Source organism: Zeugodacus cucurbitae, chromosome 4 (assembly GCF_028554725.1).
Source record: "Zeugodacus cucurbitae isolate PBARC_wt_2022May chromosome 4, idZeuCucr1.2, whole genome shotgun sequence".
Taxonomy (NCBI): domain Eukaryota; kingdom Metazoa; phylum Arthropoda; class Insecta; order Diptera; family Tephritidae; genus Zeugodacus; species Zeugodacus cucurbitae.
This window is the reverse complement of record NC_071669.1, coordinates 29,862,149-29,934,237: the sequence shown is the minus strand read 5'-3', so window position 1 is coordinate 29,934,237 and position 72,089 is coordinate 29,862,149. Positions and strand designations below refer to the sequence as shown.

Genomic DNA, 72,089 nt, shown 5'->3' with positions numbered 1-72,089 from the left:
GACCATTACTTCTAAAATCTTCTAGAACAAATTTTGAGTTAAACAAACCATTCCGCCGTATATGTCAGGATTTTAATTCTCATTCCAGCGCATTTGATCCATCTGACTCAATATTTAGCATCAAAAAAACTATTTTGTCTTCTCTTAATAAGTAATATTCAGAAATTTTTAACTTTTTGTTTTTATAAATTTTTAAATCTCAGTTGTTGAAATGTTTCTTTCTGTAGTTGAGCAGTTTGAGAACTGGACGCTTAAAAATCTCTTGCCTTTCTAGACTCGGCAAATTCCGCTCGTATGCGGACTGCGCCCCACGCGTCGGTTGGGCGGGAAGAGGGTAATCGTTTGGGTTTATTATTAGTTGCAATCATATGAAATGTAAACTATAACTAATTACGTTTCAATAAAAAAAGTCTTAACTTGTAATTTCATACAACTGCTATTCAGTGACTGCAGTTTTGCGATATAATTTTAATATTCTGTAAATAAGAATTAATTTGCATTCTCACTAGTCCGGTCGAACATTTAATAGAAGCAAAAATTTCAAATGACAAACCCAGTGCAACTAAAATAAAAACAACATAAATAATCAACTATTCATCATCGTCATGAACTGCAGCTATAGACCAATGGGAAATGATCAAATTTATCATACTTCAACTCAGGATCGAAAACTAACAGTCCTATTCTGAAAAAACCTCATAACTAAGGTGAGAGGAAAATTTTGAAAGATTTCTTGTGAAGCATATTTTAAGAAGCTATTCTGGCTCAAACTCATAAGAAAAAAGCTTAAAAAGTCAACATATGAGATGAAAAGCATTTTGTTGTCAAACAGCTGTTTTTATAAAAATAAATAAAGCAAAATAAGAATGGAAATGCAAGAAATGTAAGTAATTTTGCAAATTTAATCATTTTAATGTAAATGTAATAATTTCGTTTACTTTTAGGCGTACAAAAATTAAAAGAACAACTCAGGAGCAGCTGTTATATTATGTTTTGCGAACAGCATCCTGAGTTGCAACGGGGGAAGCTAACTCCGACCAACCCTCAAGGGCTTCAAATGCTTTGGTCGGAGTTAGCAGATACTCTAAATGCTTTAAGGGTCCGACGCGTATTGCAGCCAAGTGGAGGGAGCTAAGTTTGTTTGTGTCTTTACCTTGTAAAAATATGTTTTTCGTATACAGTCTTTAATGCATTGAAAGCATCAATTGCGTTCGCGTGCGCGGAAAATTAAGTCGCATGCGCAAGCAACTAGTGGAGGCCCTCCGGCGCAAAGTATAATGGAGTTCGAGGAGCAGGCCATCGCAACCTTTGGGGCAGCAGCGATGGATGGATTACCGGGTGTTGGAGCTTTGAGTCACCAAGTAATATTTTAATTTAATTTTTGTCGAGGTAAGTCGACGAATGGGCGTGAGTGAATTTGTGTTGGGTTGGGTTTTGTGATTTGTTTTCCTTAATTTTCACTTGTTTTAAATTTTACGTGAATTTGAGTTAGTATTATTCGTGTTTTTTCTTCACTTTTATTTTGGGTCGATTTGGGTATTCGTGTTGTTCACCTTCTTTGTTTATCTCTATGTAGTTGTTGTAAGAGTAATGGAAGTTGGGGCTGTTGTTTTCCTCTGCATTACTTTCCTATTACTTTTTTGGAGAGTAATGGAGTATTTGTTAGATGTAAACAATATTCATAATGTAATTTATTATTATATGAGCTAATAATTGGTCCATTTTATACTTACAGGTTTTGCCGTCGGTGTATATAAATACGGATACTAAAAGTATATAAATATCTACTACTAGCAGACCCGGTCACACGTTTTTGTGGCTAAGGTATACATTAAATTAAGTTGGTACAATCTTGGCTTCGGCGACGATATTGATTACTCGAGGTTGATTTATGTTACGCAGCATGATTACAACTCACACTACTTTTAATTGCAAAGTACAGGCAATTTTAAATAGTTTGGGATAATTCACTACGTCATCCTGGTTATTAGCTGTGTCAACTCTCTTGGACCGAAATTCTAAATTGTCGCATTAAGATCATCCATATTTTTTTTTACCACCAATATAGGTCATTCAATCAGTCATTTATGGTTATCATATCAGGAAAACTTCTCTTTCGAGTCAATGAAGTGACAGAAATCTGTTGGAAATGTTATTAATCCATCGAGGTGTCAACTGCCAACTATTCTACAATCGCAATTTGGTATTGTTGCAAAAACACTCATATGTTAGTTGTTAATTGGCGATTCTTTATGTGTCGCCACAAATTATATGATTTTAGGCATGCGATTAGCCCGTCAGTAACAGTTGATCCAGGAATAATTGGAAGAGTCTGGCGTAAATCACATACTAACAGAATCCTGGCTCCACCAAAAACGTTCATCGACAAGCAAGATCTTTTAAAGTCCTGTGCAGTACCTCCAGCGACTTCTTGAATATTTGGAAAATTTTCGTTAAAGCGCTATTTTTGACGATTTTGCTAACTGGTGTTTCGTTCATTTGCAATTTAGGAGTAATTTCAAGGCCTACTAACAGGTGCCAAGTCGCCCCTATTCCCGTTAACCTTGGTGGTGAAAATGAGTGAAATTGGTTCTGGAATTACATCAGCCCTCATATACTATATATGATGATTATCTATTGGACTTTATGTCGAATATATAGGTAAAATTGTGTGTTATCTTAATAAAATTACATCAAAAAATTGTGAGAGTATAAAATGTTCGGTTGGACCCGAACTTAGCCTTTCCTTATTTGTTACAAGTTGTTTTGGGCTATCGACACAACCTTATACAATTGAACAATAACAAAAATATTTTAACAAAGCAACAATGACAACCTTCAAATTATAATTTTTTGTTTTCTCTTTTATATTTTTCTTGTCAACTCGAATAAAATTCTCTTATTATTATCTTCCTCGAAATTTTTTCATATTTACTCACTTTCTAATCTTTTTCTGGCCTTCCACGAATATTTCAAGACTAAAATTAGCCAGATCGGTTTTTTTGCGGCACAAACGAACAGCAATTCATTTTTATATCATATTATTATCAAGCGACAATTATTTTTAATTCCGCACAGGACCATTCAAAAATTTCAAAATTTTTAACTCGTGATATCTTTTGAATGGTATGTCAGAATCTAATAATTCAAAAAGTTATATAAAGGTTTGGAAGCGATCTTAAATAATAAATCATTTATTTCGATAAGGATTAATACTAAGGTATAAATAAAGAGCCTTTTCAAGTAGTGGTATTTTAATTAATTTTTTATATAAAATCGCTTATTGTGACAAAACTATAATAGTTAGAGATATGATGTCGCGACATTTTCTGTAGATAATGATAAGTTCTACAAAATTGCAGTACATCACTTTGTTATATCTTCAATCGTTTTCGCAGCATTCGCGATTAAAGGAAGTTTTTTGGTATTTTTTTTACATTATCGGAGTTTTGGTAAGGAACCCTATTTTTTTTTAAACTAAATATAGCCTATGTCACTCAGGGATAGTATAGCTTTCCAACGGTGAAAGAATTTTTCAAATCGGTTCAGTAGTTTCGGAGCCTATTCGACACAAACAAACAAAAAAACAAACATTTCCTTTTTATAATATTAGTATAGATTATCAAGCGACAATTATTTTTAATTCCGCACAGGACCATTCAAAAATTTCAAAATTTTTAACTCGTGATATCTTTTGAATGGTATGTCAGAATCTAATAATTCAAAAAGTTATATAAAGGTTTTGAAGCGATCTTAAATAATAAATCATTTATTTTGATAAGGATTAATACTAAGGTATAAATAAAGAGCCTTTTCAAGTAGTGGTATTTTAATTAATTTTTTATATAAAATCGCTTATTGTGACAAAACTATAATAGTTAGAGATATGATGTCGCGACACTTTTGGTAGATAATGATAAGTTCTACAAAATTGTAGTACATCACTTTGTTATATCTTCAATCGTTTTCGCAGCATTCGCGATTAAAGAAAGTTTTTTGGTATTTTTTTACATTATCAGAGTTTTGGTAAGGAACGGTGAAAGAATTTTTCAAATCGGTTCAGTAGTTTCGGAGCCTATTCGACACAAACAAACAAAAAAACAAACATTTCCTCTTTATAATATTAGTATAGATAAAATCCATTGAAAGTTGGAAACCATAATATTAGACTAGAAGCACCGAGGTCCTCGTGTTCAATATATGGGGCCTTAAAAACCTATGGTCCGATTTCGGCGATTTTTAGAATGGGGCTGCCACACTATAAACATAGTATTTGTGCAAAGTTCTGCATCGATATCTTCACTAGTGCTAACTTTATATATTGTAATGTAAACGATTCAGATCCACTTCAAAGTTCTGTTATATATAGGAAGTAGGCGTGGTTGTGAACCGATTTGGCCTATTTTCACAACATATCATTGAGATGAAAGGAAACTATTACAAACCAAGTTTCATTGAAATCGGTCAAGTAGTTCCTGAGATATGGAACAAAACGACTGCAGAAAGTTTGGTTTATATAGCTCTATTGATATGTACAAAAAACCAATTTGAGGGCGGGACCACGCCCACCTCCCCAAAAAAATTACATCCAAATGTGCTCCTCCCTAATGGGATCCTATGTTCCAAATTTCATTTTCATAACTTTATTTATGGCTTAGTTATGACACTGTATAGGTTTTCGGTTTCCGCCATTTTGTGGGCGTGGCAGTGGACCGATTTTGCCCATTTTCGAAAGCAACCTCCTCAGGCTGCCAAGGAAAATGTGTTCCAAGTTTCATTAAGACATCTTAATTTTTACTCAAGTTATCGCTTGCACGGACAGACGGACGGACGGACAGACATCCGGATTTCAAATCCACTCGTCATCCTGATCATTTATGTATATATAACCCCATATCTAACTCTTATATTTCTTGGTGACACAAATAACCGTTATGTGAACAAAACTATTATACTCTGTGCAACAGGTTGCGAGAGTATAAAAATAAATGAATAATAATAAATAATAAAACGAATAATAATAAATAAATAGTATAAGTTAGTAATAATAAATAAATAATGAATACTGAATTATTTAAACATATGTAGAAGTAAAACTTACAAAGGCCTTAAGTATCATGTTAAGTGTAATAACAAAATATATACTTATATTTATAGTACGTATGCCTCTGGAAATAGGTGTATTATAAAGAAAAGCGTTCTCTAACTTTAGCTTCTTCTTCTTCTTGACTTGCGTAGACACCGCTTACGCGGTTATAGCCGAGTCCAAAACAGCGCGCCACGCATCTCTCCTTCTGGCAGTTTGGCGCCAATTGGTTATTCCAAGCGAAGCCAGGTCCCTCTCCACCTGGTCCTTCCATCGGAGTGGAGGTCTCCCTCTTCCTCTGCTTCCACCAGCGGGTACTGCATCGAATACTTTCAGAGCTGGAGCACCTTCAACCATTCGAACAACATGTCCTAGCCAGCGTAGCCGCTGTTTTTTTATTCGCTGGACTATGTCTATGTCGTCGAATAACACATACAGCTCATCGTTCCATCGTCTGCGGTATTCGCCGTTGCCAATTCTTAAGGGACCATAAATCTTCCGCAAAACCTTTCTCTCGAAAACTCCTAGTGCCGTCTCATCGGATGTTGACATCGTCCACGCTTCTGCACCGTAAAGTAGGTCGGGAATGATGAGAGACTTGTAGAGTTTGGTTTTTGTTCGTCGAGAGAGGACTTTACTTTTCAATTGCCTACTTAGTCCATAGTAGCACCTGTTGGCAAGAGTGATTCTGCGTTGGATTTCCAGGCTGACATTGTTATTGCTGTTAATGCTGGTTCCCAGGTAGACGAAATTATCTACAACTTCAAAGTTATGACTGTCAACAGTGACGTGGGAGCCAAGACGCGAATGCACTGACTGTTTGTTTGACGACAGGAGATATTTCGCCTTGTCCTCGTTCACCACCAGACCCATACGTTTCGCTTCCTTATCCAGTCTGGAGAAAGCAGAACTAACGGCGCGGGTGTTGTTTCCAATGATATCGATATCATCGGCGTACGCCAGTAGCTGTGCACTCTTATAGAAGATTGTACCTTCTCTGTTTAGCTCTGCAGCTCGTATTATTTTCTCCAGCATCAGGTTAAAGAAATCACACGAGAGTGAGTCACCTTGTCTGAAACCTCGTCTGGTATCGAACGGCTCGGAGAGGTCATTCCCGATCCTGACGGAGCTTTTGGTGTTGCTCAACGTCAGCTTACACAGCCGTATTAGTTTTGCGGGGATACCAAATTCAGACATCGCGGCATAAAGGCAGCTCCTTTTCGTGCTGTCGAAAGCAGCTTTAAAGTCGACAAAGAGATGGTGTGTGTCGATCCTATTTTCACGGGTCTTCTCCAAAATTTGGCGCATGGTAAATATCTGGTCCGTTGTTTATTTTCCAGGTCTAAAGCCACACTGATAAGGTCCAATCAGTTTGTTGACGGTGGGCTTTAGTCTTTCACACAATACGCTCGACAGAACCTTATACGCGATGTTGAGGAGGCTTATCCCACGGTAATTGGCGCAAATTGTGGGGTCTCCCTTTTTGTGTATTGGGCAGAGTACACTGAGATTCCAATCGTCAGGCATGCTTTCTTCCGACCATATTCTGCAAAGAAGCTGATGCAAGCACCTTATCAGCTCTTCGCCGTCGTATTTGAATAGCTCGGCCGGTAATCCATCGGCACCCGCCGCCTTATTGTTCTTCAAGCGGGTAATTGCTATTCGAATTTCTTCACGGTCGGGCAATGGAACATCTGCTCCATCGTCGTCGATTGGGGAATCGGGTTCGCCATCTCCTGGTGTTGTACTTTCACTGCCATTCAGCAGGCTGGAGAAGTGTTCCCTCCACAAACTCAGTATACTCTGGTCATCAATAACTAGATCACCTCTGGGGGTCCTACAGGAGTGCGCTCCGGTCTTGAAACCTTCAGTTAGTCGCCGGATCTTTTCGTAAAATTTTCGAGCATTACCCCTGTCGGCCAGCTTGTCAAGCTCTTCATACTCACGCATTTCGGCCTCTTTCTTTTTTTGTCTGCAAATGCGTCTCGCTTCCCTCTTCAGCTCTCGGTATCTTTCCCATCCCGCTCGTGTTGCGGTCGATCGCAACATTGCGAAGTAGGCAGTCTGTTTTCTCTCCACTGCGAGATGACAATCCTCATCATACCAGCTGTTTTTTTGACTTTTCCGAAAACCAATGGTTTCGGTTGCAGCTGTACGTAAGGAGTTTGATATGCCGTCCCACAGCTCCCTTATACCGAGATGCTGATGAGTGCTCTCAGAGAGCAGGAGTGCAAGTCGAGTAGAAAATCGTTCGACTGTCGTGATTGCAGCTTCTCGATGTCGAACCTTCCTTGTGTTTGTTGACGTGTGCGCTTTTCTACACAGAGGCGGGTGCGTATCCTAGGACTCGACGACGGAGTCTCTCTCCCACCACGAATCCCACACCGAATTTGCGCTCCTTTATATGGCCGCTGTAGTAGATGTCACAAGGACCCACCTTCTTCCGTCCTTGTCCCGTCCATCGCATTTCTTGGATTGCGGTGATGTCAGCCTTTACTCTTACGAGGACATCAACCAGCTGGGCAGAGGCACCTTCCCAATTAAGGGTCCGGACATTCCAGGTGCATGCCCTTATTTCGTAGTCCTTTAAACGTTTGTAGTGGTCGTCATCAAAATTGGGGTCTCTCATCCGAGGCTGTTTTTTCTTTTTCATTGGGGGGTGTTTTTATGTGGTGGATCCCAAACCCTACGCACAACCGCATAGGCGGGTTTCGCCTTCTCACTTTAGCTCGCCTCCAAACGGATGTCTGTTGGCTACCCAGAGGATACTTGGTCTAAGACCGGAAGTCGTGAGCTGCTTGAGCCACATGTAAAAGAATCGTTCCTGGCCACTCCCAAGTGAATGACAGTCAGAAACTTTCCTCACTTACGTGAACTTCTACATATGACTCCATCCTCCTAACTAACTCTAGCACCCTTCATAAAATTGGGGTTTGCGATAACAATTTCGGTATCTTGTGATTCTTCTAAAATTTCTTCGAAACAAAGGTCTGCAAACACACCATGCTTCAGTAAAATGTTGTGAAGAATTGTACACGCGTAAATAATCATAGCCGCCTTTTCAGGGATGTAATGAGGGATGCGGTGTTTTAAGAGGCATCGGAATCGTGACTTCAAAACACCAAAGGCTCTTTCGATGGTATTGCGTGCTTTGGCGAGCATCTAATTGTAACGCACTCCCCTTGCATTTCAGCCATGTCTCCAATAGATATCCTTGGTCACCTAACAACCACGAATGACTTTGTATGTTATATGTACTTATAAGGTGCATACTTGTTGGGGATGTGGTCCAAATACCAGAATCGTGACAAGACCCGGGATATCTCGTGTTGACAGCGGTGCGCAGTAGTCGATGATCACAAACCTGTCAAAAATGCAAATACATATACATATATGCATAAACAGAAACATTAGGAAATATTTTGGATAACATAGAATATTACGTACCGCTTCTACATTAAGGCTGTATTTCCTTTCCGATTCATAAAAAATGAGAGTGGAGCGTGGCGTCTGTGCTCGGCGGTGAAAAAATCCCAACATGTGTACAATCGATTGCGCCGATTGGTATCAAGGATCCCAGATTTCGTATAAAATCTTCAAGAGAAACTTTATTTATATATTTATATTTATTATTATTTATTTATCTTACCCTCTCTTTGTATCCGAAACATCCTGCGCGCTTGAAGGGAAATAAATTTCACTACCCTTAGCAATCAAATCGCTCATTTGCTGCAACGTCGTCATAACTCAAAAATAGTGATATTACAGAAGACGCATTTTTAGTTTTTGAATTGATGTATATTTATTAAATTTGAAGATGAAAGTAAAATTAGGGTCCAATTTGGTCAAATAACATCTGGTTAAGACGTCCATGTAAACTAAAGCTTGAAATGTATAATGGACTGTTTTCTGTAGCTTCAAAAGTACTCCGAGTTTTTCTTATGACGTTATTGCTGCAAGAATAAGTTTTATGGTCTGACATAATTGAAATTGTGACGTTACTGCAAATAACAAAAAGATTTATTGCTCAAAACATTTGCAAATTCTGATTTATTACTGCATTATATATTCGCATCGCTAAACATTATAAGAGAAAAAAACATGGATATAAAATAAAATTTATTGCATTCATTGCATATTTTATTGTAACATAAAATATTACTTTAGGTACAAAAATGAAGGAACATAAATTAAAAAATAAATGCAAAAAAAAATAAATGAATAATGATTACAATTGCTCGTAAAAAGGTCTATAATACTTAGGAATGTGATTTTTCTGTAGTTTCTAGCAGATCTTTTTTTTTTGCAGTCCGCTATATGAGGTTTTGTATAAAATGCTCTTGTCAGTGTAATATCCTTCGTGTTTTTCTTTTTAATAATATTATTTGCCACCTTAAATTCGTCATCGTTATAAAATGTTTTAAAGAAAATGGTGTTTGGTGAATCGCGCCGAACTTACAGAACCACCACTGTGAAAATTTTTACCTGTGCCATATTTTGGAGTCCCATTTCAGTTGCTAAAGAAGTCTTCAAAGCACAGTTCCATAACGTTAAATGGCTTTCCAGTTTTTTTGGCTCGACGAATTGCAGGTATGAATGACTCAGGCGCGTCGTTTCACTTGACGTTCCATTAAAGAGTGGGCGGAATCTCCTTCGTTTTGTGTGTGGCTTATGAGTTATGCTTTTTACGTTGAGATGAGATATGGCGTAGAGATAAAGGGTCACCATGAACTTATTTTTTTGCTGGCCTACACAATTATCAGAATAAAAGATGAAATCTTGATCACCTGACAAAGCTCTTTTATTCAAAAACCGAAGAACGCACGAACCCAACTCGTTAATACCTCTATGCCCATTGGATTCATCCCAAACAAAACACTCACATTCGTTACTCTTTAGATCGTAGATTGTAAAATTAAATACATTTAATTTTGATTTATAATAAAAAACTGAGACATCGCTCCTACCACATTAGCATTCACTTCTTCCTTATCATACTTATTTTCCTCTCTGGATAATTCTTTCTCTACGATATACTGATTATAATATTCTTCTTGTTTATTTTTTTCATCACCCTCAGCGATATCGTAGGCACAACAAGTTTCACATAAGTCTTTTTTTGGCGTAAAGAACGAAATATTATAATCTTCTGTAAATATTCGATAAAACATTACATAGTTAACAAACGGAACGTTTTTATCTTTACACTGCGCGACGTAGTCTCGGTGAATGTCCGCAATAGATTTGCTACCATCAATAAAATGTTTACTGGTGTTTGCACGAGTATAATGACTCTCTATTTTAGGGATTTTATCGATAAAGTTTTTAACACCTTCCTTTAAAACTTCATGAACTTTCCTTTGTTTTCCATGTTTTCCTCGACAATCCTCCAGCAGTAAAACATTTGCCACCTTATTTCGTTTCTCTTGCACAGTTCTTATTGGGCGATCATTAATATTTAAAGTATTTTTAAAAAACAATTTGCATATTCGAACTTTCTGTAAATTGAGATGGAGATAGAAGGCATTATTATTGTCCCTTTTCTTTCTCGTACCACCTTCACGCACATGCCGATGTTTAGGCTGAATGACCATCATACTATTCTGAATAAATAGTCGCTGTTTTTCGTGCATCGCCAAATCCCAGTATGATCTAAAAATTACCATCCGTTCCTCTTCTATAAATTTTTCAAAACATTTCAGCTTACACTTCTCTATACATGGAGGTTCCATTTTTTCTCTCTTTTCGAACTTTTTGACACGTAGACCTCATTTTGTATTCTTTTCCACTATTTCTTAACTTTTTGTTTACATTCCTTACCCAGTTATTCTCATTTCGTTTACGCTTTACTCCTTTTTTAGTGGACTCGTTAAGATCATCGGAGTTTCGACACCGGTGATGTTAGCCTCAGAAGTGTCTGATGTCGAATTTGCTTCGCAGTGACTGTTACTCTTCCTGACAATATCGGGTGGAATGTATGTAGTATCACGTACAGAATCGTCATCATCTTCAGAAAATGAGCTCGAGCTTAATGAGTCTGATTTCATTTCAGCAGAAGACACTGTTGATGTACTTTTTATCTGTTTTTTATAAGACATTACCACCATTTTGGCGGATCGAGAATTAGATTCCATGATTTTTTGTTGTCATAATACTGACATAAATGGAAATGATTCATAGCAAATTATTTATATTAAAAAAATATTTAGGGCAAGAATGTCATAACAGCGAATAGTTCTTTAATGCACTATTGCTGCACTAATACATCTTATTTATAATAGTGTTTTAAAACAAAATATTACTGAAATAAAAATTATATTTTTCTACAAAAACGTCAGAACACTAAAAAACACTGCAAGAATTCACTCAAATTTTTACATACACAACGTCATATCTTAAAATAATGCAATATACACGATAACAAAAGAGATAGAAAAGTGATCTTACCTTTTATTAATATTGTCACAAAACGAAATATGGCACTTTTCTTGAGAACTTAACAATGTTCACCACACAAAAGCCGACGCACCACTGAGATAATACGTTATTACAAATAAGACACAATAGGATATGTAGTTAGAGCAAAAGGCTTCTATCGCGATGCTGCGTAAAATGTTAAGACCTCGGATATAACACTTTGTCAGTTGATCAAACATATTATTTCCGATATATTATATATATAATAATAACTCAAAATTTGGATTTTTTGAATTATGACGACGTTGCAGCAAATGAGCGAAATATTGATCTAAAACTAAATAAACACAGTTGTTTTTGTATTGTGATGGCTGCTTTCACACGTCACAGATGTTTGAGCAAATTGTGAGCATTTGAGCTTTTGAATTTCGCCAGCATAATAGCCTAGACAGACGCAGCGCTAATTTGCATTAGCGGCGTTGATTTCCTTTAACTCGCACATTTATCCATTTTAAAGCAAATTAGTAATGCACAAAAATTCCGCGCATTTAGCTAAATTTACCAAATTTGAGTTGGCAACGCTGCCCAAAATTGGACGATTTTTGTTATTGTGAATGCTAATTGATACAAAGAAGAAGAAAAACACGTAAACAAATGATTTATGTTTCTATTTTGCCAATTAAATTATTGGCAAATATTAACCATAACTAGTTTTAATTTTTTCAGATGGTAGAAAGCAAACATCGAGCAGTTTCAAAAAAAAAACAACGAAAACGAAAAAGCGACGAAAATGTGCTGATACATTTCTTTACTTTGTTGAATGAATAGGCAAATTTCTCAATCAGCTGTCTGAATGCACAAGATTTGTCATCTGTCACTGGTAAACACCACAAAATTCAAAAACTTCACAATAGTTTGTCTGTGGATTTTTGTGAGGGCATGAAAATGGGGCTGCAAAACTGTAAACTAGCTAAACCTGAAACCCAATGTAATAAAATAACAATTTATATTTAAATTCAGTTAAATAAAATCTTGGATAGGTACATATTTTATTTTTAAGTTACGAGCCCATATCTCTTCATTTAGACATCGCAGAAGCTTCATTTAAGCTTTGTTTTAAAGAGCGGTCTATATTGAACAAATGCTGTGAAAATGGAAAATATTTCCTTCCTTTTTGTTTATATGAGGTGTTTTAATGAAAAAGTCAAAAATGTGCTTATAAATTTGCGGTCTATATTGAACAAATGCTGTGAAAATGAAGGAAGGAATGAAGGAAGGATATACTTCCTTTTTGTTTATATGGGGTGTTTAAATGAAAAAGTCAAAACATGTGCTTAAAAATTCGAGTCACTTGCATAGGTAGCTATTGTATTGCATAGGTAGCTATTGTTTTAGCGAAATGAATAAAATTGTTATTTGTGGTACTTAAGAACATTTTGGAACGATATGAGGTATTTTTAATGAATATAAGACAAGCAGATGCCTCTTTTGAAGTCGAAAATAACAATTTGAACCACTAGCGGATTAAGGCCTTTATGCTTCCAAAATTAATAAAAGTGCAAATTTTCAATTTTTTACAACATTCAACGTCATATGTAAAAAAAATGAAAGGGAGACAAAAAAGGCGACCACGGAATACTGTATATTTTGAAAAAAACTTCCAAATCGAGTGACTCTGCAGTAAAAATATAGTCAAAAAGTGGGTCCAGTGCCCGTGTTTAAATTGTAAGAAGAGTAATACAGAATTGTGAGCATTTGGTGCCAAAAAAAAAACTTTAAGTGCTGAACGGAAGGACTCAACGCTACAATTTTGCTACAATCAAGGGCATTGGAAAAGTAAACGGCAATCGATCATGTTTTCAGCTGAAAATGTTGACGGTCGCGACGACAATAATTATTAATTCCATAACCTTAGGTCAGAGGAACGTTTTCTGATGATTTGGGCTACGGTTGATTGGTATGTCAATGTGGAACAATTAAGCAATTTCAAAACTTCAAAAATTATTGCTTTTTGACACAACCAAATGCTCGATTCTGTATTTCCGCAATTTTGTAAAATTTGTTAACCCTTTCCCTGGACGTATCAACAGGATGTTCCGATCCACAGCTCAAAATAAGAGTTTGTTGAAGTGGTCGACCCTATTCCCCGACCATAATATAATAGAAAACCTTTGGGGGTGAATGTCCCGCATGGTTTATGATTCAGGCAGTCCATTCGATGATGGGAGTCTTCGCAACCTGTATATTTTTTTCTCTTTTGTTCAAAAATCATGTCTTAAAAATTAAATCAAATTTGATGTGAAAGGAATGAAAATGGGAGAAATCGGTCAACACCCACCCACCTGGTACCTAACGGGGTGGTCCTAAAACTAAACGAGTTAGATATAGGGTTATATACTATACCAAAGTAAATAGGGTGACGAGTCTGTCTGTCCGTTTGATGAAACTTGGTACACGTATTCCTTGGCATCATAAAAAGGTTGGTATTGCAGATGGGCGGAATCGGACCCAAAAAATGGCTGCGATAACCAAAACATATAAAGAGCTACTTATAATTAAGCTATAAATAAAGTTATGAAAGTAAAATTTGATATTACTAGGGATTGGATGAAATTTTTTTGAGAAAGTGGGCGTAACCCGGTGTCTTATTAATTTTTTTGTGTATATCTCATAAACTAATAAGGCTATATTAGCTAAACTTTCTGGAGTCATTGTGTTACTTCGGAACACAAATCGGACCCAAAAAATGGCTGCGATAACCAAAACATATAAAGAGCTACTTATAATTAAGCTATAAATAAATATTACTAGGGATTGGATGACATTTTTTTAAGAAAGAGGGCGTAGCCCGGTGTCTTATTAATTTTTTTGTGTATATCTCATAAACTAATAAGGCTATATTAGCTAAACTTTCTAGAGTCATTGTGTTACTTCATTGTGCAGCATAAAGAGTAGAAGAAAAATGAGCGGAATCAGTACTCAATTACACCTACTTCCTACCATGAGGACCACAGTGCTCGTGTCTAATATTTTGTTGAAAATATAGCTATATCTCTCAGATATTTTAACGAAATTCAGACCATATGTTTCGCCTAATAGCGTTTCCCTTGGTTAATATGTGAGATATCAACAGTTTGGTTGCTGAAAACGGTCCAGGAATTACTCCAGTCCCCATATACTATATATAATAATTTACGTTATTCTAGTGTTATATAATGTTGGCGAATGTATGGGTCATATTGTTTATTATATATTCTTTATTTATATTATAAAAATATTTACATGAATAAATTGCGAGAGTATTAAATCTTCAGTTACACCCAAACTTAGCTCTTACTTACTTGTTTTTATACTCTCGCAACCTGTTGCACAGAGTATAATAGTTTTGTTCACATAACGGTTGTTTGTGTCACCAAGAAATATAAGAGTTAGATATGGGGTTATATATACATAAATGATCAGGATGACGAGTAGATTTGAAATTCGGATGTCTGTCCGTCCGTCTGTCCGTCCGTCCGTCTGTCCGTCTGTCCGTGCAAGCGATAACTTGAGTAAAAATTAAGATATCTTAATGAAACTTGGAACACATGTTCCTTGGCACCCTGAGGAGGTTGCTTTCGAAAATGGGCAAAATCGGTCCTCTGCCACGCCCACAAAATGGTGGAAACCGAAAACCTATACAGTGTCATAACTTAGCCATTAATAAAGTTAGGATAATGAAATTTGGAACATAGGATCCCATTAGGGAGGGGCATATTTTTATGTAATTTTTTTGGAAAAGTGGGCGTGACCCCGCCCCCAAATAGGTTTTTTGTATATAACTCGCAAACCAATAAAGCTATATAAGCCAAACTTTCTGCAGTCGTTTCTTTTAGTCATTTCCTTATACAGTCCAAAAATGAAAGAAATCGGATAATAACCACGCCCACCTCCCATACAAAGGTTAGGGTGAAAATTACTAAAAGTGGGTTAACTCCCTAACGAAAAACGTCAGAAACACCAAATTTTACATAAGAAATGACAGAAGGAAGCTGCACTGAGATTTTTTTACAAAATGGAAAATGGGCGTGGCGTCGCCCACTTATGGGTCAAAAACCATATCTCAGAAACTACTCGACCTATTTCAATGAAATTCGGTACATAACATTATTATTGACATCCTAATGACACAAATGAAAAATGGGCGAAATCGGTTCACAACTACGTCTACTTCCCATATAACTCAATTTTGAATTCCATCTGATTCGTTCACTTTACAATGTATTCATAAGGAACCAATGAAGATAACGGAATAAAACTTTACACAAATACTGTATTTGAGCTGTGACATCACTTGTGAAAAAATTGTCAAAATCGGACCATGACTTTTCTAGGCCCCTGATATCGAACATGAAGAACTCAGTGCCTAAGGGTAATTTTTCATCGAAAATCAAATATTTTAATGTAATTCATTCCCTCTGTACCTGAAATGGTAAAAATCGGGTCATAACTTCCCCCATATCCCATATACCTAAGTATAAGTAATAGTAAATTAAGTGAGCGTATAGCCTTCGATACATTGTATCTTGGTGGTGAAAACGAGTGAAATCGGTTTAGGAATTACCTCAGTCCCCATATACTATTTATGATGATTTTCGTTATTCTATTGAACTTTATACCCAATATATGGGTCGAATCTTTATAAAATTACATCAATAAATTGCGAGAGTATAAAATGTTCGGTTACACCCGAACTTAGCCCTTCTTTACTTGTTTTTTTTTTGTATTTGTTTGATGTTTAGATTGCAGTACATTCCACTTTAAATACGTTAAGTAGGCACTAATTGAATTAAACCACTGCTTTCTTTAAATCAAGTTTAAGTTTATACTCTCGCACAATGGAACAAAAAGAAGTATAGCTATACATGTCTAAAAGAATAAAATTATCTATTAGCCACATTTTGTGGTTATATACATATATTTTTTTATCGAAAAAAAAAACTCCGTACTTCCAGTTGAATAAGCACAATATGGTTAGGTGCCAAGTCACATCCGAATATATCTCCTCAAAAACTTAATTTCATCTATATTAATATAATTTATTCCTTTCATAGTATATGTATATATTCTAACGAAATATACCTCAATACAACATGGTTTGGTACTAGAATCGATCAATTACTTAAATAGTATATATTATATATTTACATATATTAGATATTATACTTTAAAAATGGGTTTCACAATATCTTATGCCTTACTGCATTCGGACCTAGCCCTTCCTTACATTATTCATTACATATAAATGGGTATGCATAATTATTTACTGGCAAACGATAATGAATATGGAGGTTAGGAGGTTATTAGAATTAAACATGTTACTGGTTCTAATTTTGATTTTAAATGAAGTTTTTACATTTCCACATGGTTTATCAGAGCGAAAAAGATCAAATTTTAGTGACAACAAGTTTTCAATGAATCAAAATAGTAACCCTTGCAAATTGAACGCGTGCGAGGTTATGAATTACCTTTCTAAACAATTTTTGGTGGCTGAAGCATTCATTGATAGTGATTTTGAAAAATTGTTAAAAGTTGCTTCAACGGATTCATTACCTGTAATTCTTGCAATGGTAAATCGAGTGCGCCAGATTGAAAATAGGTTAAGATCAATAGAGCAACCAGTCTGGCGTCTAGTTTCAGCAAGTCAAAAAGAGTGGAGCCGTTGCACTTCAGGAGTTTGTCGCTGTTCTCCCGAAACTAAAAGGTTTACATGCTGGAACACAAATTTTATATCATTACCTGTTTCACAAGTGATACCTATGAATATGGAATCAATGTAAGTATATTTATGATATACGATATATATATATAAGGCGAAATTCAATTAATGGAGTTACTTTGTCATTAAAGTGATAACTTATATTTTTTTGATTCTTATTTAATACAAATTGTTTTTTTTTTCGTAAAATTTTATCAAATACTCGATTTTTATTTTCACCCATCTTTAAGTTCATATGTAAATGAAATAATTTCGATGAGCAGTGTAATGCAACAGCATCAGCGGGCATAACATCAGCTGTGCAAACTGATCAAAGTTCCCAGAAATTTTTGCATGACCGAAAAAGCCCATATTATCAAAGTACATATTTGACCAGTACAGAAGTATAAATTCTCATATTTGAATTGAATTGAATTCGTTCGTTCTGAGTCAGTTTAAAGAGTAGTTTAGGATGTCGAATTATAAATCAAATCAGGAAATCTAACGGAACGTTTTTCACTCTAGCAATTTGTAAGATTCGAAAGCGGGAAAAAGTTCTTAAAGTTGGCCCTTGGACTTGGGTGAAACTTTATATTAAACTTACTTGTTTAGAGTCTAAGTTCGGGTATTTATACGTTTGATTTCTGACGCTAATTGGGCGCATTTGCCAGGACATGTTTCTCACGATGAACTCTAATTTTGACATCCTGGTCTGGGGAACTACAGATAGACATCCCCTTTTTTATTTCTTGTTTGTCAGATAACCAGACTTTGCGGTTATGTTCTGGGTAACCAATATGTTGATTTGCGACTTCACCGAAAATCATAGTTGTCCGACGTTAAAGTCTCCCAAAGCCAAAATAGTGTCACACTTATGAGTGCTTTTTGTGCTGAAGTTGTCTTTTTCGGGGAAAGAAGGTTTTTCTGTTGGTGCATATCATTGAATACATGTAATATTTCTGACTCGAGCGAGAAAACAGGCAACTATTATATTGCCTCTTCATAAGCGCCACACGTGCTTTCTTGGACAAAAGAAAACATAGGCTTGTCGGAATACAGAAATGTTAGATCACCTGATGCCGGAATTTCTCCGAAGTAATACCATATGGTTTCACTGAGGCCTAAAAACAACAAATTATAGTACTTGGACTAGTCATAATGTTACATTACATTACCGACAGAATTTTTTTTTAATTATAATTGTACCTAGTATACAATGATTAAATACTAACGACAATTCAATTCTAATAAGTTAAAAATAATAATTAAAAGCTAAATGTTAGAGAAATTCATTTGCTGCTACAGTTGCGTTGCTAAGTCTGAAGGCCTCTTACGTTTCAGTCGGTTTTCTCGTTCAGCAGTACCGATGAGTCTGGATGCCTCTTCATTTACATCCTGTATAAGCCTCATTTCGTTAGTCTTTGCAAGTTTGTTTATTTCGTTTACTACTGAATTCACACCAAGATCACGGTGAAGGATCTAACATATCAAGGAACATTAACTATGCTTCTTAGTACCTTATTTTGGAAGCGCTGAATGCAGGCAATTCAGTTTTGACTTGAGCAACCCCATAGTTGAGCTCCATGGGACAAAATTGGCTTTAGTACTTGATTATATATAAACAGATGGAAAAACTTAGCAAATTTTTAATCAAGCTCACACCTTTTTTTCTTGATCCTAGGGTGATTCCTAGGTACTTAGCATTATTGTGATGTGGTATAGGATTATATGGAGTACCGTTTATATAAATGGGATGGTATGATGACTTTTTTAAAGCAAAGTCTACGTGCATTGAATTGGAATCGTTTAATTTAATGCGCCACTTGGAAGCCTATTTAGTAATTTCATTGACTTTTAATAAAAATAAGACTTTTAATTTCTTTACTAGTAACTGGAGAAATTCTGACGAGTGGATCCAACCAACTATTTTCACAGTTTAGCTCATGTCCATCGTTAGGTGTAAATGAGTTTCTCAAATGATTTGCAAATACTGCAGCTTTTTGCGCATTCGTTTATATTCCTTGCAGTTTTCCAGAGCGAATAATCGGTAGTTTTATCAACCGTGAGTTTGGGCATATTCTTTTTGAAGGAATAGTTTTTAAACTCTCTAACTTTTGTTCTTAGCTCCGCTGAACATCTATTAAGTACAGTTTTGAGAGCAGCCGACCTAGTTTGCTGCCATCTTCGTCGAAGTTTTCGTTTTTTATGGATACCATTTAAGATGTATTTTTGGAATTTGTTTCCACTTAGATTCACGCGAATATTCGGTGTACTGCACGCTGCATTTTGAATTACTTTTGCGAAAGATTCAACTTCACAATTTTAGTCAACATCTGTCGATATGCGCTTTAGCTTAAAATCGACTTTATTCAGTATAGTCTTAAATTAATACCAATCAGTATGTTTATTAGATAACGAACATGTGCCAGACGAAATTACTGGTAAAGTTAGTAACAGTGGTGAATGATGATCAGAGCTTAAATCTGAGCTATCTTCAATACGTTAATTGATTTTCGATACTTTGTTGATGACAAAAAAGTCAACTGGTAATTTCCTACTATCTGCAGGCCAATAAGTGCGCCTTCCTGTCGAAATAACATTGCATCCAATAACTTGTATAGCTTTCAGAATTTCTCGACCTTTGGTTGTAGTTAAATGAGATCCCCAATGAGTATGTTTTGCATTAAAGTTACCACCCATGTGCATTTTTACAGAAATGACACAAAAATAATGAGAATGAAAACAAATTAACAGCCCTATTCTAATGCCCTCACAAAAATCTCCACACTCACTATTGTGAAGTTTTTCAAATGAGCGACGTTGCAGCAAATGAGCGAAATATTGATCTAAAACTAAATAAACACACTTGTTTATGTATTGTGATGGATGTTTGAGCAAATTGTGAGCATTTGAGCTTTTGAATTTCGCCAGCATAATAGCCTAGACAGACGGCAGCGCTAATTTGCATTAGGGGCGTTGATTTTCTTTAACTCGCACATTTATCCATTTTAAAGCAAATTAGTAATGCACAAACATTCCGTGCATTTAGCTAAATTTACCAAATTTGAGTTGGCAACGCTGCTCAAAATTGGACGATTTTTGTTATTGTGAATGCTAATTGATACAAAGAAGAAGAAAAACACGTAAACAAATGATTTATGTTTCTATTTTGCCAATTAAATTATTGGCAAATATTAACCATAACTAGTTTTAATTTTTTCAGATGGTAGAAAGCAAACAGCGAGCAGTTTCAAAAAAAAAACAACGAAAACGAAAAAGCGACGAAAATGTGCTGATACATTTCTTTACTTTGTTGAATGAATAGGCAAATTTCTCAATCAGCTGTCTGAATGCACAAGATTTGTCATCTGTCACCATAAAATTTCAATGCGCATTAGCAGGCGCATTAATTTTGCTCATCTGTCACTGGTATACATCACAAAATTCAAAAACTGCACAATAGTTTGTCTGTGGATTTTTGTGAGGGCATGAAAATGGGGCTGCAAAACTGTAAACTAGCTAAACCTGAAACCCAATGTAATAAAATAACAATTTATATTTAAATTCAATTAAATAAAATCTTGGATAGGTACATATTTTATTTTTAAGTTACGAGCCCATATCTCTTCATTTAGACATCGCAGAAGCTTCATTTAAGCTTTTTTTTAAAGAGCGGTGTATATTGAACAAATGCTGTGAAAATGGAAAATATTTCCTTCCTTTTTGTTTATATGAGGTGTTTCAATGAAAAAGTCAAAAATGTGCTTAAAAATTTGCGGTCTATATTGAACAAATGCTGTGAAAATGAAGGAAGGATATACTTCCTTTTTTTTAGATGGGGTGTTTAAATGAAAAAGTCAAAACATGTGCTTAAAAATTCGAGTCACTTGCATAGGTAGCTATTGTATTGCATAGGTAGCTATTATTTTAGCGAAATGAATAAAATTGTTATTTGTGGTACTTAAGAACATTTTGGAACGATATGAGGTATTTTTAATGAATATGAGACGAGCAGATGCCTCTTTTGAAGTCGAAAATAACAATTTGAACCACTAGGCCTTTATGCTTCCAAAATTAATAAAAGTGCAAATTTTCAATTTTTTACGGCATTCAAAGTCATATGTAAACAAGTAAGGAAGGGCTAAGTTCGGGTGTAACCGAACATTTTATACTCTCGCAATTTATTGATATAATTTTATAAAGATAACACAATTCGACCCATATATTGGGTATAAAGTTCAATAGAATAACGAAAATCATCATAAATAGTATATGGGGACTGAGGTAATTTCTAAACCGATTTCACTCGTTTTCACCACCAAGATACAATGTATCGAAGACTATACGCTCACTTAATTTAATATTACTTATAATTAGGTATATGGGATCTGAGGGAGTTATGACCCGATTTTTACCATTTCAGGTACAGAGAGAAACTGTTATGAGAAAAAAATTCAGAGGGAATGAATTACATTAAAATATCTGAGGGATTTACCTAAGTATATTTTCGGGGAAAAATTACCCTTAAGCACTGAGTTCTTCATGTTCGATATCAGGGGCCTTGAAAAGTCATGGTTCGATTTTGACACTTATTTCAAAAGTGATGCAACAGATCGTATACAGTGTTTGTGTAAAGTTTTATTTCCCTATCTTCATTGGTTCCTAATGTATATATTATAAAGTGAAAGAATAAGATGAAATTCAAAAATGAGTTATATGAGAAGTTGTCGCGGTTGTGAACCAATTTCGTCCATTTTTCACACGTGTCATCAGGGTGTCAAGAAAATATTATATACCGAATTTCATTGAAATCTGTCTAGTAGTTCCTGAGATATGGTTTTTGACCCATAAGTGGGCGACGCCACGCCCATTTTCCATTTTGTAAAAAAATTTCAGTGCAGCTTCCTTCTGCCATTTCTTATGTAAAATTTGGTGTTTCTGACGTTTTTCGTTAGTGAGTTAACGCACTTTTAGTAATTTTCAACCTAACCTTTGTATGGGAGGTGGGCGTGGTTATTATCCGATTTCTTTCATTTTTGGACTGTATAAGGAAATGGCTAAAAAAAACGACGAAAGTTTGGTTTATATAGCTTTATTGGTTTGCGAGTTATATATAAAAAATCTATTCTAATTACATCCAAATGTGTCCCTCCCTAATGGGATCCTATGTTCCAAATTTCATTTTCATAACTTCATTTATGGCTTAGTTATGACACTGTAAAGGTTTTCGGTTTCCGCCATTTTGTGGGCGTGGCAGTGGACCGATTTTGCCCATTTTCGAAAGCAACCTCCTCAGGGTGCTAAGGAATATATGTTCCAAGTTTCATTAAGATATCTTAATTTTTACTCAAGTTATCGCTTGCACGGACAGACGGACAGACGGACGGACAGACATCCGGATTTCAAATCCACTCGTCATCCTGATCATTTATGTATATATAACCCCATATCTAACTCTTATATTTCTTGGTGACACAAACAACCGTTAGGTGAACAAAACTATTACACTCTGTGCAACAGGTTGCGAGAGTATAAAAAAGATGAAAGGGAGACAAAAAAGGCGACCACGGAATACTGTATATTTTGAAAAAAAACTTCCAAATCGAGTGACTCTGCAGTAAAAATATAGTCAAAAAGTTGGTCCTGTGCCCGTGTTTAAATTGTAAGAAGAGTAATACAGAATTGTGAGCATTTGGTGCCAAAAAAAAACCTTTAAGTGCTGAACGGAAGGACTCAAGGCTACAATTTTGCTACAATCAAGGGCATTGGAAAAGTAAACGGCAATCGATCATGTTTTCAGCTGAAAATGTTGACGGTCCCGACGACAATAATTATTAATTTCATGACCTTAGGTCAGAGGAACGTTTTCTGATGGTTTGGGCTACGGTTGATTGGTATGTCATTATGGAACAATTAAGCAATTTCAAAACTTCAAGAATTATTGCTTTTTGACACAACCAAATGCTCGATTCTGTATTTCCGCAATTTTGTAAAATTTGTTAACCCTTTCCCTGGACGTATCAACAGGATGTTCCGATCCACAGCTCAAAATAAGAGTTTGTTGAAGTGGTCGACCCTATTCCCCGACCATAATATAATAGAAAACCTTTGGGGGTGAATGTCCCGCATGGTTTATGATTCAGGCAGTCCATTCGATGATGGGAGTCTTCGCAACCTGTATATTTTTTTCTCTTTTGTTCAAAAATCATGTCTTAAAAATTAAATCAAATTTGATGTGAAAGGAATGAAAATGGGAGAAATCGGTCAACACCCACCCACCTGGTACCTAACGGGGTGGTCCTAAAACTAAACGAGTTAGATATAGGGTTATATACTATACCAAAGTAAATAGGGTGACGAGTCTGTCTGTTCGTTTGATGAAACTTGGTACACGTGTTCCTTGGCATCATAAAAAGGTTGGTATTGCAGATGGGCGAAATCGGACCCAAAAAATGGCTTCGATAACCAAAACATAAGCACAAATGAAAAATGGGCGAAATCGGTTCACAACTACGTCTACTTCCCATATAACTCAATTTTGAATTCCATCTGATTCGTTCACTTTACAATGTATTCATAAGGAACCAATGAAGATAACGGAATAAAACTTTACACAAATACTGTATTTGAGCTGTGACATCACTTGTGAAAAAATTGTCAAAATCGGACCATGACTTTTCTAGGCCCCTGATATCGAACATGAAGAACTCAGTGCCTAAGGGTAATTTTTCATCGAAAATCAAATATTTTAATGTAATTCATTCCCTCTGTACCTGAAATGGTAAAAATCGGGTCATAACTTCCCCCATATCCCATATACCTAAGTATAAGTAATAGTAAATTAAGTGAGCGTATAGCCTTCGATACATTGTATCTTGGTGGTGAAAACGAGTGAAATCGGTTTAGGAATTACCTCAGTCCCCATATACTATTTATGATGATTTTCGTTATTCTATTGAACTTTATACCCAATATATGGGTCGAATCTTTATAAAATTACATCAATAAATTGCGAGAGTATAAAATGTTCGGTTACACCCGAACTTAGCCCTTCTTTACTTGTTTTTTTTTTTTTTGTATTTGTTTGATGTTTAGATTGCAGTACATTCCACTTTAAATACGTTAAGTAGGCACTAATTGAATTAAACCACTGCTTTCTTTAAATCAAGTTTAAGTTTATACTCTCGCACAATGGAACAAAAAGTAGTATAGCTATACATGTCTAAAAGAATAAAATTATCTATTAGCCACATTTCGTGGTTATATACATATATTTTTTTATCGAAAAAAAAACTCCGTACTTCCAGTTGAATAAGCACAATATGGCTAGGTGCCAAGTCACATCCGAATATATCTCCTCAAAAACTTAATTTCATCTATATTAATATAATTTATTCCTTTCATAGTATATGTATATATTCTAACGAAATATACCTTAATACAACATGGTTTGGTACTAGAATCGATCAATTACTTAAATAGTATATATTATATATTTACATATATTAGATATTATACTTTAAAAATGGGTTTCACAATATCTTATGCCTTACTGCATTCGGACCTAGCCCTTCCTTACATTATTCATTACATATAAATGGGTATGCATAATTATTTACTGGCAAACGATAATGAATATGGAGGTTAGGAGGTTATTAGAATTAAACATGTTACTGGTTCTAATTTTGATTTTAAATGAAGTTTTTACATTTCCACATGGTTTATCAGAGCGAAAAAGATCAAATTTTAGTGACAACAAGTTTTCAATGAATCAAAATAGTAACCCTTGCAAATTGAACGCGTGCGAGATTATGAATTACCTTTCTAAACAATTTTTGGTGGCTGAAGCATTCATTGATAGTGATTTTGAAAAATTGTTAAAAGTTGCTTCAACGGATTCATTACCTGTAATTCTTGCAATGGTAAATCGAGTGCGCCAGATTGAAAATAGGTTAAGATCAATAGAGCAACCAGTCTGGCGTCTAGTTTCAGCAAGTCAAAAAGAGTGGAGCCGTTGCACTTCAGGAGTTTGTCGCTGTTCTCCCGAAACTAAAAGGTTTACATGCTGGAACACAAATTTTATATCATTACCTGTTTCACAAGTGATACCTATGAATATGGAATCAATGTAAGTATATTTATGATATACGATATATATATATAAGGCGAAATTCAATTAATGGAGTTACTTTGTCATTAAAGTGATAACTTATATTTTTTTGATTCTTATTTAATACAAATTGTTTTTTTTTTCGTAAAATTTTATCAAATACTCGATTTTTATTTTCACCCATCTTTAAGTTCATATGTAAATGAAATAATTTCGATGAGCAGTGTAATGCAACAGCATCAGCGGGCATAACATCAGCTGTGCAAACTGAGCAAAGTTCCCAGAAATTTTTGCATGGCTGAAAAAGCCCATATTATGCAAAGTACATATTTGACCAGTACAGAAGTATAAATTCTCATATTTGAATTGAATTGAATTCGTTCGTTCTGAGTCAGTTTAAAGAGTAGTTTAAGATGTCGAATTATAAATCAAATCAGGAAATCTAACGGAACGTTTTTCACTCTAGCAATTTGTAAGATTCGAAAGCGGGAAAAAGTTCTTAAAGTTGGCCCTTGGATTTGGGTGAAACTTTTGCCAGGACATGTTTCTCACGATGAACTCTAATTTTGACATCCTGGTCTGGGGAACTACAGATAGACATCCCCTTTTTTATTTCTTGTTTGTCAGATAACCAGACTTTGCGGTTATGTTCTGGGTAACCAATATGTTGATTTGCGACTTCACCGAAAATCACAGTTGTCCGACGTTTAGAGCATTTTCGGCTGCATGTTTTGCATATCGACGGTCTTTGTAGCTTCCTGACGTTGAAGTTCTAATGGACTTGCACATGGTATGTTTTGTTTATTGCAGCTGCCTTTAGTCGTATTACAGCGATGAATAGATGGTTATCACTCGCACAGTCAGGTGCGACTAATTGCAATACTACATTGCTGATTTTTTTATATTCGGATATGGGACCTTGTGTGCAGGTTTGTGTGGGAATAATGTGCCATTGATAACTAGACCACTGCCGGCGCATAGCTCAAAGAAGGAGATCTTCGCTGTCCGTCATCTTATCTAAAGCGTGTTTTCCCGTCATTCATATTCTTATTATCTGAACCGACCTGTACATTAAAGTCTCCCAAAGCCAAAATAGTGTCACACTTATGAGTGCTTTTTGTGCTGAAGTTGTCTTTTTCGGGGAAAGAAGGTTTTTCTGTTGGTGCATATCATTGAATACATGTAATATTTCTGACTCGAGCGAGAAAACAGGCAACTATTATATTGCCTCTTCATAAGCGCCACACGTGCTTTCTTGGACAAAAGAAAACATAGGCTTGTCGGAATACAGAAATGTTAGATCACCTGATGCCGGAATTTCTCCGAAGTAATACCATATGGTTTCACTGAGGCCTAAAAACAGCAAATTATAGTACTTGGACTAGTCATAATGTTACATTACATTACCGACAGAATTTTTTTTTAATTATAATTGTACCTAGTATACAATGATTAAATACTAACGACAATTCAATTCTAATAAGTTAAAAATAATAATTAAAAGCTAAATGTTAGAGAAATTCATTTGCTGCTACAGTTGCGTTGCTAAGTCTGAAGGCCTCTTACGTTTCAGTCGGTTTTCTCGTTCAGCAGTACCGATGAGTCTGGATGCCTCTTCATTTACATCCTGTATAAGCCTCATTTCGTTAGTCTTTGCAAGTTTGTTTATTTCGTTTACTACTGAATTCACACCAAGATCACGGTGAAGGATCTAACATATCAAGGAACATTAACTATGCTTCTTAGTACCTTATTTTGGAAGCGCTGAATGCAGGCAATTCAGTTTTGACTTGAGCAACCCCATAGTTGAGCTTCATGGGACAAAATTGGCTTTAGTACTTGATTATATATAAACAGATGGAAAAACTTAGCAAATTTTTAATCAAGCTCACACCTTTTTTTCTTGATCCTAGGGTGATTCCTAGGTACTTAGCATTATTGTGATGTGGTATAGGATTATATGGAGTACCATTTATATAAATGGGATGGTATGATGACTTTTTTAAAGCAAAGTCTACGTGCATTGAATTGGAATCGTTTAATTTAATGCGCCACTTGGAAGCCCATTTAGTAATTTCATTGACTTTTAATAAAAATAAGACTTTTAATTTCTTTACTAGTAACTGGAGAAATTCTGACGAGTGGATCCAACCAACTATTTTCACAGTTTAGCTCATGTCCATTTGTATTTTTGGAATTTGTTTCCACTTAGATTCACGCGAATATTCGGTGTACTGCACGCTGCATTTTGAATAACTTTTGCGAAAGATTCAACTTCACAATTTTAGTCAACATCTGTCGATATGCGCTTTAGCTTAAAATCGACTTTATTCAGTATAGTCTTAAATTAATACCAATCAGTATGTTTATTAGATAAAGAACACGTGCCAGACGAAATTACTGGTAAAGTTAGTAACAGTGGTGAATGATGATCAGAGCTTAAATCTGAGCTATCTTCAATACGTTAATTGATTTTCGATACTTTGTTGATGACAAAAAAGTCAACTGGTAATTTCCTACTATCTGCAGGCCAATAAGTGCGCCTTCCTGTCGAAATAACATTGCATCCAATAACTTGTATAGCTTTCAGAATTTCTCGACCTTTGGTTGTAGTTAAACGAGATCCCCAATGAGTATGTTTTGCATTAAAGTCACCACCCATGTGCATTTTTACTGAAATGACACAAAAATAATGAGAATGAAAACAAATTAACAGCCCTATTCTAATGCCCTCACAAAAATCTCCACACTCACTATTGTGAAGTTTTTGAATTTTGTGATGATTACCTTATGCTGGCGAAAATGCTCACAATTTCTCAAACATATGTGACGTGTGAAAGCAACCATCACAATACAAAAACATCTGTGTTTGTTTTGTTGTACATCAATATTTGAAAACGAATATGTATGTAAATATTTTAGTGCTATAACTAGCATGGAGGAACTATTTTATTTTGTTTGTGTGGCTAATGCTGAAGAACAGGAGGAACCAGGGAGTAGAAGGGAATTTCTGAAGGGTCTACGACCAAGGTGACCAAGTATATCCATTGAAGGCATGACTGTTAACGCCAGTCGCATAACCCTCAAATGCAAGTGAAGTGCATTGCAATAACTTGCACGCCAAAGCACGCAATACCATCGAGGGAGTCTTTGGTGTTTTGAACCCAATTTAAGGGACGGTGCTACAGTTAGAAAACGTTAAATCATGTTTTTATAATATACAGATTTCCAAGGCGTTATGTATTACAAATACATATAAGCAGGGTTTTTATTACAATAAACATGCTACTTACGGTCTTTGTAGATTTTACTTCCTTTTAAATATGAATAAAAACATTTGTTTTTAAATAATTGAGTGTTTCATAATTAATGGATTTTACAACAATAACTTACAATGGCTGATGTACGTGTTGAGCTTCTTACGCCACGTCCAGCATAGACACGACAAATGCCTTGTAGAAGGTGCGATGCGTTAAATGCGAGCAGATCACAAATCCAAGCATGTGTTTTTAGTTTGCGATAATGCTGCTCAAAAGATAAATGTTTTGTAGAATAAAAGCCATTGACTTCTGTTTCCGAACAACAAAAAATTTTGTATTCTGAAGAAAACAGGACCATTTCCCACCGAAAAATCATTTATTGTAGTCTCCAGCATTAACGTATAATCGTGTTGTAATTGTACGCTTCTCATATTCCACGCACGATTTTGCGGGTCGCACACATCTCACCCGTGCCTACTCTGGACGTGACGTTAAGGCATTGAAAGTGTCTGCTAACTCCGACCATGGATGCTGCTTGCAAAACATTATATAATGTTGCAGCTGCTCCTGAGTTTTTCTTTCTATTCTGGTACGACTAGAAATAGATGAAATTATTATATTAATATCAAAATGATTAAATTTGCAAAATTACTTACATTTCTTGGTTATCCATTTCAAATTTGTACTTGTTTATTTTTTTAACAGTTGCTTTTTTTAGCACTTGCTTTTTTAAGCTTTTTATACTTTCGCAACAAAGTTGTATTATAGTTTTGTTCACATAACGGTTGGTTGTAAGTCCTAAAACTAAAAGAGTTAGATATAGGGTTATGTATATCAAAATGGTCAGGGTCCTCTGTCCGTCTATCCGTCTGTCCGTCCGCCTGTGCAAGCTGTAATTGAGTAAAAAAATAAGAAGGTTAAGTTCGAAGATGAACGTATTCGGACAACTGTCACGCCCACAAAATGGCAATAACCGAAAACATATAAAGAGCTATAACTAAGCCATAAATTAAGCTATTGAAGTAAACTTTGGTATGAAAATCCCACTATGAAGGGGCATATGTGGCCTTCTTCTAAGTTTTTTGTACATACCCCGTAAACTAATAAAACTATATCAAGGAAACATTCTAGATTCGTTTCTTTTAGGTACTACATTATACAGTACAAAAATGGATGAAATCGGATTATTACCACGCCCACCTCTTATACAAGAGTTATGTTGAAAACTACTAGAAATGCTTTAATTCAGTAAGAAAATCATCAGAAACCTTAAATTTCATTATAAAGATGGTACAGAAGAGCGGTATACAAAAATTTTAAATGGTTTCGCCCATTTATGGTTCAAAAATATATCTCCTAAACTGCTCCACCAATTTGAATGAACTTCGGTTCAAAATATCTTCCTAGCTTCCCAATGATATGATGTGAAAATATTCCAAATCGGTTCGCAACCACGCCTACTACCCATATACCAGAACTTTGAGATCGATCTGAATCGTTTACTTTACAATATATAAAGTAAGCACTAATGAACATATCGGAACATAACTTTGCAAAAATACTGCATTTAAAGAGTGGCATCGCCCTTCTAAAAATTGTCGAGATCGGTTCATAAGTTTTCAAGACCCTATGAATTGAATATGAGGACCTCAGTGCTTCTAACAAATTTTTTTACCGAAAATATAAGTAAATCTCTCAGGTATTTTGAAGAAATTCAGAGGAAATATTTTTCTTCTAATAATATGTCTCCGTGCCAAAAATGCGTGAATTCGGGTCATTACTTCCCATATCTCCCATATACTTCATATTATGGTTTTCATACTTTCAATGGGCCTTATACCATATATTATATATGCCGAACATGTGAGTCAAATTGTTTGTTATATTAATACAATTATATAAATAAATTGCGAGAGTATAAAATGTTCGGTGACACCCGAACAAAGCTCTTCCTTACTTGTGTCATATGAGGTTCGAGCCAGAATAGCTTCACAAAAATGCCTCACAAGAATTTTTTCAAAATTTTCCTCTTATCTCAGTTATGAGGTTTTTACATAATAGGGCTGTAAAAACCGAAAAGTCTAACACGTAAGGAAGGTCAAAGTTTGGGTGTAACCGAACATTTTATACTATCTTATTATTATATATTGTAGTAGCCTTTTTAGACAGGAGCTAAATGATCAATTTACCGGCCTCTACTCGATTTAAGCACATATTGAGATCGATTTACCATACAAAATAATATCTCCATTTATTTTAAATTTTAATTAAATCGACTTGAAAATCAAATGGAACTCTGCGTTTTTTTTTCGGAATATTGTTCTCCCTGTAAATTTGGCTGTGTTCATTGATAAAATAGCAATCAGCTGATTAATTTAATCATAACAAAAATAAAATTTGGAAAAAAGAGACGCCACCGGCAAAATGGAAAATGGTAAGTAAATAAAGAAATAGATAAAGGAAACTATTTATTAAATAATTTAATGTTTATTTTTTCTTATTTAGCAACTAAAATAATAAGAAAGCGAAAGTCGTGGGCAGATGATGGCGAAGTGGCGATCTTAGATGTATGGGCAGAGCGTGTATCGGACCTCCGCGGCGCAAGGAAAAATGGACACGTTTATAAGGAAATGTCTGCGGAACTCAATAAATTAGGGTACAATTATAATGCTAGAGATATTCAAGTGAAATTGGCCATCTTCACACAGCGGTATAGGTAAGGATAACATGAAATTAATATTAAAAAACAAATAAAGATTTATATTTTTACAGAAAGGAGAAAATGGCAATGGGGCCGCCAGGTGGGTCACCATCAACATGGCCGTTTTATGGAACAGTACACCAAATAATTGGTGGATTCAAAATAAATGTATTCAATCAACTGGCATTTGAAAGTATCGACGGTACGTATTATGTGTATATATAAAATAGACAATAGAGTTTTTTAATAAAAAATATTTTATTTTTCTAAACAGAAAGCGACAATATATCGGCGGTGGGTACGCCACTAGCCCCTATAGAACTGTCATCACCATCACCACTGCCAACACCATCACCACTACCATCGTCATCGCCATCGCCATCGCCAAATATCTCGGATCCTGCAAAAAAGGAAAATAGATCAGATAGCAATAAAAAAGTTATTGAAAAATTAGACCAATTATCCGAGGAGATAACCAAATATATGAAAAAAAGTGAAGAAAATGAACATGGCATTATCACATTCTCTGCTTTTAAGTGGCCAAAGGCATTCTCTACAACTCTGCGGCATTTTGATAGCTTGTAGTTAAATAGTTTTTGGGTTTCGGTTAAAGCCAATGAAAATGCGTATGGCTTCATTAGAGAGGTGGAAAATCGAAACGCAGAATCTCCTATTATACATATTGGCATTTGTATACCACCGATTTCCATTTTGTTGTTCGTCAGCAGTTCATTGTGGTCCATCATTTGCTTCAAAAGTGATGCGTTATATATCTGGGAATCATTGCATCGACCAGGGGCACCAATATTTACATATAGAAAACGATATCTGGATTTATAAATAAAAATATAAATGCACGTTAACAAAAACAAAATATTGTCATAAAAGTAACCTAACCTGTAATCCACGACAGCTAGTAGAACAATAGAATACCACCCTTTGTAATTATAGTAATCAGTTGCATCTGTTGGACTCGGCTTGACTTCATTGTGGCATTCATCTAAATATGTATGTGTATGTTAATGGATGGATGGGATCATGTGTAGAAGTTCACGCAAGTGAGGAAAGTTTTTGATTGTCACTCACTTGGGAGTGGCCAGAAACGATTCTTCTCCACATGGTTCAAGCAGCTCACGACTTCCGGTTTTAGACCAAGTATCCTCTGGGTAGCCAACAGACATCCGTTTGAAGGCGAGCTAAAGTGAGAAGGCGAAGCCCGCTTATGCGGTTGTGCGTAGGGCTTGGGACCCACCACATAAAAACACCCCCCAATGAAAAATCTACGAAAGCCTCGGATGAGACACCCCCCTTTTGATGACGACCCCTGCAAACGTTTTAAGGACAATGATATAAGGGCATGCACCTGGAATGTCCGGACCCTTAATTGGGAAGGTGCCTCTGCCCAGCTGGTTGATGTCCTCATACGACTCAAGGCTGACATCACCGCCATCCAAGAAGTGCGATGGACGGGACAAGGACGGAAGAAGGTGGGTCCTTGTGACATCTACTACAGCGGCCATATAAAGGAGCGCAAATTTGGTGTTGGATTTGTGGTGGGAGAGAGACTCCGTCGCAGAGTCCTGGCATTCACCCCGGTGGATGAACGTCTAGCCACAATCCGCATCAAAGCGAGGTTCTTCAACATATCGCTGATTTGCGCCCACGCCCCAACGGAAGAGAAGGACGATGTGACCAAAGATGCTTTCTATGAGCGCCTAGAACGCACCTATGAGCGCTGCCCCCGCCACGATGTAAAAGTCGTGCTTGGTGATTTTAACGCCAGGGTGGGTAAAGAAGGTGTCTTTGGCACAACAGTCGGAAAATTCAGCCTCCATGACGAAACATCGCCAAACGGCCTGAGGCTGATCGACTTCGCTGGGGCCCGAAATATGGTCGTCTGTAGTACCAGATTCCAGCATAAGAAAATACATCAAGCTACTTGGCTGTCTCCTGATCGAAACACGCGGAACCAAATCGATCACGTTGTGATAGACGGAAGACATGTCTCCTGTGTTTTAGACGTGCGTACGCTCCGAGGACCAAATATAGACTCGGACCATTATCTGGTCGCAGCGAAGATACGCACCCGCCTCTGTGCAGCAAAGAATGCCCGTCAACAAACACAAGGAAGGTTCGACGTCGAAAAGCTGCAATCGCAACAGACAGCCACGAAATACTCTACTCGACTTGCACTCCTGCTCTCTGAGAGCACTCATCAGCATCTCGGTATAAGGGAACTGTGGAACGGCATCTCAAACTCACTGCGTACCGCTGCAGCCGAAACAATTGGTTTTCGGCAACGACAAAAAACAAGCTGGTACGATGAGGAGTGCCGTCTCGCAGCGGAGAGAAAACAGACTGCCTACCTCGCAACATTGCAAACGACCACAACACGTGCGGGATGGGATAGATACCGAGAGCTGAAGAGGAAAGCGAGACGCATTTGTAGACAAAAAAAGAAAGAGGCCGAAATGCGTGAGTACGAAGAGCTTGAGAAGCTGGCAGACAGAGGGAATGCTCGAAAATTGTATGAAAAAATGAAGCGACTTAACGAAGGTTTCAAGACCGGAGCATCCTCATGTAGAGACCAAGGTGGTAATCTGGTAACCGATGTCCAGGGCATACTGGGATTATGGAGGGAACACTTCTCCGACCTGCTGAATGGCAGTGAGAGTACAACACCAGGAGATGGCGAACCCGATCCCCCAATCGATGACGATGGAACAGATGTTCCATTACCCGACCATGAAGAAATTCGAATAGCAATTACCCGCTTGAAGAACAACAAAGCAGCGGGGGCCGATAGATTACCGGCAGAACTATTCAAATACGGCGGCGAAGAACTGATAAGGTGCATGCATCAGCTTCTTTGCAGAATATGGTCGGAAGAAAGCATGCCTGACGATTGGAATCTCAGTGTGCTCTGCCCAATCCATAAAAAGGGAGATCCCACAATCTGCGCCAATTACCGTGGGATCAGCCTCCTAAATATCGCATACAAGGTTCTATCGAGCGTATTGTGTGAAAGACTAAAGCCCACCGTCAACAAACTGATTGGACCTTATCAGTGTGGCTTTAGACCTGGAAAATCGACAACTGACCAGATATTCACCATGCGCCAAATCTTGGAAAAGACCCGAGAAAAGAGGATCGACACACACCACCTTTTTGTCGATTTTAAAGCTGCTTTCGACAGCACGAAAAGGAGTTGCCTTTACGCCGCGATGTCTGAATTTGGTATCCCCGCAAAACTAATACGGCTGTGTAAATTGACGTTGAGCAACACCAAAAGCTCCGTCATGATTGGGAAGGACCTCTCCGAGCCGTTCGATACCAAACGAGGTTTCAGACAAGGTGACTCACTATCGTGCGACTTCTTTAACCTGATGCTGGAAAAAATTATAAGAGCTGCAGAGCTAAACCGAGAAGGTACAATCTTCTACAAGAGTGTACAGCTCCTGGCGTACGCCGATGATATTGATATCATCGGAAGCAACAACCGCGCCGTTTGTTCTGCTTTTTCCCGCATGGATAAGGAGGCGAAGCGAATGGGTCTGGAGGTGAATGAGGACAAGACGAAATATCTCCTGTCATCAAACAAACAGTCGGCGCATTCGCGTCTTGGCTCCCACGTCACTGTTGACAGTCATAACTTCGAGGTCGTAGATAATTTCGTATACCTGGGAACCAGCATCAACAACACGAACAATGTCAGCCTCGAAATCCAGCGCAGAATAACTCTTGCCAACAGGTGCTACTTTGGACTGAGTAGGCAATTGAACAGTAAAGTCCTCTCTCGACGAACCAAAATCAAGCTCTACAAGTCGCTTATCATTCCCGTCCTGCTTTACGGTGCAGAAGCTTGGACGATGTCAACATCAGATGAGACGACACTAGGAGTTTTCGAGAGGAAAATTTTGCGCAAGATTTATGGTCCTCAGAACATTGGCAACGGCGAATACCGCAGACGATGGAACGATGAGCTGTACGAGTTATACGACGACATTGACATAGTTCAGCGAATAAAAAGACAGCGGCTACGCTGGCTAGGTCATGTTGTCCGAATGGACGAAAACACTCCAGCCCTGAAAGTGTTCGATGCAGTACCCGCCGGAGGAAGCCGAGGAAGGGGAAGGCCTCCACTCCGTTGGAGGGACCAGGTGGAGAGCGACCTGGTTACACTTGGGATCTCCAACTGGCGCCGAACTGCAAAGGAGAGAGACAGGTGGCGCACTATCGTCGATTCGGCTATAACCGGCTAAACGGTTGCAACGCCAATCACATACATACATGTTAATATGAATATTATTTATTGAATTGTACATTGTCTTACCAATTTCTCCTAGACATTGTGGGAAGCCCAAACGGTGAAAACCATTAACACAGTCAGCTAAAAAATCTGGAGTTGGTGGTACTTCTTTGCAGAACTCGTATACATTTAAGCACACCGTCGCTATTCCTACTGCAAAAAGTTCAGACACTACCCTATATTCTGCAGACGACCCCAAAGTAAATAAAGCGTTAGCCACACGTTTTTGCAACGAAATAGCTTTGCGCCACTTTGTGTCAACTTTGTTTAAATTGAAAAGTGAGCTACAGAGCCGCTCAAAACTTGTGCGGCTTATGCGGAAGTGCGTATTAAATGAATTGTCATAGTTGCAATTGCAAGTGATCTCCCAGAAATATGATTGCTGATTCTATAATGAAAAATGTTTTATTAGTAGAATGAAAAAGCTGTTATGTCCCAATTAAACTTACCAACTTTTACCTTCGAGTAGCGTTTCCCTGCAATAAACCTAGTAGAAATAGCTGTTGTCTTCGCAAATGTTGCTACATTAAAAAGATTCGCCTTTTCTTTTTTTATATAAAGCCAGAGCACAATCGTAACTAGCTTGCACTGACTGCAACATTTGTATATTATTATTATATGCAAGAAAAAGCGAATTTAATTTCGAGCAAACAATGTATAACAGCTGATTGATTTACGTGACAATCGTAAATAGAGGTGCCGGCAGTATAAACGGCCGATTTAAATTTAAATTGATCAATTTATTTGGCTGTCTAAAAAGGCTATAAGACTCAGAGACTGGGAAGAATACGATAACATATTGTTGTAGATACGGAATTCAAAATTGTATATATTACATTTATATTTTTTATTATACTCTCGCAACAAAGTTGCTACGAGAGTATTATAGTTTTGTCCACATAATGGTTGGTTGTAAGTCCTAAAACTAAACGAGTTAGATATAGGGTTATATATATCAAAATGATCAGGGTGACGAGAAAAGTTCAAATCCGGATGTCTGTCTGTCCGTCCGTCTGTCCGTCCGTCCGTCCGTGCAAGCTGTAACTTGAGTAAAAATTGAGATATCTTAATGAAACTTGGAACACGTGTTCCTTGGCACCATAAGAAGGTTAAGTTCGAAAATGGGCGTAATCGGACTACTGCCACGCCCACAAAATGGCAAAAACCGAAAACACTTAAAGTGTCATAACTAAGCTATAAATAAAGCTATTGAAGTAAAATTTGGTATGAAGGATCGCACTACGAAGGGGCATATGTGGAAGTAATTTTTTTGTGGAAGTGGGCGTGGCCCCTCCCCATACTAAGTTTTTTGTACATATCTCGCAAACTACTAAAGGTATATCAAGGAAACTTTTTAGAGTCGTTTTTTCATCATTTGTCGTTTTCGTTTTTCAGAAACACTAAATTTCACATAAGAAATGGCAGATGGAAGCTGCACTCAGATTTTTTTTACAAAATGGAAAATGGGCGTGGCATCGCCCACTTATGGGTCAAAAACCATATCTCAGGAACTACTCGACCGATTTCAATGAAACTTGGTTTGTAATAGTTTCCCAATGATATGTTGTGAAAATAGGCCAAATCGCTTCACAACCACGCCTACTTCTTATATACCAGAATTTTAAGACGATCTGAATCGTTTACTTTACAATATATAAAGGAAGCACTAGTAAAGATATCAGAACTTTGCACAAATACTACGTTTATAGTGTGGCAGCCCCATTCTAAAAATCTCCGAAATCGGACCATAGGTTGTCAAGGCCCCATATATCGAACATGAGGACCTCGGTACTTCTAACCAAATATTAGGGTTTCCAACTTTCAATGGACCTTTTACAATATATATGACGAATATGTGGGTCAAATTGTGTATTAAATGATATAAATAAAGTTAAATAAATAAATTGCGAGAATATAAAATGTTCGGTTACACCCGAACTTAGCCCTTCCTTACTTGTTACTATAACAATACTTACGTTAATTGTTATATCCTGTTTTAAAGTCATAAAAAAGTGTTCTTGCAATGATTCTTAGATGTTTACATTTATCTATCGTACATTTGTCCTTAAATACTATTTCTTCGAGAGTATAGCTTATTGTAGTTCCTTTAGAATTGAAAAATGTAAAAATGCAATCAAATCTCTGACAGAAAAACTGAATTTCTATAAAGTACCAAAAGATTAATGTTCAACCATTAAAACAAACGTAGAGACGACAGACAGACATCCGGATTTAAACTATTATAGTCATTCTAATCATTTTGATATATACTATGTATTCGTACAACACTTTTAACTCGTTTAGTTTTAGGAGTTACAAACACCAAAGAAACAAATTTGAGAAATAGCCTTTGAGAAACGTTTGAGAAAATGTCTTTCATATTGCATAAATTTATTGTTGTTAGTATTTAATCATTGTATACTAGGCGCAATAGTAAAAAAATGCATAAATGTTGAACTTCACATTGAAAATTAATATTTTATCCAACGTTTGAGAATTTCAATTCCATTGTTTGTTGTGGTGTTTTAAAATAATTATTGGAATATGCGAATGAAGCCAAAATTGCTAAACGTTCAAGGGATCAAATACAAAAAGTATAATTAGATTATAGTTCATAAATGTAATATTCAATAGGATTATGATTTATTGAAATAAATTAAATTAATTACACAAAAGTTTAAGTTTAGTTTAAAAAAAAAGTTAAATACACCTTCTTCGCGTTCTGTGTCTTCACTTCTTTGTACAAGGCTCATGAAAGTAATATTCTCCATGTTCGACGTAACGCCACAGCTTCATATGATTTGCACTAATTGACGTTTGATGTGGCCCTCGAAAATCTGCAACTATTCTAACACAATATCTGCCATGCCCTTTGATCTTTACCACCTCGTATGGAACAATATATTTACTGGCCAAGTTTTTGCCTGTTATAACTGAGGGACCTTATTGGCTACTAAATCAGGTACCTGATACCCATGTTCACCTTATTAAATTATCATCATAATTTGATTTGTAGGCGTCGCCTCTTGCCGAATCGTGTTGCGTTTATCTTGAATACCTTCTAGTACCTCTACTTGCAGTACCTTTAACAACTCGCTATATGTTTCGTTGCGCATCTTCACACCGAAAACAAATTTTGTCGAGTCATGAAGGTGAGAATTACAGGCGCGCTATATTTGTAACGTATACTTATACCACTTGTCCGGTTCTGCTGCTGTCATATTCGCTAATACGAAGAGAATAACACGTTTTACCCTGCTAATCTGAACGTTACCCCTTGGTGCGTATATTTGGAAAAATCATTCACGACAGCAACAATATATTTGTAACTCTTTGATGTCCCATCCAATGTACCCAAATGGAAAATATGAAGCGTATATAGGGGACTATCGCTCAATGCAATGTAAGAAATTCTATTTTTACCCAGCTTCTGGTTATGTATAACGCATTCTATACGGTTTTTAATAGTCTGCTGAACTTTATTTTCGAGATGTGGAATATAAAAATTCTACCGTATAGCATGTATGGTTTTTTTACAACTCATATGCCCAAATCTGTGTGTTTCATTTGTTATTTCACCCTCCATCTTCTTCGGTACCGCCACTAAATCTTACCCGTCAACTTGCTCTTGAAAAGTCCTGTAGAAACATCAGCCATTCACGTGGCATATCTTTTAGTCTGCTTTAAAGCCGCACAATCTGTTACCAAGGTAAACTCTGTGCCCATTAGGTAGTGACGCAACTTCTTGGACGCTAGATATCTGCTTTAACTTCAAGGAAACAGCTGTGAAATTTTTCCTCTTGTGGGGAAGTATTTTTTATTCCAATAGAAAACAGGATGCCACATTCCGGCATCCAATAAGTCTTGCCCGTCAACTTGCTTGTAGATTAACTTGAGGGGAAGTATTTTTACTCCAATAGAAAACATGATGCCACTTTCCGGCATGCAGCTGCAAAAGTGTTGCGCCGAAGCCATGTTTCGAGGCATCGACATGTAACTGCGAATTAGCATTCTGCTTGTATATTTGTAAAACTGGTTTCGACGTGAATACCGACTTCAGGTAATTGATTGATCTAATTTCTGTCTCTGCAATCTGAAATATTGTATCCCTTTTAAGCAGTTCTGTTAATGGTCTGGCAAGTATAGCATAATCTCGGATACACTTTCGAAATCCGGTTAAACCCAGGAAAGCCTGTACGTTTCGTATGTTTTTTGGTATCGGAAAGTTTTTGACTGCTTTAACTTTACCTTGCCCAGGCCAGACGCACCCGTCTTCAACCTCGTGTCCAAGAAAAACAATCCGATTTTTTAGAAATTGGCACTTTGCCCACTTAATTTCTAGCACATACATCTGCGCTTGTTGTAAGATTCGTTGCATATTGCTTAAGCTTTCTTCTTCCGTACCCCAAAAAATTACGATATCATCTACATACATCTCCATTATATCTTCGTTTATTAGTTTTTGGAAAATATAATTAACGTAACGCACAAAAACGGCAAGAGTTGCAAAAACCAAATGGAGCTCTATTAAGTTCATAGAGTCTTTATTTTGTTACAATTGCTGTATATTTTCGACATCGTTCTTCTACTTCGACGTGGACTTCCTCAACAATTGGTACTGGAAACCTATCTTTTAATACCATTGTATTTAATTTACGAAAATCGCATAATCTGTAGCGACTATCTTTTTTCTTTACCAATACCACCTTGCTAGCGACCTCTGAGCACGACTCACGTATAATGCCTTTCAGTAACCATTCATCTACTTGTTCCTTTACAAATCGTATCCAACAATGCGTCTACATTGATTTTACTATCTGTGATTACTAAAAACGTGTGCTGCGTACATACCCTGTCGGCGATGACTTGAGCTACAAATTCACCCACCGCATCTGCGGCGACTTTGCCTAAACTATGCAGTGTAGCGAAACTTTTCTGCAACTTTCATTTGCTAAATATTTGCTCCTACACACCCAAACGTATTAACGACACGCCTGCTCCAGTGTCTACCAATCAGCACAAGATTTCGTTATTAATTGTCAGCTGCTTCATTCGCTCTTTGTTAAATACAATGTTGATATTACGCTTATACTCGGGACACTGTTAGCCATATGACCGTTGCCATTACATTTAAAACACTGTCTCACTGTGTCTTGTTTGCTATCGACCCTTTTTGTTGTGTTGAACCACGATTAAAACAATGCTGATTCTTACGATCTACGTTACTGCAACTCTTATCTGTTTGGAATAGATTCCCCATCAAAGCAAGGTATAATTTTCGCGAACGGTTCTTCTTTTTTTCTCTACTCTTTCGTTGAAATATACGTTGATCTGCTTTTGTTCGTATATATAAACTTCGTTGACTGCAGCTCCGTTCTCGCTGCTGCGTGCTCTGCTTTGTTTTCGCTGCTTTCTTCGACCGCAACTCCTTCGTTCTTCGAATTTTCTGCTTCTTTCATCTGTGTTTTTTTGGCTGCTGTGAACTTACATGCCCAAATGTTAATCTTTTTTTATACCTCTTCAAAATTTTAAATATCGCTAAGAAATATCGTTGAATTGAAAAATAGTATCGATGTATCGAAATTTTTTCAGCAAGCCTAGTTTAAGTTTAGTTTAAAAACATTCAATACACCCGAAGTTGCTGCTGACTCAACTCATCCTGTGTCTTCATTTCTTCAAACAGGTTCTTTTGCCTAGTGTTGCTACCGTACATAAATATTGAATTCCTATTAATGATATATGGCTTAATCTCTTCTTGCTTATATGTATGTCTTTATCTGTAAGTATGTGTAATTTTTTAAACACTAATATAATAAAAAAAAACATAAACATAAGAAGTAAGGAAGGGCTAAGTTCGGGTGTAACCGAACATTTTATACTCTCGCAATTTATTTATTTAACTTTATTTATATTAATAATACACAATTTGACCCACATATTCGTCAAATATAGTGCATAAAGTCCATTGAAAGTTGGAAACCATAATATTAGGTTAGCAGCACCGAAGCCCTCGTGTTCGATATATGGGGCCTTAAAAACCTATGGTTCGATTTCGGCGAATGGGCCAGCCACACTAAAAACACAGTATTTTTGCAAAGCTCTGCACCGATATCTTCACTAGTGCTTACTTTATATATTGTAAAGTAAACGATTCAGATAGTCTTCAAAGTTCTGGTATATAGGAAGTAGGCGCGGTTATGAAGCGATTTGGCCTATTTTCACAACATATCATTGGGATGTAAGGAAACTATTACAAACCAAGTTTCATTGAAATCGGTCGAGTATTTCCTGAGATATGGTTTTTGACACAAAAGTGGTGACGCCACGCCCATTTTCCATTTTCTAAAAAAAATCTGAGTGTAGCTTAGTGTTTCTGACGTTTTTGGTTAGTGAGTTAACCCACTTTTAGTAATTTTCAACCAAACCTTTGTATGGGAGGGGGCGTGGTTATTATCCGATTTCTGTCATTTTTGGACTGTATAAGGAAATGGCTTAAAAAACGACTGCAGAAAGTTTACGAGATATATACAAAAAACCGATTTGGGCGCGGGGCCACGCCCACTTCCCCAAAAAAATAGATGGACATCCAAATATGCCCCTTCATAGTGCGATCCTTCATACCAAATTTTATTTCCATAGCTTTATTTATGGCTTAGTTATGGCACTTTATGTGTTTTCGGTTTTCGCCATTTTATGGGCGTGGTAGTGGTCCGATTTTGCTAATTTTTACTCAAGTTACAGCTTGCACGGACGGACAGATAGACATCCGGATTTGAACTTTACTCGTCACCCTGATCACTTTGGTATATATAACCCTATATCTAACTCGTTTAGTTTTGGGTGTTACAAACAACCGTTATGTGAACAAAACTATAATACTCTCTTTAGCAACTTTTGTTGCGAGAGTATAAAAAGAACCATTCGACTTCAATGCCACTTCTATAAAATCGTTATTATTACACTATATAAAAGGATTTTAATTATGCAACACTTCTATATATAACTTCACAACATTTGCTTTTTAACTCCAATGGTCAATTTATATTTTCTGTTTTCCATCATATGTTTCTCATTATTTGAATGTTAACTTTAAAAAATATATGGTTTTAGTAAATAAAACTACAAATATACTTATTAACTTACATTTTGCCAGTTTGATATCGAATGAAAAATTCGTAAAACGCATGAGTTTGAAACTCGTAAAAACAATACAGAGTACTTTCATTGCGAAGGGGCAATGCGTTAAACGCAATTTTCGATCCGATTGATGCTTTACAAAGTATTTTGTTTTCGTTTGCGAGTACTTCCACTTGCGCAACGACTTAAAAAGTAAACCCCTGGTCTTAAAGATCGTTATCTTGATAGGTGTTTGTTTTGTTTTGACTTCTTTACGTGTGAAAGCAACAACAAAGTTATCTAGTTGAATTTGTGCAAGAGAGTATGTGGATACCTGATTAAAAATTCTATCGCCGCTTGCTGGGTGCTGCCAAATTTTCTTTTACTTATGTAGACTATTCACAATGATAAAAACAACTCAAAGGACAAACTTTTGACAAAAATCAAATATATATTTTTGTTGTTTTTACTTTGAAATACATTTCTTTTTCTTAACTAGCGTAGATACCGTTTACTTTACGCGGTTATAGCCGAATCCACAACAGCGCGGCACGCATCTCTCTTTTTGGCAGTTTGGCGCCAATTGGTAACACCAAGTGAAACCAGGTCCATTTCCATTTCCAGGCTGTCATTGTTGTTGCTGTTAATGCTGGTTGCCAGATAAACGAAATTATCTACAACTTCGAAGTTATGACTGTCAACAGTGACGTGGGAGCCAAGACGCGAATGCGCTGACTGTTTGTTTGATGACAGGAGATATTTCGTCTTGTCCCCATTCACCACTAGACGCATTCGCTTCGCTTCCTTATCCAGCCGGGAGAAAACAGAACTAACGGCGCGGGTGTTGTTTCCAATGATATCAATATCATCGGCGTACACCAGTGTACACTCTTAGAGAAGATTGTACCTTCTCTGTTTAGCTCTGCGGCTCGCACTATTTTTTCCAGCATCAGGTTAAAGATCTCACACGATAGCCAGTCACATTGTCTGAAACCCCGTTTGGTATCGAACGGCTCGAAGAGGTCCTTCCCGATCCTGACGGAGCTTTTGGTGTTGCTCAACGTCAGCTTACATAGCCGTATTAGTTTTGGGGGGATACCAAATTCAGACATCGCGGCTTAAAGGCTTCTTTTCGTGCTGTCGAAAGCAGCTTTAAAATCGTCAAAGAGATGGTGTGTGTCGATGCTCTTTTCACGGGTCTTCTCCAAGATTTGGCGCATGGTGAATATCTGGTCAGTTGATGATTTTCCAGGTCTAAAGCCATATGATGGAGTCATATGTAGAAGTTCACGTAAGTGAGGAAAGTTTCTGACTGCCGTTCACTTGGGAGTGGCCAGGAACGATTCTTTTACATGTGGCTCAAGCAGCTCACAACTTCCGGTCTTAGACCAAGTATCCTCTGGGTAGCCAACAGACATCCGTCTGGAAGCGAGCTAAAGTGAGAAGGCGAATCCCGCTTATGCGGTTGTGCGTAGGGCTTGGGACCCACCACATAAAAACGAATAACCAGTGAATAAGAAACACAGGCCTCGGATGAGAAACCCCCCTTTTGATGACGACCACGGCAAACGTATAAAGGACTATGATTTAAGGGCATGCACCTGGAATGTCCGGACCCTTAATTGGGAAGGTGCCTCTGCCCAGCTGGTTGATGTCCTCGTAAGAGTAAAGGCTGACATCACCGCAATCCAAGAAATGCGATGAACGGGACAAGGACGGAAGAAGGTGGGTCCTTGTGACATCTACTACAGTGGCCATATAAAGGAGCGCAAATTCGGTGTGGGATTCGTGGTGGGAGAGAGACTCCGTCGTCGAGTCCTGGCATTCACTCCGGTGGATGAACGTCTAGCCACAATCCGCATCAAAGCGAGGTTCTTCAACATATCGCTGATTTGCGCCCACGCCCCGACGGAAGAGAAGGACGAAGTGATCAAAGATACCTTCTATGAGCGCCTAGAACGTACCTATGAGCGCTGCCCAAGCCACGATGTCAAAATCGTGCTTGGCGATTTCAACGCTAGGGTGGGTAAAGAAGGTGTCTTTGGCACAACAGTCGGAAAATTCAGCCTCCATGACGAAACATCACCAAACGGTCTGAGGCTGATCGACTTCGCCGGGGCCCGAAATATGGTCATCTGTAGTACTAGATTCCAGCATAAGAAAATCCATCAAGCTACTTGGCTGTCCCCGGATCGAATCACTCGCAACCAGATCGATCATGTTGTGATAGATGGACGACATGTCTCCAGTGTTTTTGATGTGCGTACGCTTCGTGGTCCCAACATCGACTCGGACCACTATCTTGTAGCAGCTAAGATACGCACCCGCCTCTGTGTAGAAAAGCGCACACGTCAACAAACACAAGGAAGGTTCGACATCGAGAAGCTGCAATCACAACCGACAGCCGAACAATTTTCTACTCGACTTGCACTCCTGCTCTCTGAGAGCACTCATCAGCATCTCGGTATAAGGGAGCTGTGGGACGGCATATCAAACTCCTTACGTACAGCTGCAACCGAAACCATTGGCTTTCGGAAAAGCCAAAAAAACAGCTGGTATGATGAGGATTGTCGTCTCGCAGTGGAGAGAAAACAGACTGCCTACCTCGCAATGTTGCGATCGACCGCAACACGAGCGGGATGGGAAAGATACCGAAAGCTGAAGAGGGAAGCGAGACGCATTTGCAGAAAAAGAAAGAAAGAGGCAGAAATGCGTGAGTATGAAGAGCTTGACAAGCTGGCCGACAGGGGTAATGCTCGAAAATTTTACGAAAAGATGCGGCGACTAACTGAAGGTTTCAAGACCGGAGCACACTCCTGTAGGACCCCCAGCGGTGATCTAGTGGTTGATGACCAGAGTATACTGTGTTTGTGGAGGGAACACTTCTCCAGCCTGCTGAATGGCAGTGAAAGTACAACACCAGGAGATGGCGAACCCGATTCCCCAATCGACGACGATGGAACAGATGTTCCATTGCCCGACCGTGAAGAAATTAGAATAGCAATTACCCGCTTGAAGAACAACAAGGCGGCGGGGGCCGATGGATTGCCGGCCGAGCTATTCAAATACGGCGGCGAAGAGCTGATAAGGTGCATGCATCAGCTTCTTTGCGAAATATGGTCGGAAGAAAGCATGCCCGACGATTGGAATCTCAGTGTACTCTGCCCAATCCACAAAAAGGGAGACCCCACAATCTGCGCCAACTATCGTGGGATAAGCCTCGTTAACATCGCTTATAAGGTTCTATCGAGCGTACTGTGTGAAAGACTAAAGCCCACCGTCAACAAACTGATTGGACCTTATCAGTGTGGCTTTAAGAAGGTACAATCTTCTACAAGAGTGTACAGCTCCTGGCGTATGCCGATGATATTGATATCATCGGAAGCAACAACCGCGCCGTTTGTTCTGCTTTTTCCTGCCTGGATAAGGAAGCGAAGCGAATGGGTCTGGTGGTGAACGAGGACAAGACGAAATATCTCCTGTCATCAAACAAACAGTCAGCGCATTCGTGTCTTGGCTCCCACGTCACTGTTGACAGTCATAACTTTGAAGTTGTAGATAATTTCGTATACCTAGGAACCAACATTAACACCGATAATAATGTCAGCCTTGAAATCCAACGCAGAATCACTCTTGCCAACAGGTGCTACTATGGACTGAGTAGGCAATTGAAAAGTAAAGTCCTCTCTCGACGAACAAAAACTAAACTCTACAAGTCCCTCATCATTCCCGTCCCACTTTATGGTGCAGAAGCGTGGACGGTGTCAACATCCGATGAGACGGCACTAGGAGTTTTCGAGAGAAAGGTTTTGCGGAAGATTTACGGTCCCTTAAACATTGGCAACGGCGAATACCGCAGAAGATGGAATGATGAGCTGTATGTGTTGTTCGACGACATAGACATAGTCCAGCGAATAAAAAGACAGCGGCTACGCTGGCTGGGTCATGTTGTTCGAATGGATGAAAGTGCCCCAGCTCTGAAAGTTTTCGATGCAGTACCCGCTGGTGGAAGCCGAGGAAGAGGGAGACCTCCACTCCGGTGGAAGGACCAGGTGGAGAAGGACCTGTCTTCACTTGGTATTACCAATTGGCGCCAAACCGCCAAAAGGAGAGATGCGTGGCGCACTGTTGTGGACTCGGCTATAACCGCGTAAGCGGTTTCTACGCCAGTTAAGAAGAAGAAGAAAGCCACACCGGTAAGGTCCAATCAGTTTGTTGACGGTGGGCTTTACTCGATAGAACCTTATAAGAAATGTTAAGGAGGCTTATCCCACGGTAGTTGGCGCATATTGTGGGGTCTCCCTTTTGTGGTTTGGGCAGAGTACATTTAGATTCCAATCGTCGGGCATGCTTTCTTCGACCATATTTCGCAAAGAAGTTGATGCATGCACCTTATCAGTTCTTCGCCGCCGTATTTGAATAGCTCGGTCGGCAATCCATCGGCCCCGCCGCTTTGTTGTTCTTCAAGCGGGTAATTGCTACTCGAATTTTTTCAAGGTCAACCTCTAGATCACCTCTTGGGGCCCTACAGGAGTGTGCTCCGATCTTGAAACCTTCTGTTAGTTACCGGATCTTTTTCGAGCATTACCCCTGTCGGCCAGCTTGTCAAGCTCTTCATACTCACGCATTTCGGCCTCTTTCTTTTTTGTCAACAAATGCGTCTCGCTTCCCTCTTCAGCTGTCGGTATATTTCCCATCCCGCACGTGTTGCGGTCGATCGGAACATTGCGAGGTAGGCAGTCTGTTTTCTCTCCACTGCGAGACGACAATCCTCATCATACCAGCTGTTTTTTTGACTTTTCCGAAAACCAATGGTTTCGGTTGCAGCTGTACGTAAGTTGCTTGATATGCCGTCCCACAGTTCCCTTATACCGAGTTGCTGAAGTGTGCTCTCAGAGAAGTGCAAGTTGAGTAGAAAATCGTTCGGCTGTCGGTTGTGATTGCAGCTTCTCGATGTCGAACCTTCCTTGTGTTTGTTGATGTGCGCGCTTTGTTGCACAGAGGCGAGTGCGTATCTTAGCTGCTACAAGATAGTGGCCCGAGGCGATGTTGGGACCACGGTGCGTACGCAGATCAAAAAAACTGGAGCCATGTCATCCATCTATTACAACATTATCGAATCTTGATGCGTGTGATTCGATCGGGGGACAGCCAAGTAGCTTGATACATTTTCTTATGCTGGAATCTAGTAGTACAGACTACCAATGTTCGGGCCACTGCGAAGTCGATAGCCTCAAGCCGTTTGGCGATGTTTCGTCATGGAAGCTGAATTTTCCGACTGTTGTGCCAAACACACCTTTTTTACCCAACCTAGCGTTAAAATCGCCAAGTACGATTTCGACATCGTGGCGGGGGTGGCGCACAAAGATGCGTTCTTGGCGCTCATATGAAGCATAAGTGGGGTTCGTAAGGCATAGACGCTACTCTAAACAAAGGGATAAAAAAAATATATTTTGCTCAGATGTAAATATTTCTCCGCCTAAGAAAATGGTGCAACACTACTGCGCATGATTAAGAGGACATTTTAGCGCAGGCTTGCACCATAAGGCCTGCCTGTATGTTTGAATTACAGGATAGTGCGTTCTATTGGCCTCTCTATAACGCTTAGTCAATCGATGACAGCTAATATTGTAATGAAAATGGATACCAGAAGAAACCAGAAACGATAAGCGTTATACTTACTAGATTTACTTATGATTTTTATTTGACTATTCAGTGATCGAACTCAAAGTAGAGTTTCAGCGTAAACAACATATTTTGAAAATCCGTTACAATATGAACAAACCATAGAAATTTTTTCGTGCTGAACCTTAAGACCTCATTAACATTTATTTTTTAATTTTATGATCTTAATATATTTGTAGTGATCTTTCAAGGAACTATTTTTCAACTTTACATAAAGACACTTTTCGTGGTTTAACACTGTTGAAAGAACTGGACCTTTCGAATAACATTCTAAACTTTATTCCAGCGAATCTCTTTGAAGATTTAGATAGTCTATTACAACTGTAAGTTCATCGATATTTGCTACCTCGGTGCTTTTATTAATGTTTTGTATCATTTCCATGTGCACATAAAGGCGACTTCAAAACAACCACCTGGAGAACTTGGATGCAGTAATATTTTGGAAGCTTCGTAACTTAAATTTATTAGACATTAGCAAAAACCTGTTATCCGATTTGCCAACAAACTTATTCGGTCATACCCAACGTCTAATTGTCATTAATTTAAGTCAAAATAGAATACAACATTTTTCACCGGAATTACTTCAGGATCAAATTGTGTTAGAGGACTTAGATATGTCTCGGAATGAGATTACGAAATTACAAACTGGAAGTCTAAAACATTTAAAAACTCTTCAAATTGTCGACTTCTCCTTTAACTTTATTTGTAAGTAGATCAGTTTTTATATTTTTAAGTGAATTCATTCGAGACAAAGTTCATTGACTCGCGACCTTATCATGGTTGATTGCTACGTCAATAATTCCTTTGGAACATAAATATTTCTATGAAATTTTTTTCACACATAAGTATAGAATTTTAAAATTTTTCTGTTCGTGGTGTTGTTCGTTTAACAAAGCGGAATGCTTTAAATCCAAAAAACAACTAAATGGGCTTATTAAATACGTGGATACATTATTGTAAACATCTAAGTCTGCACTTAAATGCGCAATCCTACACCAGTAGTAGTTGAAGAAGAGAATTAGCAGCTAACATAAACGAAACCAATTTCCCAAGTTATATAATATATTAATTATATCAAGACTTTCTTTATCTAATAATGTCACGACTTGATGCTGTTAAATGCAAAAACAACAATTAAGGAAGGGCTAAGATCGGTTGTGACCGAACATTTTATACTCTTGCAATTCATTTATTTAATTAACGGGTGATTTTTTTGAGGTTAGGATTTTCATGCATTAGTATTTGACAGATCACGTGGGATTTCAGACATGGTGTCAAAGAGAAAGATGCTCAGTATGCTTTGACATTTCATCATGAATAGACTTACTAACGAGCAACGCTTGCAAATCATTGAATTTTATTACCAAAATCAGTGTTCGGTTCGAAATGTTTTTATCGACAAATTTTGTTCAGCGATGAGGCTCATTTCTGGTTGAATGGCTACGTAAATAAGCAAAATTGCCGCATTTGGGGTGAAGAGCAACCAGAAGCCGTTCAAGAACTGCCCATGCATCCCGAAAAATGCACTGTTTGGTGTGGTTTGTACGCTGGTGGAATCATTGGACCGTATTTTTTCAAAGATGCTGTTGGACGCAACGTTACGGTGAATGGCGATCGCTATCGTTCGATGCTAACAAACTTTTTGTTGCCAAAAATGGAAGAACTGAACTTGGTTGACATGTGGTTTCAACAAGATGGCGCTACATGCCACACAGCTCGCGATTCTATGGCCATTTTGAGGGAAAACTTCGGAGAACAATTCATCTCAAGAAATGGACCCGTAAGTTGGCCACCAAGATCATGCGATTTAACGCCTTTAGACTATTTTTTGTGGGGCTACGTCAAGTCTAAAGTCTACAGAAATAAGCCAGCAACTATTCCAGCTTTGGAAGACAACATTTCCGAAGAAATTCGGGCTATTCCGGCCGAAATGCTCGAAAAAGTTGCCCAAAATTGGACTTTCCGAATGGACCACCTAAGACGCAGCCGCGGTCAACATTTAAATGAAATTATCTTCAAAAAGTAAATGTCATGAACCAATCTAACGTTTCAAATAAAGAACCGATGAGATTTTGCAAATTTTATGCGTTTTTTTTTTTTAAAAAGTTATCAAGCTCTTAAAAAATCACCCTTTATATAATAGACAATTTGGCCCACATATTCGTCATATATATGGTATAAAGTCCATTGAAAGTTGGAAACCCTAACATTACTTAGATTAGAAGCACCGAGGTCCTCATGTTCGATATATGGGGACTTGAAAGCCTATGGTGCGATTTCGGCGAATTTTAGAAAAGTATTAATGCAAAGTTCTGTTCCGATATCTTACCTATTGTTAACTTTACATATTGTAAAGTAAACTATTCAGGTCGACTTCAGCACATACGAAGGAATAAACTAATTTCTGACAATCATATTACTTATACAATAAGCCAACACAAATTCATTACTTACAATTACTCCTATAAAAATGATCTATAGAATAGTAAAAACATCCCTACTAAATTGTGAAATCTGCAGAATAGTGCGGAACCTAGATATGCAGAAACTAGCAAACAACAAATACCATAGGTCTAACCATGGTATTGATTCCTTAACCAATATGATGGAGTTGCCAAAATAAATGACGAGATAGTGTGACACAATGGCCCTCATGCATAAAAACGAGTAAAAGCGCAGAGTTGAGGCAGGTGAGCAATTGCTCGTAAGTCGAGTTCGATCAAACAGCAACAGCTTTTGCTCAATTGCATAAAAATGAGTTCAAACCAATTACAATTACTTGAGCAAAAGGAGAACAAACATCTAATTGTTATTGAAGATGTTGCGTCAAGCGAAATATATGTATATTTTTAAACCTAATACTAAATAAATTATAAATAACAAAATGAAAATAATAAAATAATGTACAAAAGAAATTTAGATACATATGTTTATGTCTACATACATATGTATGTACATTCAAGTGGTAAAGTGATATGTACACTGGCAAATAAATAAATAAATAATAGAATCAAAAGAAGTAATAAAATATAAAGCAAATAAATAATAATAATTACATATAAATTATATATGTACATACACGTGTGCGCAAAAAAGTTGTGAAATATACGTACACACAAATGTACCTATAATCTACTTTCCTGTGCTTACCAAATTTCTAAAAGAATAAAAAGAAAAAGAAAAATAAAAATAAAGAAAGGGAAAGTGACGTACAGTGTGGTTGCTGAAACGAAAAATACAGTGGAACTTCTCTAACTCGAATCAACATAATACACAAAAAAACTTCCAGTTAGAGAGACTTCGAGTTATAGAATTTTAATTAAAACATATAAATTTTCAAAAAGCTGTCAAATATAGATTTATACCCAGTTTTATTTATTTTCTTCGCATAAAGCTTTATGTATGTATGTATGTGATTGGCGTTGCAACCGTTTAGCCGGTTATAGCCGAATCGACGATAGTGCGCCACCTGTCTCTCTCCTTCGCAGTTCGGCGCCAGTTGGAGATCCCAAGTGTAACCAGGTCGCTCTCCACCTGGTCCCTCCAACGGAGTGGAGGCCTTCCCCTTCCTCGGCTTCCTCCGGCGGGTACTGCATCGAACACTTTCAGGGCTGGAGTGTTTTCGTCCATTCGGACAACATGACCTAGCCAGCGTAGCCGCTGTCTTTTTATTCGCTGAACTATGTCAATGTCGTCGTATAACTCGTACAGCTCATCGTTCCATCGTCTGCGGTATTCGCCGTTGCCAATGTTCTGAGGACCATAAATCTTGCGCAAAATTTTCCTCTCGAAAACTCCTAGTGTCGTCTCATCTGATGTTGACATCGTCCAAGCTTCTGCACCGTAAAGCAGGACGGGAATGATAAGCGACTTGTAGAGCTTGATTTTGGTTCGTCGAGAGAGGACTTTACTGTTCAATTGCCTACTCAGTCCAAAGTAGCACCTGTTGGCAAGAGTTATTCTGCGCTGGATTCCGAGGATTTATGTACATGATAAATCATATATTCTGTAATTTGGTTTGTTGCAGTTTGGACTCTTTTAAAGTTCTGTCTCGATAGTAAAATTTAAAATTTTGTATTATGTCCTGACCAAAAAGTTCGATTTATGGAAGGAAATTTGTATGATAGTTGCACTCTATTGCCAATTCAAAAGTTCGAGTTATGGAGAACTTCGAGTTATAGAAATTCGAGTTATGGAAGTTCCACTGTATATACATGTATAATATATATAACCATGCTAAATATTACATGGAAATTCTTACCTTTACTTACCTAAACCTTAAACAAAAAGTGCAATTGCAAAAAGTGAACAAATAAGTGCAAAAAGAGAAACACAAAATATACATATGTACATGGAGTACATAAGAAAGGGGAGGCTGGCATATATGCATATACATATATATGTGTGTAAGGAAACTTGTTAACGGTAGGTACAGTCCGTTAAGAAAAAAATGTACCAAAGCGTTTGAAACAGTTTCGGCTAAAAGTACCGTGACAAAAAAAAATGATAAATCATCAAAATTATAAAGTGCCGTTTCAACGCTCTAGTGCGTAATTCATAGGACATCGCTTCTACATAGTTATCTCCGCTGCTGCCACATCTTCATCAACAACAGAAAAGAAAACATGTCGTCAGGTGAAAGTGAAGTGGAATCATATATTAATAATAAAATGGAAACTGACGATATTTCAAAATTTTTGATAGAAAAACTAAAAACAAAATAAATATTTGCTAGAGAAGTCAATTACCGAGTATTAAAAATAAAAAAAAAACAAACTATTGAAACATGTGTAACAGAAATTAAGCAGAGATTTGGCATAGAATTAACGGAGAAAAATATAATAAAACAAGTAAAGAAGGACTAAGTTCAGGTGTAACCGAACATTTTATACTCTCGCAATTTATTTATTTAATTATATAATACATAATTTGACCCATATTCGTCATATATATTGTAAAATGTCCATTGAAACTTTTTGAAAGTTGGAAACCATAATATAAAGTTAGAAGCACCGAGGTCCTTGTGTTCGATATATGGGGCCTTAAAAACCTATGGTCCGATTTCGGCGATTTTTAGAATGGGACTGACACACTATAAACATAGTATTTGTGCAAAGTTCTGCACCGATATCTTCACTAGTGTTTACTTTATATATGGTATATAGGAAGTAAGTGTGGTTGTGAAGCGATTTGACCTATTTTCACAACATATCATTGGGATGTAAGGAAACTATTACAAACCAAGTTTCATTGAAATCGGTCGAGTAGTTCCTGAGATATTGTTTTTGACCCATAAGTGGGCGACGCCATGCCCATTTTCCATTTTGTAAAAAAATCTGAGTGTAGCTTCCATCTGCCATTTCTTATGTGAAATTTAGACGTTTTGACGTTTTTCTTTAGTGAGTTAATCCACTTTTAGTAATTTTCAATCTGATTTCTTTCATTTTTGGACTGTAGTTATTAAGAAGTGGCTAAAAAAACGACTGCAGAAAGCTTGGTTTATATAGCTCTATTGGTTTGCGAGATATGTACAAAAAACCTATTTGGGGACGGAGCCACGCCCACTTCCCCAAAAAAATTACATCCAAATATCCTCCTTCATAGTACGATCCTTCATACCAAATTTTATTTCCATAGCTTTATTTATGGCTTAGTTATGGCACTTTATGTGTTTTCGGTTTTCGCCATTTTGTGTGCGTGGCAGTGGTCCGATTTTGCTCATTTGCGAAAGCAACCTTCCAATGGTGCCATGAAATAAGTGTACCAAGTTTCATGAAGATATCTTAATTTTTACTCAAGTTACAGTTGGATAGACGGACGGACGGACAGACGGACAGACAAACATTCGGATTTGAACTCCACTCTTCACCCTGATCACATTGGTATATATTACCCTATATCTAACTCGTTTAGTTTTGGGTGTTACAAACAACCGTTATGTGAACAAAACTATAATACTCTCTTTAGCAAGTTTGTTACGAGAGTATAAAAAATATCTAACATGAAATGTCGCATAAAAAATAGACATGAATAAAACAGGCAATAAAAAATAGTGCGTGGAGTCCCTACGCGCGGATGAAGTTATACTTCTTAGTGATATTCCAAGAAATGCATATCATTTTGTATGAAAGAAAACTAGCGAGAGACACTTTCTTAAATTCACATTTTATAAATTTATTATGCACATTTTATAAACCAAAGTCCAAATCAATTATCATTTCTGGGTTCTGACGGATTGATATCTATAATATTTACAATTGGATTATGATAACTAAAATACGATATGAAATTTCTTACATCTATTTTATCTATATTTCTCGCGAATACCGCATCAATAGTCGTACCTCCTTTTGTCGTAGGATCATTTCTTCCATTGATCATTTCTAATGAAAATTTCTCTCTGAGGAATGCCAGTAATAATTCAGCTTCTGGCAATGAGAAATTTACAATAAAATCTCCCGCAAGGAGTACCGGTTGTTCGCTATACTCTACTGGTTCTCCGATAATATCTGCAAAAGCTTGCGAACCTACAGTTGACAACGGTAATAAAGCTTTACCGATTAACAATTTTATATCTCTCATCGATGAATTTGGCCATATATAAATGGCAATTAAATTCAATTTTTTATTATTATGATTATCGCTAGGGTTCATTTTGCATTCTACCGTACACAAATCGCCAATTCTTGTTGATGTTGATATCGTCACATCAGCATCACTCGCGTACGGAGCCTTTATATCTAAATGAGGAGTGAGAATATGACATTTGTCTTGTTCATTGTGATAAATAGCAACGCCTGAATTTCTTGTTTCATTTCGTTGAAATCTTACAACGAAATCAAAATTTGGTACGGATACAGGAGGCTCGTTGTCGTTCATAAATGTTTTTTCTGTTTGTTCACTGGGATAATGTAAATTTGGTGGTTGACAAACTTACGTGCACGCATATACAAATGTAAGTTTGTGTGTTTGTTCAATGACATATAAACATGTACATATGTATGTTTTGTAGTACATTTCTTGTAAAATCTTCGTTGCCACGGGCAACAAATGACCGCAAATAGTAATTTTTTTGCCACAGGCTTGTAATCAGTGTCGCATTTTCGCAGGCAAAGAGGTCCATGTCCCCAACTCATATTATAATGGATTGTTTTATGTCTTGATTCTTACTACAATAAATTGTAGTACATTAATATTTGGCATCATATATTAGTAGAATATTTAAATACATTTAATTATTTATATTTGCTAATAATAAGTCAATACTATCCAAAACATATTTTGCGCATTTATAATTACGGAGGGATCACTTGAAACGACTCTGTAAAATTCGATGTGTCGAAAAAATGATGGTCGCCTGCGCGACGCTACATTGCGTTGTTGGTAGAAACTCGGCTTGTCGTAAATATGTATGAATATGTATGAGCATGTAAACATATCGACATAAATTTTTGGCGCTTGTTGTTTTTGTAGAACATTGCTTTTGATTTTTGGTGGTTGACAAACTTACGTGAACGCATATATATATATATAACCCAAACGATTACCCTCCTCCCGCCCAACCGACGCGTGGGGCGCAGTCCGCATACGAGCGGAATTTGCCGAGTCTAGAAAGGCAAGAGATTTTTAAGCGTCCGGTTCTCAAACTGCTCAGCTACAGAAAGAAACATTTCAACAGCTGAGATTTAAAAATTTATAAAAACAAAAAGTTAAAAATTTCTGAATATTATTTATTAAGAGAATACAAAATAGTTTTTTTGATGCTAAATATTGAGTCAGATGGATCAAATGTGCTGGAATGCGAATTAAAATCATGGCATATTCGGCAGAATGGTTCATTTCACTCAAAATTTGTTCTAGAAGATTTTAGAAATAATGGTCTAAACTGCCTGGATGAACGCAATGGGACATTAAACTTAATATCAGACAAAAGGAATGAACTACAAACTAAACCATTCAGAAGTTTTACTAGAAAAATTATACCTAGCATTTCTCTGCGACTAGTGAGTGTGGGAAGATTTATAAGTTTTAAACGACTAGTATACGGGGGAAGATTCAATCTTGAATCCCAATGTAAGTGGCCTAAAGCAAAAAGTAAAAATTGTTTTTGATCGGACTCAAGCTTATCAGAATGGGATTGATAGCTAGGATTCCATACCACAGAACCATACTCCAATATAGGCCTTACCAATGTTGTAAAAAGAATTTTAGTAATATACGGATACCTAAATTCTTTAGACCAACGATTAACAAAGCTAAGAGCACCTTTAGCTTTTAAGACAATTGAATTTACAGTAGAGATTGAATTTACATGAGAATTAGAGTAGGGTCCATAGTAACTCCTAAATCAACAAAGCTAAAAACTTGCTCTAAACTGAAGTTATTTATTACATAGGGAGAAAGATCAACAGTTCTACGGGAAAAGCACATCGTTTTACATTTTTTAAGATTCAGTGGCATATCATTTTTGTGACACCTTAAATTATTTAAATCCGATTGCAACTCAGTCCTTTCGTTTTGAGAAGTGTATGATTTAAAAAGTTTTACATCATCCGGATATAATAAAATTTCTGAAAACTTAATTACAGAAGGTATATCATTGATGAACAACAAGAACAGAATCGGGCCGAGATGACTACCCTGTGGAACCCCTGAAGTGACACTAATTGAATCGGATAATGTATTATTAAATAAAACTTGTTGTTTTCTGTTAGTAACATATAAGGATACCCATTCAAGAAGTCTTGGTTGAAAACCAAGAAGATCCAGTTTTTGCAAAAGAATTGAGTGGTTTACTCTATCGAATGCTTTACTAAAGTCTGTATATATAACATCAGTATTCTTATTATCCCTAAAACCCATTGACACATGGTTTACAAATTCAAGCAAGTTTGTTACTGTAGATTTCCCTTTACAAAATCCATGCTTAGAAAATGAAATTAAAGGAGAGATTAAGAAAGTTATTTGGTCAGTGACAATAGCTTCAAAAAGTTTGGGTATAGCTGACATTTTAGCTATCCCCCTATAGTTCTCAACAGATGATCTAACTCCACTTTTATGCAAAGGTATTATAAAAGAGTTTTTCCACATTGACGGAAAAATAACTTGTTTAAGAGATATGTTGAAAAGCTTAGTTAAGGGCAGATAGATATATTTTGCACAATTTTTAAGAAAGCTTGATGGAATCATATCAGGGCCATATTTAAACGAATTTTTTAACGTAACTAAATAATTTAAGACATCTGTTTCAGAAATAATTGGTGTATTAATTACAGTACTCGGACATAACACTTGATGATATGGCACATTCATAGGGTTGTTTGAACAATAATTGGATTTGAAGAATTCTGCAAACATATTAGAAATTATATAATTGTCACATGACATTGTTGATTTATATTTCATCGCGGACGGGAAATTGGAAATCCTGCGTTTGGAGTTAACGAAACTATAAAACAATTTCGGATTACGAATAATATTATTTTTTACTTTGATTATGTAGTTTTTATAACATTTTTTGTTAAGTTCCTCAAACTGACGACGCAATTTAGAATATTTTAAATAGTCAACAAGAGCTCCAGTTTTTTTATAAAGTTTAAAAGCACGAGCTTTTTTATTTTTTAATTTACATAGCTCATTCGAATAATAAAGCGCTGCATGAATACATTTAAACCGCCCAACAAGACAAAGTAGTGCTAAAGTAGTGAACTGTGCTTGGAGTATTTGCTGATATCTATGGAGCTGTTGATTATTGGTACACTCAATTTGCTTTGCTGCATTAAGATAATGAAAACTCGTTAATGAAACATAAATTTTTGTATGCAGTTTATTTGATAAACAAAGACGGATATAATCTTTCAGAAAAAACACGGAAGGAAAGAAAATACAAAATTAACAAAAGAACTTTTTTCAAAGACAGAGAAAATAATTATAATGCACATAAATTCTTATTTTTTTAAATACGTTTTTAGTCTATACTTGAATGCAGGAACATTATCTTATTTATTACGCTGTCATTACAACTAATGCTGCAGCGTTTCTCGGTTATAATATTCCGGACGACGGAAAACACTCTTTCAGAAGGAGCTGAGGATGCTGGAGTTGCTAAAATTCGACAGCTCAGTTTATATAAAATTGGAAAATCCTCTTTGTGACCGTCCCACCACTGAATAATCTCGAAATCATCATAAAAATCGACGTCAGTGTTTTCGTACTTATGCATTTCTATATCGATTTTATTTTCAACATTAAGCGTAAATATATATTTAATACTTACGCTATCATTACCCGACCATGAAGAAATTCGAATAGCAATTACCCGCTTGAAGAACAACAAAGCAGCGGGGGCCGATAGATTACCGGCAGAACTATTCAAATACGGCGGCGAAGAACTGATAAGGTGCATGCATCAGCTTCTTTGCAGAATATGGTCGGAAGAAAGCATGCCTGACGATTGGAATCTCAGTGTGCTCTGCCCAATCCATAAAAAGGGAGATCCCACAATCTGCGCCAATTATCCTCCCAAATATCGCCTACAAGGTTCTATCGAGCGTACTGTGTGAAAGACTAAAGCCCACCGTCAACAAACTGATTGGACCTTATCAGTGTGGCTTTAGACCTGGAAAATCGACAACTGACCAGATATTCACCATGCGCCAAATCTTGGAGAAGACCCGTGAAAAAAGGATCGACACACACCACCTTTTTGTCGATTTTAAAGCTGCTTTCGACAGCACGAAAAGGAGCTGCCTTTATGCCGCGATGTCTGAATTTGGTATCCCCGCAAAACTAATACGGCTGTGTAAGTTGACGTTGAGCAGCACCAAAAGCTCCGTCATGATTGGGAAGGACCTCTCCGAGCCGTTCGATACCAAACGAGGTTTCAGACAAGGTGACTCACTATCGTGCGACTTCTTTAACCTGATGTACCTGAGAAGGTACCTGAGAAGGTACAATCTTCTACAAGAGTGTACATCTCCTGGCGTACGCCGATGATATTGATATCATCGGAAGCAACAACCGCGCCGTTTGTTCTGCTTTTTCCCGCATGGATAAGGAGGCGAAGCGAATGGGTCTGGAGGTGAATGAGGACAAGACGAAATATCTCCTGTCATCAAGCAAACAGTCGGCGCATTCGCGTCTTGGCTCCCACGTCACTGTTGACAGTCATAACTTCGGGGTCGTAGATAATTTCGTACACCTGGGAACCAGCATCAACAACACGAACAATGTCAGCCTCGAAATCCAGCGCAGAATAACTCTTGCCAACAGGTGCTACTTTGGACTGAGTAGGCAATTGAACAGTAAATTCCTCTCTAGACGAACCAAAATCAAGCTCTACAAGTCGCTTATCATTCCCGTCCTGCTCTACGGTGCAGAAGCTTGGAGGATGTCAACATCAGATGAGACGACACTAGGAGTTTTCGAGAGGAAAATTATGCGCAAGATTTATGGTCCTCAGAACACTGGCAACGGCGAATACCGCAGATGATGGAACGATGAGCTGTACGAGTTATACGACGACATTGACATAGTTCAGCGAATAAAAAGACAGCGGCTACGCTGGCTAGGTCATGTTGTCCGAATGGACGAAAACACTCCAGCCCTGAAAGAGTTCGATGCAGTACCCGACGGAGGAAGCCGAGGAAGGGGAAGGCCTCCACTCCGTTGGAGGGACCAGGTTGAGAGCGACCTGGTTACACTTGGGATCTCCAACTGGCGCCGAACTGCGAAGGAGAGAGAGAGGTGATATCGTCGATTCGGCTGTAACCGGCTAAACGGTTGCAACGCCAATCACATACATACATACATACTTACGCTATCAAGTTCCATATCCGTAATTAAATAATGACAAAATTTCAGCGCAAGCAATACCAGCCAAGTTACAAACAAGCAAAAACTAATTTCGGATTTAAAAGTACTTGGGAGTAATACAAGCAGCACGAAATATTTTCTCTACTTGTTGCTGTAGCTTCGGTTAACTGTTGTTCACGATCGTGGCTAGTAGTTTACTTCGTTTGGTTCAACACAAAGAGTATAATTAGTAATTGCACTCTCAATGGAGAGTAGCGGCTTTGTGCTGTTAAAGGTTCGCATTCTCTTTTGAGTAGAGTACAATACTAGGAGTGCTTGCAAGCATGTTAGTGGCAAATGTATTTTTGCAGCTCTTTAGTACATATGAATGTTTATGCATAATCTTGCTGTTGCGCAACAATTATCGGAACTGTTCCGAACTCGTATAAGAAGTATAACTTCAAAAACATTCCAGGTTGGTCATCATTATTAGTGCAACGGCGCTTTTTTTGTTTTGCTACTGATGTCGCTGTTGCTTTTGTTTCTGATGTTGTTGTTGCTGATGTCTCTTCTAATGTATCAAACGTACAATTGTCATCATTGGTTCCAAGAGAGAGATGAACTGTAAAAATATAAGCAAAGAGCAAAATCAACAACAAAATTTGAATTCGATAACCTTACACTTACCTGGAAGTTTGTTTGTTGAAGGATTATAATTAGCACATAGCAATTGTGACAAATCAGTTTCCCATTCTATCTAACCCTAGCGATAATCATAATAATAAAAAATTGAATTTAATTGCCATTTATATATCACCAAATTCATCGATGAGAGATATGAAATTGTTCATCGGTAAAGCTTTATTATCGTTGTCAACTGCAGGTTCGCAAGCTTTTGCAGATATTATCGGAGAACCAGTAGAGTATAGCGAGCAACCGGTACTCCTTGCGGGAGATTTTAATGTAAATTTTTCATTGCCAGAAGCTGGACCATTACTGGCGTTCCTCAGAGAGAAATTTTCATTAGAAATGATCAATGGAAGAAATGATCCTACGACAAAAGGAGGTACGACTATTGATGCGGTATTCGCGTGAAATATAGATAAAATAGATGTAAGACATTTCATATCGTATTTTAGTTATCATAATCAAATTGTAAATATTATAGATATAAATCCGTCAGAACCCAGAAATGATAATTGATTTGGACTTTGGTTTATAAAATGTGCATAATAAATTTATAAAATGTGAATTTAAGAAAATGTCTCTCGCTAGTTTTCTTTCATACAAAATGATATGCATTTCTTGGAATATCACTAAGAAGTATAACTTCATCCGCGCGTAGGGACTCCACGCACTCTTTTTATATTTTATTTTACGTTTTGCTATATGTTGTTTATTTTTGAAGGTTAACAAAAAGTCAACAGCAGTTTTGGGTCATTATGAAACTGATGAGACAAAGGATTTGAATTTTCAAAGTCTGCAGAGGCTTATTTTGTTAAAGCAAAACAAAGTGCTTTCTACAAAGATGCAGATCTTGCCTAAAAGTGAATTAAATTTATATTATTTTCGTAATAAAAAGTTTATTGTATTTGCGTTTATTATTTTTATAAAAAAAATTAAATATCTTCTATAAACTAGTTTAATAACAAATTTGCTATCCTTATCCTTTTGTTTTTTCCAGCTTCTGAATTTCTTGCTGATTGTTGTTCGATATCATTTAAAAATTTAGCTATGTTATGCAACTACTGGCTATTACATGGGGCGCTAATTCTGTCGATACACGAATTTTGTATTGAAGTATCGAACATCTTTACTTCAATTGCCCAAAATACCGTTCTATAATGACACATTCCCTTGTAAACACTTTGTTGAATGTTTTTTCTATAGCAGTGGTTGGGTTCCGGAAAGGTGTCATTAGCCAGGGCCATATGCCATAGCCCTCATCCCCGAGAAGTAATGCATCGTTGCTTGCATTTTGCATTATTCTATATACCTCGATGTTTCGTAATATACATGAGTCATGAACTGAATCAGGCCAGGATATGTCAACGCTTGTAAAAAGTTCCCTCCATCACAAGTTGCTTGCACATTTATGGAGTGGAAAGCCTTTTCTACAAATATACTCATCGCTTTGATGGGTGGGTTTTTTAATTTTTATATGTGTACATTCAATCACTCCAATTGCAAATGGAGAGCAATAATTTGATTCCCATTTCATTTGAACATCTTTTATTTCATCTGTATCTTTTGGGAATTTTATCCACTCGCTTGCTGTGGCAGATATAAGTTTCGCAACTTCCGCAATAGTTCGCGACACAGTCGACTGGTGGACTCCAATATCTGTGGCTATACCATTTGGAATCCAGGATCTGCACAAAATCGTAAATAGAGGAGAATTTTATCAATGTTGCTGAGAGCACCACCACGTGATTCTTCTGACTCCTCAAAAAATAATTAGCCAACCAGCAGATGCTACTATCATCAAACCTATATATTTAACATTTTATTATTAATTACATGTAAAACAAGTAAGGAAGGGCTAATTTCGTGTGTAACCGAATATTTTATACTATCGCAATTTATTGATGTAATTTTATAAAGATAACACAATTCGGCCCATATATTCGGTATAAAGTTCAATAGAATAACGAAAATCATCATAAATAGTATATGGGGACTGAGGTAATTCCTAACCGATTTCACTCGTTTTCACCACCAAGATACAATGTATCGAAGACTATCTTCTTCTTCTTGACTGGCGTAGACACCGCTTACGCGGTTATAGCCGAGTCCAAAACAGCGCGCCACGCATCCCTCCTTCTGGCAGTTTGGCGCCAATTGGTTATTCCAAGCGAAGCCAGGTCCCTCTCCACCTGGTCCTTCCATCGGAGTGGAGGTCTCCCTCTTCCTCTGCTTCCACCAGCGGGTACTGCATCCAATACTATCAGAGCTGGAGCACTTTCATCCATTCGGACAACATGACCTAGCCAGCGTAGCCGCTGTTTTTTTATTCGCTGGAATATGTCTATGTCGTCGAATAACACATACAGCTCATCGTTCCATCGTCTGCGGTATTCGCCGTTGCCAATTCTTAAGGGACCATAAATCTTCCGCAAAACCTTTCTCTCGAAAACTCCTAGTGCCGTCTCATCGGATGTTGACATCGTCCACGCTTCTGCACCGTAAAGTAGGACGGGAATGATGAGAGACTTGTAGAGTTTGGTTTTTGTTCGTCGAGAGAGGACTTTACTTTTCAATTGCCTACTTAGTCCATAGTAGCACCTGTTGGCAAGAGTGATTCTGCGTTGGATTTCCAGGCTGACATTGTTATTGCTGTTAATGCTGGTTCCCAGGTAGACGAAATTATCTACAACTTCAAAGTTATGACTGTCAACAGTGACGTGGGAGCCAAGACGCGAATGCACTGACTGTTTGTTTGACGACAGGAGATATTTCGTCTTGTCCTCGTTCACCACCAGACCCATACGCTTCGCTTCCTTATCCAGTCTGGAGAAAGCAGAACTAACGGCGCGGGTGTTGTTTCCAATGATATCGATATCATCGGCGTACGCCAGTAGTTGTACACTCTTGTAGAAGATTGTACCTTCTCGGTTTAGCTCTGCAGCTCTTATAATTTTTTCCAGCATCAGGTTAAAGAAATCACACGAGAGTGAGTCATCTTGTCTGAAACCTCGTCTGGTATCGAACGGCTCGGAGAGGTCCTTCCCGATCCTGACGGAGCTTTTGGTGTTGCTCAACGTCAGCTTACACAGCCGTATTAGTTTTGCGGGGATACCAAATTCAGACATCGCGGCATAAAGGCAGCTCCTTTTCGTGCTGTCGAAAGCAGCTTTAAAGTCGACAAAGTGATGGTGTGTGTCGATCCTATTTTCCAAAATTTGGCGCATGGTGAATATCTGGTCTGTTGTTGATTTTCCAGGTCTAAAGCCACATTGATAAGGTCCAATCAGTTTGTTGACGGTGGGCTTTAGTCTTTCACACAATACGCTCGACAGAACCTTATATGCGATGTTGAGGAGGCTTATCCCACGGTAATTGGCGCAAATTGTGGGGTCTCCCTTTTTGTGTATTGGGCAGAGTACACTGAGATTCCAATCGTCAAAGAAGCTGATGCAAGCACCATATCAGCTCACCCGCCGCCTTATTGTTCTTCAAGCGGGTAATTGCTATTCGAATTTCTTCACGGTCGGGCAATGGAACATCTGCTCCATCGTCGTCGATTGGGGAATCGGGTTCGCCATCTCCTGGTGTTGTACTTTCACTGCCATTCAGCAGGCTGGAGAAGTGTTCCCTCCACAAACTCAGTATACTCTGGTCATCAATAACTAGATCACCTCTGGGGGTCCTACAGGAGCGTGCTCCGGTCTTGAAACCTTCAGTTAGTCGCCGGATCTTTTCGTAAAATTTTCGAGCATTACCCCTGTCGGCCAGCTTGTCAAGCTCTTCATACTCACGCATTTCGGCCTCTTTCTTTTTTTGTCTGCAAATGCGTCTCGCTTCCCTCTTCAGCTCTCGGTATCTTTCCCATCCCGCTCGTGTTGCGGTCGATCGCAACATTGCGAGGTAGGCAGTCTGTTTTCTCTCCACTGCGAGACGACAATCCTCATCATACCAGCTGTTTTTTTTACTTTTCCGAAAACCAATGGTTTCGGTTGCAGCTGTACGTAAGGAGTTTGATATGCCGTCCCACAGCTCCCTTATACCGAGATGCTGATGAGTGCTCTAAGAGAGCAGGAGTGCAAGTCGAGTAGAAAATCGTTCGGCTGTCGGTTGTGATTGCAGCTTCTCGATGTCGAACCTTCCTTGTGTTTGTTGATGTGTGCGCTTTTCTACACAGAGGCGGGTGCGTATCTTAGCTGCTACAAGATAGTGGTCCGAGTCGATGTTGGGACCACGAAGCGTACGCACATCAAAAACACTGGAGACATGTCGTCCATCTATCACAACATGATCGATCTGGTTGCGAGTGATTCGATCCGGGGATAGCCAAGTAGCTTGATGGATTTTCTTATGCTGGAATCTAGTACTACAGACGACCATATTTCGGGCCCCGGCGAAGTCGATCAGCCTCAGACCGTTTGGTGATGTTTCGTCATGGAGGCTGAATTTTCCGACTGTTGTGCCAAAGACACCATCTTTACCCACCCTAGCGTTGAAATCGCCAAGCACGATTTTGACATCGTGGCGGGGGCAGCGCTCATAGGTACGTTCTAGGCGCTCATAGAAGGTATCTTTGATCACTTCGTCCTTTTCTTCCGTCGGGGCGTGGGCGCAAATCAGCGATATGTTGAAGAACCTCGCTTTGATGCGGATTGTGGCTAGACGTTCATCCACCGGAGTGAATGCCAGGACTCGACAACGGAGTCTCTCTCCCACCACGAATGCCACACCGAATTTGCGCTCCTTTATATGGCCGCTGTAGTAGATGTCACAAGGACCCACCTTCTTCCGTCCTTGTCCCGTCCATGGCATTTCTTGGATTGCGGTGATGTCAGCCTTTACTCTTACGAGGACATCAACCAGCTGGGCAGAGGCACCTTCCCAATTAAGGGTCCGGACATTCCAGGTGCATGCCCTTATTTCGTAGTCCTTTAAACGTTTGCAGTGGTCGTCATCAAAATTGAGGTCTCTCATCCGAGGCTGTTTTGTTCTTTTCATTGGGGGGTGTTTTTATGTGGCGGGTTTCGCCTTCTCACTTTAGCTCGCCTCCAAACGGATGTCTGTTGGCTACCCAGAGGATACTTGGTCTAAGACCGGAAGTCGTGAGCTGCTTGAGCCACATGTAAAAGAGTCGTTCCTGGCCACTCCCAAGTGAATGACAGTCAGAAACTTTCCTCACTTACGTGAACTTCTACATATGACTCGAAGACTGTACGCTCACTTAATTTAATATTACTTATAATTAGGTATATGGGATCTGGGGGAAGTTATGACCCGATTTTTACCATTTCAGGTACAAAGAGATACTGTTATAAGAAAAAAATTCAGAGGGAATGAATTTCATAAAAATATCTGAGGGATTTACCTATATTTTCGGTGAAAAATTACCCTTAGGCACTGAGTTCTTCATGTTCGATATCAGGGGCCTTGAAAAGGGGCCATCCATAAATTACGTCACACCTTGAAGGGGGGGTGGGTATCAGTCAGAAGTGACATTGTGTGACAAGGGGCAGGGGGGGTCAAAAGCTTTGTGACATCACATTTCAAAATTTAGGGCAATATCGTTTCCCGCTCTGCTGCGCTCTTGGGTGCTAGACGACTGACTGCTCTGTACCACGCCGATCACTTACTGGTGTACTATTAAAACATGATGCTTTTGGGTCACATCTTGATTCAATTAATCGAACTACTGACTTAGATCTAGAAAAACGAAACTTCGAAAGTGCGGGCAATGTGTTGCCTGAGATTTGGAGCAAGTTAGTCATTGATAATTTTCCAGTCGTTGCTGAATATGTTGCACCAACTGTTACTGAACTGGATATTGAACAGGCTATGATGTTGAAAAATAATGCAACTTGGCATGCTAAACATTTACGTGAGCCACACTATTTTTTACAAATAGTTAAATGTGAAACTATTTGCATGTTGCGGTGTAAGACGTTCTAGTCTTTGGAAATTATTAAAAGAAGGATTTTTCCCACCACCTGTGTTAATTAAATAGACATCAGAAGATTATGGAGTCACAGGGAGTGATGACAACGACGCTAAGTTTGCTCCATTATTACTACAGATATTATTAAATCTCCAAGCATCATCCCATCTAAACAAGTTCCATATGATAGTTATTGCCCTAGTGTCGAGTCATACTTATTTAAAAGATCGTGTAGCATATGAGTCCTATATTTTTCTTCATATAAAGCCACCAATTAACACAAACAATCACATAAAAAACAAGAGCTGTTACCTATCGCGAAAATTCGTCCTCAAAGAATTGAGGCTAGACGTGCCCGAAAGATTCTCTGTTTAATGAATGATGACGATGCTTTATGGATGGAAGACGAAGATGTTTATTCGAAAGATGTTCCTGACATCCAAATTCAGAACGAAAATGAAGTGCCTGATTTACCAATAATAAATGATATAAAGGAGGAAAGGGTCAAAAGTCCATGGACACAAGATGATTAAGTTTTGTATTTTTAGCATAATTAAGTATCTATTATTTCTTGACTAGTCATCCGTTGTCTCTGTACTTTAATATTTAACTAAATGTTGATTTTATTAGATGTATAATAAATATAAGAATCAATAGAATAACCTGTTTTTTTATTTTATGATAAATCCATAAAATTGGAAAATGGGTGATGTCACGTCAGGGGGGGGAGTCAGTTCAAAATGTGACAACTTGTGACAAGGAGGGGGGAGGGGTTAAAAAGTCCTTAAATTCGTGTGACGTAATTTATGGATGGCCCCAAAGTCATGGTTCGATTTTGACAATTTTTCCACAAGTGATGTCACAGCTCAAATACAGTATTTGTGTAATGTTTTATTCCGCTATCTTCATTTGTTCCTAATGCATATATGTATTATAAAGTGAACGAATCAAAAGAATTCAAAATTGAGTTATATGGGAAGTAGACGCAGTTGTGAACCGATTTCGCCCATATTCCACCCGTGTCATCAGGGTGTCAAGAAAGTGTTATTTACCGAATTTCATTGACATCGGTCGAATAGTTCTTGAGATATGGTTTTTGATCCATAAGTGGGCGACGCCACGACCATTTCCCATTTTGTTAAAAAATCTCAGTGCAGCTTCCTTCTACCATTTCTTATGTAAAATTTGGTGTTTCTGACGTTTTTCGTTAGTGAGTTAACGCACTTTTAGTAATTTTCAACCTAACCTTTTTATGGGAGGTGGGCGTGGTTATTATCCGATTTCTTTCATTTTTGGACTGGATAAGGAAATGGCTAAAATAAAATAAAGTTATATACAAAAAACCTCTTTGGGGGTGGGGTCACGCTCACTTTTCCAAAAAAAATTACATCCAAATGTGCCCCTCCCTAATGGGATTATATGTTCCAATTTTAATTTTCATAACTTTATTTATGGCTTAGTTATGACACTGTATAGGTTTTCGGTTTCCGCCATTTTGTGGGCGTGACAGTGGACCGATTTTGCCCATTTTCGAAAGCAACCTCCTCATGGTGCCAAGGAACATATGTTCCAAGTTTCATTAAGATATCTTAATTTTTACTCAAGTGATCGCTTGTACGGACAGACGGACAGACGGACGGACAGACATCCGTCCATTGACATCGGTCGAATAGTTCTTGAGATATGGTTTTTGATCCATAAGTGGGCGACGCCACGACCATTTCCCATTTTGTTAAAAAATCTCAGTGCAGCTTCCTTCTGCCATTTCTTATGTAAAATTTGGTGTTTCTGACGTTTTTCGTTAGTGAGTTAACGCACTTTTAGTAATTTTCAACCTAACCTTTTTATGGGAGGTGGGCGTGGTTATTATCCGATTTCTTTCATTTTTGGACTGGATAAGGAAATGGCTAAAATAAAATAAAGTTATATACAAAAAACCTCTTTGGAGGTGGGGTCACGCCCACTTTTCCAAAAAAAATTACATCCAAATGTGCCCCTCCCTAATGGGATTATATGTTCCAATTTTAAGTTTCATAACTTTATTTATGGCTTAGTTATGACACTGTATAGGTTTTCGGTTTCCGCCATTTTGTGGGCGTGACAGTGGACCGATTTTGCCCATTTTCGAAAGCAACCTCCTCAGGGTGCCAAGGAACATATGTTCCAAGTTTCATTAATATATCTTAATTTTTACTCAAGTGATCGCTTGTACGGACAAACGGACAGACGGACGGACAGACATCCGGATTTCAAATCCACTCGTCATCCTGATCATTTATGTATATATAACCCCATATCTAACTCTTATATTTCTTGGTGACACAAACAACCGTTATGTGAACAAAACTATTATACTCTGTGCAACAGGTTGCGAGAGTATAAAAATTAATAATTAAGAATACAAACCTATATAATTTTTTATCCTCACTTGTTAAATTTGTTTTACGCTGTTGATAACATTTTATATTTCTTTGTGACACAAAATATTCAGCCATGATTCCTTTTTAGTGTACGCGAGTAAACTATAAGGCAGCCTCAACAAAATTTGGGTAAGAGCTCACAAAAGAAAGGAAAAGCGTGTTTTTATGCATATGAAAATGAGCACCAGCTCATCTAACTTCGTTCAAGCTGAGCACGATGAGATCAAACGGAAGCAGCGAGTAAAAGCAAACACATCAAATTTTATTATGCATACGATAAGCACCTTTTACTCAAAAAATCGAGTCCGAGCTCAAGCTCACGTTTTAAGCATGAGGCCCAATGGGGGCAACACATTAACATAACCTGATGAATCAGATCATAAGCGGACATTAAAAACATTGTTTTTTTAATAAAAACTGTTTTTTTTTTTATTTTTAACCAACGAATTATTTTCTTTTATATTTAGTCAAACTGCTACAAAGAAATCAACTGTTTCGAATTTTTATTTGAATTGTATGTAAATCAAATGAAATCGAGAGAAGAAAGACTGCATCTACATAATATAGTAGATGTAGACACCATACTAAACATACCATTATAAATTATGTACTTTCAGCAAGCATTTCGGATAACTACTTTTCGGGCCTATGGAACCTACGGAGCTTAATTCTGAATAACAATCGAATTTCATGGGTGTCCAAAGAATTATTAAACAATTTGACATGCTTAATTACTTTGGATTTAAGTACAAACCGAATTTCGATGGTAATATCATTTTTTTCACTTATCCTATTTTTTTAATGCTGTGATTTTCCCCTAGATTGATGGAAATGCGTTCTCCGAGCTAACAAATATGCGGGAACTTTTGTTAGGGCAAAACTATCTTTCTGATATACCCGATGGTCTGTTTAACAATGTGAATTCACTAATAAGTCTTAATTTATTTTCCAATAATCTTACTACAATTGAGTCAAATGATTTTCAAGGGTTACTTAATTTAGAAAAGCTGATGTTAAACAACAACATACTAAAAAAGATTGAAGATAATGTTTTCACGCCTATGGGAAAGTTGGAAAAACTGTACGTATATTTGACTATAATAACCAGGTTATCTCAAGAACAGATTACTCAGACTTAATAACTTAACGATAATAAGTATTGTGAAAACTTTATATTTCATTATATTATACAACACTTGCCTAGGTTTGTACCAAATCAATTATTTCAGTGAGATTGAGTAATTATTAAAAGAAAGGGATTTATCGGTTTTTCGAAGTTATCCTCCAAAATCGAAATATTTGCTTTCGAATTTCAAAAAGTGCATAACGGAAACGACATTATTAAATACAGTATGTATGTAAGTTAAAAAGTAATTTGGACCACTTTTTCGTCCATAAATAAAAAGTCAAACGGGAACCGCACGCGTAATTGCTATTCGAACTACTTCATATTCAGGCGAACGAACATCTGTTCCATCGTCATAGATTTGGGTATCGGGTTCGCTATTTCTTGGTGTCGCACATTCATGCCCATTCAGCAGGTTGGAAAAATGTATAAACTCAATATGGCCTGTACCTCAATGACCAGATTACATCCTTGGTTGCCGCATGAGAATGTTCCGAACTTGAAATCTTCTGCTTTATTGTTTCGTACAATTTTCGACAGGGGTAATGTCGGCCAGCTTGTCAAGCTCTGCATACTTACGCATTTCGAGCTCTTTTTTTTTGTACATTTGTGATGTCCTCATTGTAAACCAAGTTGCTTGGTAACCCCAACGAAAACAAAAATGTTTAGTTCTTATTGATGGCTTTAAAAACAACGTTTTTAACGCACAGTCCTTACTTTCATTTTTTAATATAATACATTTTTTCTTTGCAGACGAATTGACTCAAATAAGTTGCAATATTTACAAAATGGGGCACTCAGCAGTTTGAAAAAATTAGTGTCTGTCAAATTGGACAAGAATCCTTGGCATTGTGATTGCCATGCTTTGTATTTAGCGCGATGGATACGGGAGTTCTCTCAAAAATTATGGGATGGCCAAATGGCGGTATGTCGTGGACCTGGCAGCCTTGGTGGACACGAAGTTGGTTTACTTCGATATGATGACCTTTGCGAAGGGCAGTGGGCCAGTATGTTGTCATTATCTCCCAGACTTCCCTTAAGAAAGCATCGTGTTATAACTCATATGAACTACACAACATATTTCAATTTATACTTGAAACATATATATACGACTACACCCATGGGTGATTAGAATTATTTTCATTGTAGTATTTAAGTCAGGGTGAATACGTTTAACATATATGCATATTGCGTGGACACGAAGTTGGTTTACTTCGATATGATGACCTTTGCGAAGGGCAGTGGGCCAGTATGTTGTCATTATCTCCCAGACTTCCCTTAAGAAAGCATCGCGTTATAACTCATATGAACTACACAACATATTTCAATTTATACTTGAAACATATATATACGACTACACCCATGGGTGATTAGAATTATTTTCATTGTGGTATTTAAGTCAGGGTGATTACGTTTAACATATATGCATATTGCGTTAGTTCTCTTGGTACGAGTATAATAAAACATATTTAAATATATAAACATTAATGTCAATTTTCAGTACTCGATTGTATAGTTTTTGATAGTCCAATTAGGTGAGTGATGAACATTTGATTCAAAATATCTTCTGCGTACAGACCACTAATCAACTGCAGCTGAACAATGAAAATAATTCAAGTTTTTAAGAAAGTAAAAAAACAAACATGAAAGTAAGGGCTAAGTTCGGGTGTAACCGAACATTTTATTATTATTGTTTATTTTTATTAAGCCCAC

The 72,089-nt window shown here is 37.5% G+C and overlaps 3 protein-coding genes and 1 long non-coding RNA gene across 6 annotated transcripts; 2 read left to right on the top strand and 2 right to left on the bottom strand.

The window, feature by feature from the left end:
- Nucleotides 1-24,782: 24,782 nt before the first annotated feature.
- On the top strand, nt 24,783-71,869 carry Lrrc15_0 (leucine-rich repeat-containing protein 15). 2 transcript variants are annotated; one of them, XM_054229008.1, is made up of 7 exons: nt 24,784-25,368; nt 41,304-41,399; nt 48,601-48,744; nt 48,816-49,126; nt 69,868-70,016; nt 70,072-70,331; nt 71,130-71,869. In XM_054229008.1, the coding sequence occupies exons 1-7, from the start codon at nt 24,872-24,874 to the stop codon at nt 71,506-71,508; spliced, it is 1,836 nt and encodes a 611-aa protein (XP_054084983.1). In that variant the 5' UTR covers nt 24,784-24,871; the 3' UTR covers nt 71,509-71,869. The 2 variants fall into 2 exon arrangements, with proteins under 2 accessions (XP_054084984.1, XP_054084983.1); XM_054229009.1 differs by lacking the exon at nt 41,304-41,399 and having other exon boundaries at nt 24,783-25,368.
- On the top strand, nt 30,904-31,896 carry LOC105219800 (uncharacterized). The gene is made up of 4 exons (XM_011196116.3): nt 30,904-31,044; nt 31,116-31,326; nt 31,383-31,513; nt 31,586-31,896. Exons 1-4 carry the CDS (start codon nt 31,035-31,037, stop codon nt 31,894-31,896), a joined length of 663 nt encoding a protein of 220 aa, XP_011194418.1. The 5' UTR covers nt 30,904-31,034.
- On the bottom strand, nt 31,609-36,312 carry LOC128921396 (uncharacterized). Of its 2 annotated transcripts, none has more exons than XR_008470859.1 (5): nt 36,070-36,210; nt 35,645-36,008; nt 32,209-32,311; nt 31,768-32,139; nt 31,609-31,711 (listed from the first exon to the last, which is right to left on the bottom strand). It is a non-coding gene; the product is annotated as an uncharacterized LOC128921396 (long non-coding RNA). The 2 variants fall into 2 exon arrangements; XR_008470860.1 differs by lacking the exon at nt 31,609-31,711 and adding an exon at nt 36,298-36,312 and having other exon boundaries at nt 31,957-32,139; nt 36,070-36,212.
- On the bottom strand, nt 54,291-55,288 carry LOC128921395 (uncharacterized). The gene is made up of 2 exons (XM_054229010.1): nt 54,719-55,288; nt 54,291-54,663 (listed from the first exon to the last, which is right to left on the bottom strand). Exons 1-2 carry the CDS (start codon nt 55,073-55,075, stop codon nt 54,610-54,612), a joined length of 411 nt encoding a protein of 136 aa, XP_054084985.1. The 5' UTR covers nt 55,076-55,288; the 3' UTR covers nt 54,291-54,609.
- Nucleotides 71,870-72,089: the final 220 nt, after the last annotated feature.

Coding starts and splice junctions, on each gene's coding strand:
- Lrrc15_0 (XM_054229008.1), top strand. CDS start 24,872: ATGAATATGGAGGTTAGGAGGTTATTAGAATTAAACATGTTACTGGTT. Junction 25,369..41,303: donor CCTATGAATATGGAATCAAT/GTAAGTATATTT, acceptor TTCTTCAAACAG/GTTCTTTTGCCTAGTGTTGC. Junction 70,017..70,071: donor GTACAAACCGAATTTCGATG/GTAATATCATTT, acceptor ATTTTCCCCTAG/ATTGATGGAAATGCGTTCTC.
- LOC105219800 (XM_011196116.3), top strand. Junction 31,327..31,382: donor ATCTTCACACAGCGGTATAG/GTAAGGATAACA, acceptor ATATTTTTACAG/AAAGGAGAAAATGGCAATGG. Junction 31,514..31,585: donor GGCATTTGAAAGTATCGACG/GTACGTATTATG, acceptor TTTTCTAAACAG/AAAGCGACAATATATCGGCG.
- LOC128921395 (XM_054229010.1), bottom strand. CDS start 55,075: ATGAACCCTAGCGATAATCATAATAATAAAAAATTGAATTTAATTGCC. Junction 54,664..54,718: donor GAAATATAGATAAAATAGAT/GTAAGAAATTTC, acceptor TAAATATTATAG/ATATCAATCCGTCAGAACCC.